The 72,089-nt window shown below is 40.7% G+C and overlaps 2 protein-coding genes across 2 annotated transcripts; both read left to right on the top strand.

Moving 5' to 3' along the window:
• The first annotated feature begins 23,548 nt into the window (after positions 1–23,548).
• On the top strand, positions 23,549–41,457 carry LOC114034007 (zinc finger protein 2 homolog). The gene is made up of 6 exons (XM_027849652.1): positions 23,549–23,609; positions 24,908–25,268; positions 27,793–27,875; positions 33,039–33,165; positions 33,671–33,766; positions 39,850–41,457. Exons 2-6 carry the CDS (start codon positions 25,235–25,237, stop codon positions 41,355–41,357), a joined length of 1,848 nt encoding a protein of 615 aa, XP_027705453.1. The 5' UTR covers positions 23,549–23,609; positions 24,908–25,234; the 3' UTR covers positions 41,358–41,457.
• Positions 41,458–51,548: 10,091 nt separating this feature from the next.
• LOC114033989 (NADH-cytochrome b5 reductase 2-like) lies at positions 51,549–64,979 on the top strand. The gene is made up of 9 exons (XM_027849623.1): positions 51,549–51,667; positions 52,803–52,949; positions 54,247–54,319; positions 57,832–57,938; positions 60,075–60,204; positions 60,737–60,820; positions 61,421–61,506; positions 63,327–63,426; positions 64,411–64,979. Exons 1-9 carry the CDS (start codon positions 51,647–51,649, stop codon positions 64,581–64,583), a joined length of 921 nt encoding a protein of 306 aa, XP_027705424.1. The 5' UTR covers positions 51,549–51,646; the 3' UTR covers positions 64,584–64,979.
• The last annotated feature ends 7,110 nt before the right edge of the window (positions 64,980–72,089 follow it).

Here is a 72,089-nt window from a genome sequence, read left to right as displayed (position 1 = left end):
GCCGTCTTGGGGAGGGTGATGGGGTGGAAGTGGGAGAAAAATTTTAAACTCAAAAGCATATGGAAGTGATTATTGATAAATCAAAATAAATTAATAAAAAAGAAAAGAAGAAATGATCAACAAAGGCAATGTAAATGCAATAACACTTTGACACAGCTTGTTCAGTAATAATCAAATCAATAATAAATTGCTCTTTATATCACCGGGACTTTGGGGGCACATACTTTTTACTTTTTAATGTATCTTTCTCTTATCCCTACCTATAACTATATCTAAATATTTCTATGTCTGTTTATCTGTATTTCTATAGCTTTGTATTTTAAAGAATACATATTTTTTAAAAAATTCCGTGTATTCAAATACCCACTCTCTCCCCTTTTTGGTGGAGCAAATTGTGATTTCCATAGTAATTATGGATAGCATGCCCAGCTGTCACACCCTAGTAAAACCTCTGCAGATATGATAAACTAGGTTCAGGGTAACAGACAGGCTTCAAATCCTTTGGCAAATTAGGGGGATGTCTACCCCAAGCATGTGAATATTTCCCATGGAATGGGCAGGTGAGAACCATTTGTTCCAATGGCCATGAAGGCAGCTGAAAGAGGTGCTGTGGAGTTTGGTCTGGCATCAAAGACTCCAAGCTCAACCACTACATCCTAGACCATCACCAGTGGTCTTGACTTTTGTCTTACCACTGGACTTCAATGACTCTGGAAGAGAGAAGGAAGCTGATGACTTCGTGCAACTCTGCCTCATTTAAATCCAATTTTTGCACAAGTGAACACATCTCCCAGTGATATCATTGGTCCTGTTCTGAAAGGAAGAACTAACAACAACAATGGAAAATGGATATACCATCACTACATGTAAACCCTACATCATCATTTGTTATATGAAGCCTCATAGGAAAAAGCAGAGCCCTGGGAATCAGGAGATCTGAGTTTTAGTTATATCTTTGCCACTAACTAATTTTGCCCTCAACTTGGTCAACTCTTTTACTTTTCTTGAGCCTCCATTTTCTTATCTGTAAAATAAAAGGTTTGAAGCCGGGTTGCTGCTGCTGTGGGCTGCAAGAGGCCAGAGACGGTTGACTGCCGCCACTGTATCTGCCGCTCCCCTTGTCCTGGAACCACTCCAAATCTGCAGTTGTGCTCGGCCCTTGGGCTTCCCTGGGATTCCCAACAGGTACTCTGCCAGAGCCCTCAGCAGCAGCAGCAGCACTTTTGGGAAGAATGGACAGATCAAAGTTCCGGAGCAGACACTCCCAAAAGCAACATGAAGATGCAATTCCTAGCCAGAAAAGTTCCTCTCCCTTTGATGGAGGTTCTTCAGAGCCCCCATATCCTCAGCCCCCAATGTTGCCACCCCCCACAAACTGCTGCATGAAGGGCTGCCACAACAGTGTGTGGATCGAGTTGGCCGAGGAGATCCTATGGCACTGTCTGGATGGTGGGGCCAAGGCATGGGTTGCAGTGGAAGACAATATCCAAGACGAGAGCGTTAAGACCTTTATCAAGATGGAGATCTGTGAGGGATTGTCTGATGTTGGCTGCATGCCACGTGGGGGTTGTGGCAAGATGGGGCAGGGACAAGATATTAGGAAGTAACTGGAGCTCACGCTCCCGAGGCAGGGGGCTGTGCCATGTGGAGTTGTGGTGAACTGGGGTAGGAACAGGATACAGGGAAGTAGCCAGAGCACGTACTCCTGAGGCAGGGGGCTGTGCCACGTGCCGTCCCACGTGGGGAGTGGGACGGCAGAGAACGAGCTCCCTTTGTCTAGTCCTCTCCCTAGGTGCAGCGCTAACCCCAGACATCCCCTTCCGGTATCTGATCCTACAATCATTCACTGGTAGGTGGGCTGAGGAGGAGGGGCTAGGAAGGTATATAGGTGCTGTAGGGGTCGGAGCTAGCTCTCTCTTGCTCCTGCTCTCTTGCTCTTGCTTTCCTGCTTGGCCTTGCTGTGATGGCCTCTGAATAAAGTTCGAGTGTTTGCACCTCCTGATTGGCTCGTTTCTGTTTATCTGGGTGGGCTCCGAAGACTGGTAAGTATGACCTTGGCAGCCTGCTCCTTATAGGAGGAGAGTGCACGGCGCAACTGGCACAGAGATCAGGTTCTGAATGAAAGAGAAGACTAGGTGAGGTACTTCTCTCCACCTGGCAGCTGTCTCTCAGGGAGCTACAACACCTCTAGTGATTTTTGTGCCTCCTTTTTCCAGGGGCTGTCAGATAAAAAGTGAATAATAATAGGATGAGTATGTATTGACTTTGCCAGAAAATAAATGCCCCCACTTCTCCACCCCCTAACATTTCACCTGGAAACGTGTGCCCTCTGCTGACTGTGTGTTTGTCTCTTTTTGAGGGATCATTCTTCCAACATCTCAAACTGCCTTGCAACTTTTTAGTCTGACTGTAGTTCTTCATTCTCAAATAAATTATCAAGTATATGGCCTCATATAAAAATATATAGCTACAATCTCTTCCAGGGAGCTTATAGACTAAAACTAATGCACTAATTAATACACACACCTCTGTAGGTTACTGAGGTAAGATAAAACAAACCATGTACAATAAAGTGCTGTTAAAAAGCATTACATCGGCTAAGAATTGGAAATAAAGGGATGCTTATCAATTGGGGAATGGCTAAATGAGCTGTGGCATATGATTATAATAGAATATTATTATGCTACAAGAAATGACAAGCAGGATGATTTCAGAAAAACCTGAAAAGACATGAATTGATGCATAGTGAAGTGAACAGAATTAAACGTTGTACACAGCAACAGCAATATTGTTTGATGAAGGACTGTGAATGACTTAACTATTCTCAGCAATACAATGATCTAAGATAATCCCAAAGGACTAATGATGCAGCATACTATCCACCTCCAGAGAAAGAACTGATATTGATTAAATACAGACTGAAGCATACTGATTTTCACTTTCTTTCATTTTTTCTTTTATTTACGTCTTCTTGTACAAAATGACTAATCTGAAAATTTTTTACATAATTGTACAGTATAATCTATATCTGATTGCTTACAGGGAAGAGAGGGAGGGAGGAATAGAATTTAGAACTCAAAACTTTACATAAAAAATGTTTTAAAAATTGGGGGAAAAAAATAAAAGATTTGAACTAGACTGTAGCCATAATACCTTCTAGCTCTAAAAATTTCATTAGTATCTGATGGAATTAGCTCTATGTGACTTCAGGGAAAAGTATTTACATAAATGTATAATGGTCAGAAAGGAAGTGTGAAATCTTAAAATTTGAGTTCTTTTTTCTTTTCTTCCCTTTGAGGCTTCCATCCCACTAAGTGAATATGTAGCTTGAGCAGTCTCACTTTGTTTTTTGTAGCATAGTTAATACTTTTTAAAAATAATCTAGCTTGAAATACTTTTGTCCTAATAAAAAATAAGATTTTTTGAGCTTATTTTTTTAAGCAGTAAAAATCTCACCTTATATGATGCTTAAGAATTTGGAGAGGTAGCTAGGTGGCTCAGTGGATAGAATGCCAAGCATAGAGTCAGGAAGACCTGAATTTAAATCCAGCCTCAGACACTTAGTAGCTGCAAGACCCTAGACAAATCACATGACCTCTATTTGCCTGTTTGTTGTCATCCAGTCATTTTTTCAGTCATGTCCAACTCTTCATGACCCCATTTGGGATTTTCTTAGCAAAGATAGTCCAGTGGTTTGCCATTTCATTCTTTGGCTCATTTTACAGTTGAGGAAACTGAGGCAAACTAAGTTAAATGACTTGCCCAGGGTTGCACAGATAGTAAGTGTTTGAGGCCAGATTTGAACTCAGGAAGATGAGTTTTCTTGACTCCAGGCCCAGTACTGTATCCACTGCACTGCTTTGGTCCATGGAGTCATGAAAAATTCTTGGCGGAGATATTGGAGTGGTTTGCCATTTCCTTCTCCAATGGATTAAGGCAAACAGAGGTTAAGTGACTTGCTCAGGCTCACACAGCTAGTGAATGTCTGAGGCCAGTCAGATTTAAAGCTTTTTAAAATTTAAGATTTAAATTTAATTTAAGATTTAAAGCTGCCTCTCCCACCATTTTCACTCTCTAATAAAAATTTAAAAATCAAGAACTATTCCATCTTTATCTAAGGAAAATCAAATTTGAAATACCAATGGAAGAGTAAGAAACAGTTTTTTTTTAAATGAAACAAGAAACAGACATAAAAATTATAGCCCTACCCTTTCAGACATAAAAGCAACAGGGAAAAAGGAAAGAAATCATTCACTAGCCACTTGGATTTCCTTTGGGAAAGACCAATCCCAACACCCTTCATTAGGATGTCCTTTCAATAAGTGGAACGGTGAGCAAAGGCTTTCAGCCACTCAATGCTTATCTCAGTACCCATTCAAAGGACCCTCCATCGTAACTGCTCCACCATTATAACTACTTTTCCAAATTCCAACTTCCTGGGCCAACATAACCTCTCCCAGTCCAGATCAAACTGTATTATAGATGCCACCTTTTCCTGGACTGAGAAGACTGTACTTTGAAACAATGAACTACAAATTCCAACATCCTGAGCTAAGGCTCAGACCCTGAACTCACCTGTGGGAGAGCTAGTCCAAATCTTGGTTACATGTGTTTTATTGTTATTTGTCCTTGATTTCCAAAGAGAACCAATGACATCATGGTGTGATGTCTTGACTTGTGAGTGAATTGGATTTAAGTGAGGCAAAATTGCACAAAGTCATCAAGTCATAAAAATCCAGTGGCAAGACGAAAGAAGTCAAGACCATTGGCAATGGTCCAGGATGGAGTGGATGACCTTGGCATCTTTGATGCCTGACTAAGCTCTAAGCACTCCACAGGGCCTCTTTTAGCCACCTTCCTAGCCATTGGAACCAATTGCTCCACCCATCCATTCCCCTGCAGGAAGTCTTCACATGCTTAGGATAGACACCCCCTTAACTCACTGAGGATTTGAGGTCTGTGGGGTTTTTCTCAATTTGGTTTGGCCTGTCCTAGATGGCTTAACCACAGTGTGTCTGCTGTGCATGCTACAGCTTCTTGGAGCCACAGATGAGAGTTGAGTGCCAGGTAGACACCAAAGGTGGATGAGTGGGAGGATGAGAACAGAGCTTAGCAAGCCCTCACACTAGAGATACTAGTCCTCCTTGAGTACCCTATACACCATTGGATTAATCTGAACAAGTTAGGCTTCTTCCCTCAGATAAAGGAGGCAGCATGAGTTCTGGGAAACAAAGAAATTTTACTAATGCATATGTGTATACTTATCTGACTTACTTATGATTTGGTATATTCAAAAGAGCCTAAGGTCTGCTTACCCTGTATTTGTGCATTTGTAAAGGACAGTAGCAGCCTTTGTTTATTCCTGACCACAAAACTGTTTAAGCCCCCATATTCAAGTCAATGTGCAGTCCTGGCAGAACTGATGGACTCCTGGTTGGACCTGTTTTGTTTTGTGGCACTTTCCAGTTCAGAGCAAAAGTGTAAGATTTGGGAGTCTGTTGATTGCTAGTTGCCCCATCACACTTGAAAGGAGTTACCCCTATTAAGTGACAATGTTTCTTGATCAAACCAATAAACCAAGCATAACAAGGTGCAATAGGAAGTCTCCATTGGATGGGGAACTTGATCATATCCTGAAAAGCTTGTATGAAAGTGGGAGAGAGTTCAGAACCAGAGAGATTTCAGGTATTTGGAAGCAAGAAGGAAGGAGTAAGGATAGTTAGAAAGAACCAGCAACCCAGAGGCAACTTTCCCAGAGGAAAGAACATAGAGAAAGAAGTACTGAATATTGGAAGATAAGGGAAATACTGAGGGCTGTTGGCTCAGTAGGCATTTCAGAGCAGAAGACTAGGGCTGAAGCCATGAGTAGTACCCTCCTCCTCCTCAAGGATGGAGAGAATTCTCAAAAAAAGGTCTGTTCTTTCCTCAACTTCACCTCTCAGTACCTGTCTAGCAACATACACTATAACATACTCAGCTGCTTCTATTTACTCAAATGTTTCCAGTAATCTAAATTTTGCCCAAACCCCAAAGAAGCCAGGGGTTAAGGTTAGGTAGATAAAAGAATATGCTGGCTCCAGTTCATATTGCCTCGCAAAAACCATTTGCTAAAGCTAGGAAATCAGCCAATGCTACATATAAATAAGGGCTTGATTTATTTTTTATTATTCTCTAGACTTAATAAAATGATGGAAAAATGTAAATAGTGCAGATTAATGTTAGAAGGTTGGTGTACCTTTTTGGAGAGCTGGTTGTTCAATACACCCTTGGATAGATATAAATATTTTGTTGTTTAGTTATTCAGTCAAGTCTAACTCTTTGTGACCTCAAGAACCATAGCATTCCAGGCCCTTCTATCTTCCACTATCTTCTGAATTCTGTCCAAGCTCATGTTCATTCCTTCCATGATGCTATCCATCCATCTCATTCTCTACTTTCCCCTTCTCCTTTTGCCTTCAGTCATTCCCAGCATCAGGGTCTTTTCCAATGAGTCCTGTCTTCTCATTATTTGTCTAAAGTTTTTAAGCTTGAACTTCAGTATTTGTCTTTCCAAAGAATAGTCTAAATTAATTTTCTTAAGTACTGACTGATTTGATCTCCTTGCAGTCCAAGAAACTCTCAAAAGTCTTCTCCAGCACTACAATTTGAAAGCATGGATTCTGTGGCACTCAGCTTTCCTTATAATCCAACTCTAACAGTCGTACATTACTACTGGAAAAACCATAGCTTTAACTATACAAACCTTTGTCAGCAAGGTGATGTCCCTGCTTTTTAGTATGCTGTCCATTTTTGCCATAGCTTTCCTTCCAAGAAGCGAGCATCTTTTAATTTCATGGCTGCAGTCTCCATCTGCAGTGATCTTTGAGCCCTAGAATATAAAATATGACACTGCTTCTATTTCTTCTCCCTCTATTTGCCAGGAAGTGATGGGACCAGTTGTCATGATCTTAGCTTTTTTAATGTTAAGCTTTAAGCCAGCTTTTACATTTTCCTCCTTGACCCTTATCAAGAGGCTTCTTAATTCTTTACTTTCTGTCATTAGAGTTGGTATCATCTGCATATCTGAGATTGTTGATATTTCTCCCAGAAACCTTAATTACAGCTTTCAATTTGTCCAGCCTGGCATTTCATATGATGTCCTCTGCGTATAAGTTAAATAAATAAAGTGACAATACTTGCTGTACACCTTTCCAAATCTTAAACCAGTCAGTTGTTCCATGTTCAGTTCTAACTATTGCTTCTTGACCCATTGACAGGTTCTTCAGGAGACAAATAAGACGATCTGGTACTTTCATCTCTTTGAGGACTTACCACATTTTGTTGTGATCCACACAATCAAAGGCTTTAATGTAGTCAATGAAGCAGAAGCAGATATTTTTCTGGAACTCCCTTGCTTTCTCCATTATCTGGTGAATTTTGGCAATTTGTTCTCATGTTCCTCTGCCTCTTCCAAAATCAACTTGCCCTTTTGGTAATTCTCAATTCACATATCGCTGAAGCCTGGCTTGCAGAATCTTAAGCATGACCTTGCCAGCATGTGAGATAAGTGCATTTTTTCTTTGGTAATTTGAACATTCTTTGGCATCGCCCTTCTTTAGGATTGGGATGTAAACTGTTGAGTTTTCCAAATTTGCTGGCATATTTAGTACAGCACTTTAATAGCATTATCTTTTAGGATTTTAAATAGCTCAGCTAGAATTCCATCACTTCCACTAGCCTTATTGTTAGCAATGCTTCCTAGGACCTACTTGACTTCATTCTCCAGGAGGCATGGATCTAGATCAGTAACCACACATAGAGGTTATTGGTGATGTTAAGAGCTTTCTTATAAGTTCTGTATATTCTTGCCACCTCTTCTTAGTCTCTTCTGCTTCCATTAAGTCCCTTTTTTATGTATTTTATCGTACTCATTTTTGCATAACATGTTCCTTTGATTTCTTTAATTTTCTTGAAAAGATCTCTTTCCCATTCTGTTGCTTTCTTCTGTTTCTTTGATAGCAATAAGTTATACCTGAGTAAGTTCCCTGCTAAAATGAGCTGTTATTCTTCTTTAAATCCTGAATCTGACTGGAAAAGTCATGAACATGGATATAAATTGTTGCAAATTAGTCAAACAACATGAAGTTAAATCCTCAGCTGATCCTTCAGTTCAATTCAATTCAGTTCAACATATATTTATTAAGTTCTTATTCTGTTCCAGTAACAGTGCTAAATGCTGTGGATACTCAGGTCTTAGGATGAATCTGTGATGTTATTTGTGTACATATTCCCTGCCTTTACTGATGAAATTCCTTCCATGTAGTCTCATCATGTTAGAGTTTCATCCATGCCTTTTGGTCAACCAATCAGTCAGTTAACAACATTTATTAAGTACCTACTATATGCCAAGCATTGTGCTAAGTGCAGGGGATACAAAGAAAGGAAAAAAGACAGTCCCTGCTCTCAAGGAGTTTATAGTCTAATGGAGGAGATATTATGCAAACAGCTATGTACAAAAATGATATATACAAGATAAATTGGTAACAGAGAGAAGGCACTAGCCTTGAGAGAGGGAGGGGACAGGGAATCATTCCATAAGTTCTCCATAGAGGATCCATTCAATTCAGTGTAGACCTTCCTTTTTTTTAATTTCCATGGGAACAACATAGGATTTGAGCTACACATCTATACCGTCTTTAATTTTTTTGCCACATGATCAGCCCACCTTCTTTTCCCATCATACATATCCTTTTATGCCGCTTCTGTGCAGATCCATTGTTGGTAATATGCTGTAGGCTTTCTACCAACCACACATCTTTCTTAAAGAAGCAGTTTTCTTTATTTTATTAGTATAATGAAAGGACCGGCTAATGAAAGCCTAGTCTTTAAACTCTACTCAATATCTGCTGTCTACTGCCATTGTAGAAAGACACTCATCTAACCTGAAACTTTTGAGCAGTTCTTCATGCCGGAACCTAGGTACTGACCTGACTGGGAGATGAGTCCGGGAGGTTAGCATTGGAGTAATTCCTGACCGTATGGCCTATGGAAAACTCTACTAGAGGTCATGCTTTTCTTCTATTTCCTTATGTAATTACCTCCTGGGAGTTGGCTTTATCCTTTGCTGCTACTCCCATAGGCTGGTATCCTACTAAGATCCTGTTGGCTTCAGATCCTATTGACCAGAAATCATGTAATCATCAGGTCCTTCTGAAGGGCTCCAGACCAGAATTCCTGCAGTCTTTTAAACATCTTCTCATGCTGTCCTCGATTGGAGGGAGGAGATTTTTTGATATTTCTCTTTGGTTTTATTGAATCATTTTTTTTTTTTTTTTTGCTTCATCTGGCATTTTTTTTTCATCTTTATGGAGTGTTTCTCCGGGCAACTGGAACTGACTAAAACCTTTAATGTCACCAATTTGCTAGAAATGACTGCCCAAATTTTGTATGAATATAATAGGAAAAGTAATTTCATATCTGTGATTTTATCTAAACCTCACAATATGCTGTGAAGTAGACAGGGGGATGCAATATTGTCCTCATTTTACAGATAAGGAAACTGAGGCTTAGAGAGATGGAGTGATGACCAAAATTAAACAACTTGAATCATAGAATTTCAGGTTTGGAGAACTGTGTTATGTAGGGGTCTGATTGGGTTAGAGGACAGCACAACTGTCATCTTTCTACTTCTGAACATTTCTACTTTTTTTAATGAAGCCTGATTACATTGACTTTTTTTGCCTCTCACATCAGACTGCTGACATGTTCTACCACTGCCCCCGCTTTGGAGGAATAGTAATAATAATAATAATAGTTAATATTTATAAAGTGCTTACTATATGCCAAGCACTGTGTTAAAATAAACTTTATAATTATTATCTCATTTGGCCCTCACAACAATCCCAGGTGGTAGGTGCTATTATTACCCCTATTTTACAGATGAGGAAACTGAGGCAAGAAGAGGTTAAGTGACTTGCCTCAGATCACACAGCTAGTAAGTGGCTGAGGCTGGATTTGAACCAAGTGTGGCATAATGCTTCAGGCCCTGTGTTCTATCAATTGCATTATCTAGTTGCCTCTAGAAGTGTAATGATATCATCAGAAGCTATCAGCAGCTCTGCAGTGTCAGAGGCTTGAGTTATCTCTTCATACATGTGTCCTGGCCACATGTATTCCCTATGTGTATATCCTACCCTTACATGTTTCCTCCCTGTGTGTCACTCCCAATGAGTACCTTTATCATACATTTTGCCCATATGTACATCTACCTTTGTCTGTTCTTTCCACTGATGATATTTATTGATGTATTTGTGGAAGGGTATACACCAGATTTCTTTGGGAGTATGTGTGTGTTTTATTAACTACTTTTATTACTATGATATTTTGTTAAATAGGTGAGTCCCCTATGGAGAACTTTTGGAAGAGCATTGACCAGAGTAGCACAGAATGGACAGGCATGGATTGGTTGTAATCTGCATCATTGGATGGGACTCCCATATTGATGAGATCACAGGTCCATTTGTGTATTTCAACACTGAGACTATTTCATCAAATGCCTTTGCTCTGAACTAATTGTGTCTTATGACTGACTAAAAAAAGTAAGCACATTGGAAGGGGCTCATGAACTACAAGCCAACCATCTCTTAAGGTAGACTGAAGTTTTTGTAGATTAATTATAAATATCTAACCTCCTGCTTTCACCCAGAACCTCTAACAAAAATTGCTCATCTTCAATGAACTAAACTATTATATGAATGTTGGTTTCCTATGAATGTCTGATTCTGCTCACCAATGGATCTGAGTTTACCACATTCTGGGTTCAGCTAATGAACTAAGATGGAGAAGCAGAAACTGGTAATAAACTCTCTGAATCTATCCCCTAAAGCTCTGAACTACTTTGACCAATGACTGTCCTGTGCCAGAGAGGGATTCAGGTTATTAAGGAAGAAATAAAGGAGGCATCTGGCAGTAGGATATACATGGAAAGCTATGCCACCTCCTTATACAACCTGCGGGTTCTGCAGGAGTTGATCACATTTGCTAAGGAGAACATGGAATCTCCTTCTAGGGCATGTTAAAAACAAGAAAAAAAGATTTATGTGTTGTCTTAAATAATTATTTTCATAAGTTAGATATGTATATATACATTAATGTATATGTCTGAGATAGAATCATCCACCTCCTTTCCTATTTGGTATATTCTTCATATTGTCCATGGGCAGAGGAGAACAGTAGAAGAGAAATGTATATCCTAATCCTATGTGGCTGATCTGTGTAATCTCAGGTGCAGAAACTCCAGGTACTGCCTATGCCTTGAATCCTTTCCAAAAAGAAGGAAAGCTACTTAAGTAGATGATACTAAAACCCTCTGCATCAAAGTTGTTTGTGAATTCTCTTCTCATCAAGGTAAATTGGGAGTTATTTTTACTGCCTTTGGTCCTGGAATGATTCAGAAAGGGGTAGGTGGGATAGATTCTGAGATTTATATAGTATATACATATTTATGCAGTAGATTTCTACTATAAATCAGACCATCCTGAGGTGACACCAACCTTTTGGTGACAAAGGACAGAATAAAAGAACAGTGGCTGCATTGTATGACCATTTTCACTCACCCTTTTGGAACTTCTGGGGTGGAGACAAGCCACACACCAGAAAGTAGGTGCTATCCAGGGACTGGATGGGAAGAAGATGCTTTGCCATGCTTATCTGCAATCCAGAGTTTTCTGAGGATTCAAGATTAGATTGATGAGCCAGAGAGACTTTTTTTAATTGCTGAGTTTTTTTAAAAAATATTTATTTTGCTTCTGAATATTGCGTAAAAGTCTCTCTCTTGTCCCTAGTCTCCATGACCCTCAGTTATGTGAGGGGACCTCTACATAAAAGATTGGGACAGAAAGCAAAGAAAAGGAAGATTTAGGGAACAATCTCTGTGCAATGGAGAATAATTTACTCGTTTTTGTAATAACTTTAATTCCATGTTCATTAAAACTATAGCAATCTGTTTGTTGTATGTCTAATTTAATAGGCACAGAGGGAAGAGACACTGAGATAGATGGTATTCCCAAGGGTTAGGGGCCATATTCAGATAATTTTAGCAATTAATATTTAGAATATTTTATCGTCTATACTACGAACTTGGGAATTGGTAGCTTGTGGGAGGAGGTAAATCCATTTGCTGGCCAAATGTCCAAAAAGACAAAAATAAGATGTCAGGGGTAAGGAGGGGACAGAGTTGGGGGAAGAGCTGGCGAAAAGGATAGCTAGACCTTTTCAGACTTTGATGGCACTCCTTTATCGTCCAGAAAATGTTTGCAGCCTATTAAGAGATTGCTAGCCCTGGTATCTGAGCGACACAGTGAATGGAGCGCTGATCCTGGAGTCAGGAAGATCCGAATACAAATCCAAACACATCCTGAACTATGTGACCCTGAACAATTCACTTAACCTCTATCTGCCTCATTTTCCTCAACTGTCAAATGAGGATAATAATAGCACCTACCTCACAGGGTTGTTGGGGAGATAAAATGTGATAATATTTGTAAAATGCTTAGCACAGCCTGACACATAGGATGTGCTTAATCAATGTTCCCTTTCCCACATGTGCACGTCAGAAGGGAACACCTCTGATAGAGTGCCACCTGGTGGTTATCTCAAATATAACATAGTGTTTGAACCATAATAAATACTTGTTTTGTTTTGCCCTCCAAGTTATCTCTAAACTCCTTGTTTGAATTTTAAGCTATGCAATACCAAGCACCAAGTCAAAACCCAGCACCCATACTCACTGCTTTCACACCCTGGGCTGGATCAATAATAATTATTGTCTTAAGTACAATCCTCCCCTTAACTTTATGTCACTTGAAATGTTTGAGAGTAGTGACACTGAAAACCAGGGTCTAAGAGCTCTCAGTCAGGCTAGAACCAGGTCATAAACATATGAGTTTTTTTTTCCTCCAAGATCTTGCATCCCCAAGAATTCATCTTTGGACTTCATGTCAATTGTCCAGATCCTATTGCATCGATCATATAGTAGGTCATTTTTACTGAGTCATTCAAAGCTTTTGAGAAATAAGGCCTCATCACTTCATCAGCATCCTCAGTACCTGGGATTCTGCCATGTATCATTCTGAGCTTCAGGAGAATTATGCTCAGCATACTCTTAAATTCCCAAGGGAGCTGAGCTTCCATAGTTTATACTTCAGGGGAGATTAGAAAACAGAGGAGAGCTGCCTGTAGCTCCAGTAGAATCCTAGACTTAAATCTCAGTTCAGATCAGACAAGTCCACAAGGAGAGCTGGTTGCATCATCCCCCAAAGAACTTTACCTAAGGGTGTTTGCTTTGGCAGTACATTGGGTGTGCCAAAAATCTTAGTGCCTTTCAAGTCAATAAAGCTTAAATAGCTTAAAACTTCAGTTTTAAGACTTTTCTGACTTCTTGTACTGAAGTTGGAATGCAATTCCCCTGAGGGCTAAAGCAGTCTGTAGCACCATGGACAGATCCAGTTAGACAAAGATGGGGCCAGAATAGTGATTATAATTAATTCTTCTTTTCTCTTCACTCATGCCTTACCCCTGCAGGGAACCTGCAGACATGGCAGAGGGACAAGTCTGTGCTGCCTTTTTGTTTTTTTTATTCCAATTTTTTTTTTCTTAATAGTATTTTTTTCCCACTTATGTGCTAAGATAGTTTTCAACATTCATTTTTGTAAGATTTTGTGTTCCAAATTTTTCTTCCTCTCTCTCTTCCCTCCCCACCTCCCCAAGACAGCAAATGATCTGATTTTATTCCGTTCTTTATGAAGGTAGGGGAGACCACACTGACTGCTGGGTCATGTTCTGTTGTGAGCTAGTAACTCAAAGGCAGCTAGATGGAATATTGGATAGAATTCTGGGCATGGAATTTAGATCTGAGTTTAAATCTAGCCTCAAACACTTAGTAGCTGTTTGACCTCAGGCAAGTCACTTAAATATCTATTTGCCTCAGTTTCCTCAATTGTAAAATGGGGATGATAATGGCATCTTCTTCCCAGGGTTGTGACAGTCAAATGAGATAATGTATGTAAAGAGCTTTGCAAATCTTAAAGTGGTATATAAATATTAGCTATTAATATTATTAATAGTAGTAGTAGTACTAATGGTAGCAGCTGCAGCAGCAGTAGCAGTAGTAGTAGTAGTAGTATCTAAAACTTGATGATAGACTTCCAGAGGGTACCTTCTGAGATCAATTCCTAAAGCACTGGGTGCTCCTGAATGGTATTTAGACTATCTCATTCAACTTGTATCACTTGACTCTTAGATAGTCTTAGTCTATGCCACTGTTTGATTGAGCAATTTTATTCATCCTTTAATTCATTTGTTCACCAGCAAATTTCTTTATGCATCATCCAGAAATTGATTGATACATCCAACCTCATTAATTCAATCAGTAAATCAATAATTAACCACTTATTCATGTAATTTAGGAAATATTCTAACATATAATTGTTGAATACCTCATATGCATATTATTTTTTGCTATAGAATAAAGAAGGTACAAAAACATGTAAGACGTGTTCCTGCTCTCAAGGAGCTCAGTCTAATGGGGAGGTGACACGTACATATATTAGATTCTAAGTGCATAAGAGATTTTGAAATTCTTGAAAGGTTTATGGGAAGAGGGAGGGAAAGTGACTCTGAGGTGGGAGGCATTTCAAGAAAGTTGGCTTCTTGGAGAAGGGGACAATTCAGATGGACCTTGAAGAATGAATTGGCTTTAACATACTGAGAAGGTAAGAGGGCATTCTAGAAAAAGAGAATGGTGCATGAAGACATGGAGATGGGAATGTCCTAAATGTGTCCATGAGTAAAGAAGTTTTGATGGAACATTGAGTGTGAAGAGGAAAAGTATGAGAGGAAGCTATAAATGTAGATTGGTGCTCACTTGTGATGGGATGCAATGCTTAGACAAAGGAAATTGGATTTTCTTTGCTAGTCAATGGAGAGCCATTGACTCTTTCAGTAGGGGAATAACATGATTGAATCATGCTATAAGAAGATTACTCTGTGAGAATGAATAGGATTAGAGTGAATAGGAATGGAATGAGAGACTAGAGGTAATGAAGCCATTGAAATAATCCACTTTAGAGGTAAGGAGGGCCCACACTTGAGGTTATGGTAGTGGAAATAGAAAGGCAAGGACAGATTGGATGGATACCAGGGGGGATATGAGCAATAGGATTTAATGATTAATCGATTATGGTAGTTGAGGGAAAGGAAAGAATGAAAATTGACTCAAGTTTTTAGCCTAGGTAACTGATATGGAAAAATGATAAGGCCATTGGAATAGGCAAGAGGAGAAGGACAACATGTTTCAGTCTCAAGATGATCATATATAATGGGTATAGAGTGCCTTACAGAACTTAAGGCACTATACTAATGTGAGTTATTCATATTGTGAGGATGATGAGTTCATTTTAGACATGAGGCATTTGAGGGGCCAACAGGACAACCAAGTGGAGATGTAAGCCTGGAATTGTGGAAAAAGGTCGGGCTAGGAAATACAGATTTGGGAGTTATTTCCTTAGTGGTGATATCTGAGACTTCCAAGGGAGAGACTGTACAGAGGGAAGGGATGAAGGTTTTGGGGAACACCTATGCTTAGGGGACAAGAAAATGCATAGGAGCTAGTAGAGGAAATAGAGAAGTGGTCAAAGAGGTAGAAGATGAATGAAGAAATAACATGTCATGGAGGTTAAACTAGCCATTCAAGAAGTACCATTAATTCAAGAAATATTTACTAAGCATTGATTGTATATGTGACTAAATTAATTGTGCTGAATAGAAAACAAGGCCCCCTGGATTCAAGGGATTTACAGTCTGGAAGAAGCAATAGGAGAACAACTTCTTATTTCTGTTCAAACCATCCGTCAGAGATAGAAAAGCTGGTGTGGGCTTAAACTAGTCAGAGAAGTGTTTTTTTTTTTGAAAGAAGCATTTTGGCCTAGTTTTAAACAGTAGTTTTGGACGCGAATCAGTTAAAAAGACATTTTAAAAGTAACAGAAACATATTTTTACATAGACTTAGAGCTGGCAGGGATTTCTGAAGTCACTTAGTCCAACCCTATAGTTTTACAAAGGAGAGATTGTGACTTGCCCAAGGTCATAGGCAGAAGAGCTGTGATTTGAAAATATCTCCTTTGCCTTCAAATCAAGCCATCTTTCCACTGTACCACTTTGCCTTTTGTCAATTATTTACTTACTAGGTAAGAGATAGTTTTATTAAAAAAAATAGATTAGAGGGGTAGCTAGGTGGTGCAGTGAATAGAGCACTGGCCCTGGACTTAGGAGGACCTGAGTTCAAATCTGGCCTCAGACACATAACACTTACTAGCTGTGTGACCCCGGGCAAGTCACTTAACCCCGTTGCCTAGCCAAAAAAAAAAAATTGATTAGACGCAGCAATAGCACTTCTAGGGCTGTATCCCAAAGAGATCATACAAATGGGAAAAGGACCCACATGTACAAAAATATTTATAACAGCTCTTTTTGTGGTGGCAAAGAATTGGAAATTGAGGGGATGCCCATCAATTGGGGAATGGCTGAACAAGTTGTGGTATATGAATGTAATGGAATACCATTGTGCTATAAGAAATGATGAGCAGACAGACTTCAGAAAAACCTGGAAAGATTTGTATGGACTGATGCTGAGTGAAGTGAGCAGAACCAGGAGAACATTGTACACAGCCACAGCCACACTGTGCGATGACTAACGTTGATAGACTTAGCCCTTCTCAGCAATGCAAGGATCTAAGACATCTCCAAAGGTCTCATGATGGAAAATGCTATCCACATCCAAAGAAAGAACTATGGAATTTGAATGCAGATCAAAGCTTACTATTTGCTATTTTTTTCTCTTCTGTTGAGTTTTGTATCCTCTTTCTGGTGGTTCCTCCTATTGGTTCTAATTCTTCCTTACAACATCACTAATGGGAAAATATGTTTAATAGGAATGTATATGTATAGCCTATATCAGATTGTGCACTGTCTTGGGGAGGGAGGGGGGAGAGGGAGAAAAATGTAAAACTCAAAAGCTTATGGAAGTGATTGTTGATAAATCAAAATAAATTAATAAAAAAATAGAAAAAATAGATTAGCCTATCCAAGAAAACTATTTACATTTTAGAATTCTACTTTCCATAGACTGCCCAGAGAGTTGCTGTTCAATCATTTTCAGATGTGTCCAACTCTTTGTGACCCCATTGGAGGTTTTCTTGGCAAAGATACTGGAGCAGTTTGCCATTTCCTTCTCCTGCTCATTTTACAGAGGAGGACCCTGCGGCAAACAAGGTTAAGTGATGTGCCCAGGGTCACATAACTAGCAAGTGGCTAAGGCCAGATTTGAACTTGGGAAGATGAATCTTCCTGACTCCAGGCCTGACTCTGTTTACTGCACCCACTGCTCAGATCTCCCTCCATTAACTATTGGTCCATCCTTGATTAATCCTATCATGAGGTGTGGCTGAGCTATGAAGCACAGGTACTCAGACTCAATCCTTCAAGCAGCCAAGGTGTTCTGTGGTTAGTAGAAGCCCCTTTGCTTTATTGGGAGGTTATGGAGAGCTAAAGGACACATAATTTTCTAGAACTCAAAACTGCCTGTAGGCTATCATCTTTCCAGATGCATTGCCCCCTTTCCAATGGAAAATGGCAGCTTACAAGAGGTAGATGATAGATAAATAGATGATAAATTATTTATTAAGCACTTAACTTGTACCAAACTATGATAAGTGCTATGGATACAAACAAGAAAACAAGACAGTCCTTTTTAATGGGGAGGGGCTGGGGGCAACTGGAAAGGGGGCCCCTCTGAAGGTGGAGCAGTGAGTCAAAGTGGTATGCAGAGTGGCTGGGGCTTCTCATCCTATGGCAGTTCTAGGAAGGGATTCTCTACTTATTGAACTGATCTCAGGGTAGAGTCATCTTTAGCTGGGCCAGGCAACTGTGTGGAATTGAAACACATCAGAATGGGGGACCTGAAAGAAGAATTCCTGGACTTCTATTTTTTCCTGTCTATTTCCCTTTTTTAAAATTTTAAGCATAGATTAGAAGCTGGAGGTCTTCTTATGGACTATCTTAAGGATATTCTTTTTATGCAAATTGAAGAGTTACTAAGTTACCAATAAGTTAGGAGGCTCTAAATTAGAAAGGGTACTAGCTTCTGAGAGAGAGAGAGAGAAATTTTCTCAATAAAAGAAAATCCTCACCGAAGGATTGCCCTGGAACCTGTGCCATATGGACAAGATATTTGGCCTTGCCAATAGTGCCATTGCCATCATTTGCCCAGATGGGGGAGCCCTGAGATAAATAGGAGTGGAGAGTGGGTATGTATTCAACAGTCCTCCAAAATATCTACTTTCCTGGAAAGTCTAATGAGTTTAATGGGTAAGTTGAAAACTTTGTGATTCTGTGTCTATTCATAGTTGTGTGACTTCTTTGTCTATTATGGATTTTTGGTATTGAGTGTCCCATACCGAGTTCCTATGTTATACCTTGAATATTTGTAGAGCTGAGGACCCTGTGTCCCACATTTGGAGAAACCTAGATGCCACCCACTTTAAAGCTTTGTTTAAGAGATTTTCCCAGAGAATTCTAGGTTAGGGAAAGGATCAAAGAAAGAAGATGACCCTGTGGGATCAGCCCACAGGATTGAACCTGATCTGTGTAAGCAAAGAGTCTTTGGGAGGCCCTGGGCCATGGGTTACATCTGCATATGTATTGTTTCCAGCAGTAGAATATAAGCTTCTTGAGGGCAGACACTATTTTATATTTGTCTTTGTACTTCCAGTGTCTACAGTGGCAAATAGTAACTGCTTTATAAATGCTTTTTTAATTAAATTGATAAATTTTATGATCCCTGCTCTTTGGGTTCCCCATAGCTCATGCTCTTTGGAGAAGTTGCTATATGCTTCTGTTGATCCCAGAATATTCTAATCAACAAGCATTAATTGAGCACTTACTATGTTTCACTAGGCTAATTACTAGGAATGCAAATATAAGCAGAAAGAGTTTACATTCTAAAGGGAACATAACACATAAAAGGAAGATGAAAAGGAGAGGAGAAGGGAGGAAAATACATGAAGAGAGTGGTGGTTAGGAATGGTGGATAAATTCCACAAGTCAAGAGTAGAGCCAAAAGAGTAGTGGTCTCCCAGGCTAAGGCTCTTGGGAAAAGAAATCATTGCCCTTATCATCCCACCTGTGTTTGACAATGCCCTCTGTTCCTTGCTGTCCAAAAAGTTCATTCTAGGAGTTGACAGGCAGCCGGTATTAGCTGGTACATTAGAGGCCCAAGCAATACACTTCCCAGCAACATGCTAAGCTTACCCACACAGAGTTCAATTCATTTGAACAAACATTATAAGGTCCTCCTCTGTTCAGCTCATTATGCAAGGGATATAAATATAAAAATGGCAGTCCCTGCCTTCTGAAAAGTAGGATGCTAAGGCTACCGTAATAAGTAACTGACTTAGACTCATAACTAAAGTGCTAAGATTTTTATCCTCATTTTTATTGAAGGCCTTCCCTTGCTACCTATTGGCATGAACATATATAGATACACCTAGGGTCCCTGTCCTTGTTTCCACCTCTTCAGAGTTACAGAAATGTCAATTCAAACTACCTTCATCCTTCTTATAAAACTTTGTAGCCAAGACTGAGCAGGCCCTCTCCCATCGCTTCAACTCTTTTGTTTTCCCTCCCAGGATCTCCTGGACTTTTCTACAGAAAGTGATGGGAGGTGCTCACTAAAGTAGGATACAAAGGCTAAGGCTGACTGCTTTTCACAAGCATGTAAGACAGGAAGAGCTGGAAATGGGGAGAACAAGGGAGCTGTGGAGCAGTTACACATTAAAAACACAGCCTGGGGACTGCTAAGGTCTCAGTGGATAGAGTACTGCCCTGGAGTCAGGAGGATCTGAGTTCCAATCCAGCCTCATACATGCACCAGCTGTGTGACCCTGGGCAAGTCACTTAACCCCGATTGCCCAAAAAAAAAAAAAAAAAAAAAGCATAGCCTGAAAAGCAATTCAGCCAAGGACCCTTCCTGAAATCCATTATTATCCACAGGAGCCAGATCCTTTTTCTCAGCCCGGAGGGACCTTACATACTTAGACCTCTTAAAGCAGACCATTCTACTTTTAAATACCTCTAATTGTAAAGAAGTTTTTCCTTATAATTAGTGATAATGGGCCTCTGTGGCTTCCACCCATTTCTCCTACTTATGCCCTCTGGGGCCCAGCAGAACAAGTCTAATTTCTCTTCCTTACTGCAATCAAGAGACTCCACTGAGGCCACGTCACTTGAACATTCTAATTAATACCTTGGGGCCAATTTAGTCTGCAGGTTTCCCCCTACACATTGACACCCCAAGACACCCAGAGAAACCAACCTCCTCCTCCTCTAACCCCTTATGATTCAGAACCTCTAGCTACCTAAGGGAAAACCACTTTCCTTTGTTACCTCTCAATGAACTTACCTCGCTAGTTACTTCAGTCCTGTCCCTCCCAAGTTGCTATTCTCTACTCACCCTTTCCACTATGCCCTCTGGAATCTCCACTCAGTTGTTAACCAGTTCCCTTCAAGCACTTTCTCTAGCACTTCTTTCATCCTCTGGTGCTAACTGAAGTCTAATTTTCTCCTGATGAGACTGTATTCCATGCCACCCTTTCTGAGGCCGTCTGCTACTTTTTTCATCATTTCCCATACGTAAAGTGAGGAAAAGTCAACAAACTTCCTACACTGCCTCTTCCATGCTCCATCCTCTTCTTATATGAAATTTACACTAACCGATTATGTCTCACAGGTCAGATCTTTTTTGTTATATCATCTTCTGTAGAGATTCTGTAGGTCATCCTCTCTCCTTCCTCAGAACTTGAACTTACAGTTTTTTGCATCCAAACTCCTGCCTTTATCCTTGGTAATTTCAATATTCACACGGATGATCTAACACTCACTTCCCAGTTCATCAACTCCTATGACCTTTGTTTCTATGAAACTTCAGTCACTCCTGGGGGGTATGATATAGAAATAAACCTCACCATTACCAAAAATATGTTGGATAACCAACCCATACCTTAAAAGGAATCCCCACTATGGCAAGTAGTCATCCAGCTACTGCTTGAAATTCTCCAAAGAAGAGAAAGCCACTACTTTTTGAGGCAGCCCATTACACTTTTGGAATCTTTAATTCTTAGGAATTTTTTTCCCTGACATTGTCCCAATTGTTCTCTTTCCAATGTCTGCCTGATTCTGACCTCTGAGCCCAGATAGAACAAGCTAGTATTTCCTCCACGTGATAGCTCTTCAGATTTAAACACCTTCCCCCTTCCAGACTGCACCATCTCTTGAAATAAAGAAAAACATTAAGTAAAGATCTGAAACAGTAACTATAGCTAATTGTTTATATATAACAATCTGTCCTAGAGGTCCTCCACTTCTTTGCCTTGAGGCAGAAGGTAGATAACATTATCTGTTCTTTGGGACCTTCACTGATTTTTCCATTATTCAATCCTTGTCTTCCTTTCAATCTTCTCATTTACATTTTTATAGTCATTGTGTATACTGTCCTGTTGTCAACAGATTAAATTTTTATGGATATATAAAGCACAGCTTCAAAAACAAATTAACTTCCTTGAAGATCACTATTCCACAAAGTTGAAACGCTTCCCTTGGTGGTGGTAAATGTTTGACAACTAGTTTCTGGGGGAAGTAGGGGAAATGTATTGCACACACTCTTAAGTTTATTAGCACTTTTTAAAAAAAAGTCTAAACAATCAACAAAACAATAGATCTAACTTGGATTTAAAGTTATCGCTGATTTCTGAGGTGTAAGTGTTTACAAGGAAAATTCAACAATCAGCTTTTGAAAGCTTGTTAGAGCTGGCTCCAGTGCACCCCTAAGTAAGGAACATTGCCTTCCACTAGGGCAGGGATGGGGAACCTGCGACCCTCTAGGTTCTCAGGACATAGGTGGCCTCGAGGTTGAAGGTTCTCCACCCTTGTAGGGCCTTTCTAACCCACTTAACTCTGGAAGCAAATTTTAGTAACTCATATTTATAGAAACTGGGGATCAAAGAGGTTAAAATATTTGCCCCAGGGTCACACAGCTAATGTCAGAGACAGGATTCATCCCAAGTCTCAGTGGCCTCCAAGTTCAGTGCTTTTTATTTTCTTCAAAATTTGTTATTTTTATTTATGCCTTTTGTGCTGTTTTTCACATCGATCATTTCCCTGTGGATCCTTCTTGTAACAAATGTAAAAATCGGGGCAGCTAGGTGGCATAGTGGATAGAGCTTTGGCCTTGGAGTCAGGAGGACCTGAGTTTAAATCCAGCCTCAGATACTTGGCACTTACTAGCTGTGTGACCCTGGGCAAGTCACTTAACCCCAATTGCCTCACAAATAAAGAAAAATAAAAATGGATTTTTAAATCGGGGGCAGCTAGGTGGCATAGTGGATAGAGCACTGGCCCTGGAGTCAGGAGGACCTGAGTTCAAATGCGGCCTCAGACACATAACAGGCACTAGCTGTGTGACGCTGGGCAAGTCACTTAACCCCGTTGCCTAGCAAAAAACAAAAACTGTAAAAATCTCTCAGGGACACAAAGAAAAACATTTAAGCAAAAACCAGACCTGATTGTTTTTTGCACTATTCTGAACTCATTTCCCTTACCCTTCCCTGCCCAGCTCCCTGTGCTTCAAGGAGTGTGTTTCATCCTCTATTGTAATAATAGCTAGCATTTATATCTACCTCTTTAAGGTTTGCAAAGCACTTAACAAATATTATCCCATGTTATCGTCACAACAGCCTTGGGAGGTAGGTGCTATTGTTATCCTCACCCCCATTTGGCAGATGAGGAAACTGAGACAAACAAAGGTTCACTGAGTTCCAGGGTCACTGCTAGTGTCTGAGGCCTTTTTGACCTCAGGTCTTCCTGACTCCAGACACTTTGTCACCAAGCTGTGTATGTTCTCCAGAATCATGATTGTTCATTGCAAATAATCTGAGTCTGAGTCTAGCTGCCTTTTACTGTTTTCATTACTGTAATTAGAGTAATTTTCATTACTGTAATTCATGTAGTAATTGTATAGATTTGTATACAATGTTTGCTTGGTTCTTCCAGTGCTCTTTCCATTACATCATATCCTACCTTGGGGTGTCACTTGGAATCTGACAGAACCCTAATTTCATTCTAAATCTACGTCAGGATTTTAAAATGAAACGATTCTTTTCTGTCCCAGGCAGTGATATTTGAATAGGAGTAAAGAACTGGACCACTCTCTAGTGGTTGCCAGGGAGACAGTATGGCGCATCTCAGGCAGAGCCTGTTTAGACATTGACGTCATTGTGGGTGGGACTAGTTAGTTCCTTAGTGCCTGGAAGGGATAGAGCAGAGCAATGCTAACCATCACGCTTTTTTTTTTTTTTTTAAATTTTGGACGGTGGAACCGCGGGAAAATAGAAACGGAGCGGCCAGCCGCATTCTGGGAATTGTAGTTTTAACTCTCAGGCGCAGGCGCACTCCACCCTCAGCCTGGGGTGCACGGAGGAAGCTCAGGGGCTGTTCGGTCCGCTTCCAGAACCAGTCTCCAGGTACTGACCGACCGAGGCGTGCAGCCCAGGACAGGCCCTCCTGTGCCCTGCCACACGAGCCGGGCCAGCGAAGGGACTGGGCCTGAATCGGGGGCCGAGGGGGGAGTGGGAGGAGGAGAAGAGCCGAAGTTCCTCCGGCCCGGGGCCAGGGGTGGGGGGCAGTGATCCTACGTGGACAGCCCATACAGGCCTGATTGGCAGCCCGCGCTGCAAAGCCCGGCGGGGGAGGCCCTGTGTGTGTGTGCGTGCGTGCGTGCGTGCGTGTGAACCAAAAGCCCTGGCTACCCGTGCGTGTGTGTGTGTGTGTCTGCCTGTGTGAGCCAGAAGCCCTGGGGCTCTGTATGTATACGTGTACGGGTACGTGTACGTGTGTGTGAGCCCAAAGCCCCGCGTACTCTTGTGTATGAGTGAGTGTGAGCCAGGAGCCCCGGGCACCAGTGTGTGTGTGTGTGTGTGTGTGTGTGTGTGTGTGTGAGAGAGAGAGAGAGAGAGAGAGAATGAACCAGCCCCAGCACCTGCCAGAAGCCCTAGGTATTTGTGTGTCTGTACCTGTGCATGTGTGAGTGGGAGCCAGAAGCCCTGGGGGACCCATGGCTCTTTGTGTGTCACTCCAGAGCCTGGGTATGTGTGCACCCCAATGTGCCTGCCGAAATCCGTAGGTCTGCCCTGAGCCCAGGTTCATGTGACTGAGTATGTCAATCAGAAGCCTTGTGGATCAAATCAAGTCAGCAAGCATTTATTTAAAGGCACTGGGCTAAGTGCTGGGCATAGAAACAAAGGCAAAAACAGTGTCTGAGTGTGTCAGTCAAGAACCCACTCCCTGGTTACTTGTGTCTGTATGTGTCTGCCAAGAGTCCTGGGTGCCTTTATCTATGTGTGTCTGCCAAAGGCCCTAGGTAATGGTGTTTTTCTGTATTAGCATAGGGCCCTGGGCACCTGTATACATCCATTTAGTTCCAGAGTTTCTTGTTGTCCCAATATGTGCCCATATCTCTTTCTGTCTTATATCCCACAGTTGGGGTGCCCATTAATAGATGTTTTAAGTGCTTTACTTATCTTACCTCACCGTAGCTTATTAGGACAATTGTTATTGTCTCTGGTGTACAGCTAAGGAAACTGAGCGATTTGAACCTTGTTACCTCATGACTTATCACTCATTTCTCTAAGCCATACTGCCTCATTAATTGTTTGTTAAATGATTTGAAACTCAACATGTGAGTCCAGTTCTTGATCGCAAACTGTGGACATAAGGCCGCTGCTTCTCTTCTCTGACTTGGACCAATTTTTGTCCCCAACAGCCCTGGGTATGGTCTGTAGGGGCCCATCCTGGAGCATTAAAGTAAGGATCTTCTACTTGAAACAGATCTGAGTTTCAGAGTGAAACTTTCGGTTAACTTGAGCTTGCTCCTGAGCCCCCATGACCTAGTAAAGGTAGAATATCCCAAGCAGTGGGAATCCATTGTGGAAGACACTCATCCGACATGAGACCTTTGACCAGGGCTTCATGGCAGAGCCTGGACACTGACGTGATGGTGCAGGTCTTGGAGCTGTTGGCCTTGGAGTAATTCCTGTCCCTTCCACCTGGAGAAACAGAACAGAATGAAAACAGCAAGAAGGAGGTAACCATGGAGGATTTGATCCAGATGCTTGAAGAGAAAGGTGAGTTCCGAAAAAGGGATTCAGGGGTTTGGGATAGAAGGGGTTGGGGGACTCTCTCCATGATGGGAAAGAGGCAGACACCCACTTCAGAGGAGAATGTGTGAAGGTGAAGGAATGGTGTTCAGGTGGGACACGCTATGTTCCCAAGCTTTGGCTTTTATTCTCCTAATGCTTCTCTTCATCACTGAATATACACTGCCATCTGCCTCAGCTCCCATGGTTCTGGTCCTGTGGCTGTGCACATACCTGGCTTATCAGAATGCACTTATCCTCCTCTCTATCCTCCCCCATATAACAAATGAAAACCCTGAGAGACAGAGTTTCTGGGTAATTAATAATCACTTTATTAATTAGACTAGCTAATAACCAGTAAATTGATGATCAGTGGTTTCTCTTGATGACCAAAGACCTCCCAATGGAGACGCTGAATGCCTTAAATACCTTTGTAAAAGGGAATGCCCCTGACAAGTGAAAATCAACCCTGATTGGTGGACATTTAATGAGTAGATGGCTAAGAGTCTTCAGCTCCTCCTGCTGAGAGTGTGGTTTGATCATGAGACTCAGTTGTTTTTAGCAATCTGGACGTGGGAATCCATTTCCATCAAGACCACTGTGGTTGGTTTTCTCTTTCGTGAGCTGGGTCACCCTAAACTCTAATAGTGGGGTACAAGTTCAGGGCTCGTTTTCCTCTGGGTAAGGACTGATCCAGACTGGATTCTTTTTACACTCTAAGCAGAAGTAAGGTCTCCTAGTTGGGTGAAGTCCCACCCAAGACTGAAGAGCATGTTACTTGAAGCCTAGGACAACCTCATCAATCAGTCATGTCCTTCAGAGACTGACTTTTTATAGGAACTTTTTACAGAGACTGACTTTACTTTTAAATGAGGAAATAAAGGAGAAAAGCCTGGATCTCAGATTAATGATTGGTTATTAATATAATAGTAAAACAATTTCTCTCACCCATTAGGTGTCTGTAGCCATACGTGGACATACCAAAGTAAGCAGGCTAGTTCTAAAACAGATCGGTTTTTCCTGCCCCTTGAGGAGTATAGATAAATCATTTTAATAATAATAGTTACCATTTATTTATTTATTTTTGGCAACTGCGGTTAAGTGACTTGCCCAGGGTCGCACAGCTAGTAAGCGTCAAGTGTTTGGTCTGAGGCCGGATTTGAACTCAAGTCCTCCTGACTTCAGGGCCAGTGCTCTATCCACTACACCACCTAACTGCCCCCAATAGCTACCATTTATTTAGCAGTTACTGTGTGCCAGGTGCTTTATAATTATTATTTCATGTTTTCCTCATAACACCCTTGGGAGATAGGTGCTATAATTATCCCCATTTTACAGTTGAGAAAACAGGCAAACGGAGGTTAAGAGACTTGTCAAAGGTCACACAGCTAGTCCGTGCCTGAGACAGATTTATACCTCTCCGCTGCCTCCCTTAGCTGCCTCTGTACTGGGTGAGATGAGAAGTAGCGTATGGGATGCAGAGTTTTTTGGTCTTAGGGTGTGGTTAGTTCTTGTAGATCTGTGACGCATCATTCTAATCAAGTCCTCTCCAATGCCTTGTAGTAGCATGCCCTCAGAAAGCATGATGGGAGGAATCTGCTGAAGTGCTGTTCCCGTGGTAGAATGATAGAGGGACAGACCAGTCACCTCACTGTTTTGTGATGTGGCATGAAGTGTTTAAAATCCCACTCATTAACTTGTATTTAAATCCCCTAGTTAACTTATAAGAATAGCTAGCACTTATGTTTTAAGATTTAAAAAGTGTTTTTGGACTTACAAAGCTCTTTACACATTTAAAGATTTTGATTCTTACAACAACCCTGGGAAGTAGGTATTCTTATGATCTCCATTTTACAGATGAGGAAACTGAGGCTGAGAGAGGTTAAGAGGTAGGATTAAGGCCACACAGCTATTAAGCTTGTGAAGGTGGATTTTGAACTCAAGTCTTGCTGACTCCAAGTCCAGTGGTCTTTCTAGTATACTGCTTAGCTGTCTGAACTGGTAGGATTTTGAAGTCTGCTGATTGTAGTTGTATGTTCTTTCTCTTAGACCACTTTTGTTCCTGTGATAGTAAAGCTAATGTCTTATATTTATTAAGATGTTTTTTGCAAACAGCCCAGCAAATAGATAACTCACATGTGCTGTGAGCAAGGGAACGAAAATAGCAATATTTTTTTCCTCATTAAATAAGAAATAACAGATGCATACTTGAAATCTCACCACATGTGGGGTCTGAGCTATGAATTCAGGTTTCATTTTCTGATTCTTAGACAAGGGATCTGTTCCTGAAACCTTCGAGGACTATTTAGAAAGATATAAGGTCCCAGGCAGCCATACCCATGGATCTGTTCTCTTGAAAGGAAGGATTGGGGCTTTTTCGGGGTTCCCTTTTACCTCCATCTGACAAGAGTATGGTGGTCATACTCAACCAAATAAGAAATTTGAACTTGATGAGTAAGGGAATTTCAAGGTCATGGATGGTTTACAAGTCATGGCCCTTTTTTCTTCCTAGCTCTACATTTGCAGGATTCTGCCCTTTCTCATCTGGGAGACACAGAGGAGAAGGACTCTGGGATCCTGATGACCAGGTCTCAGGTGAGTTGAAGTTTCTTCTGTCTCTCCTGAAAAACCATCTTGGGTCTCACTGAGTAGAAACATTTCCTTCCTTTATCTAGGAGCTTCCCTACCCAACAAAGCCCCATCCAGGATCCAGGATCCTAACTCTTTTCCCTCAGGAAACTTAAACCTATTCTGATGCATAAAGGACTTACTGAGAATATTGCCCAGCTTTCACCCTACACTCCTAATGTCCTCTCATTCATTCATCCAACTTGTTATTTAGGCTTCCTGTGTGCTTAGTACTCTGAATTAGGGCTTATAAACAAAACATATAGCGCCTGTAAGATCAAAGAGTTCTGTCCCAATAGAGAGCCACTTTCCTTGACATATCTGTGATTTCATTGGTATGTACACTCCCTCCATTAGTGCAGATTCCAACCTTTTTCATTCTAGGGACTCTTAAGCACATCTTTCCATAAATATCCATAGAAAGTCTACCCAATGTGCTGAAGGCCTTCCTCTGGTTATTTTACCATCTCAGAGATACCAGTATAGCACTTGGGCTCTGGTATAGTGGAAGACCACTGGATTTGGAGTCAGAAGACCTGGTTCGCATCCTGACTCTGTTGCCTACCACCTGTGGGACCTGGGTAAGTTACTTTACTTTCCTGAGCCTCAGTTTCCTCAGTTCCAATGAGGGGTTGAACTAAATGATCCCTAAGGCCCCTTCCAGCTCTAAATCTTGTCATCTCTTGTCTCTCATTTTCACTACCTGACTAGTTCACCTCCTCTTCTGATCATCCATGCCCTTGGTGAGGTCTTCCACATCTCATCTCAGACACCAGTTGTGGTTGGTAATAGGCTGCAGGCTACCTATGCCTATCATGTTCTGAGATTACTTGAAATCTTAATCCTCTGAAATCATGGTGGTCCATTATTTACAATTATACAAAAACATCACTGGAAGAATGTCACCTTAAAGAGAAGGACTTTTGTGTAAGTGAACAGTTTGGGATCATGGAAAGTGCTATGTTGTTTCCCAAATGACTACTTTATACTCAATTTTGAGCCCAATTCAGCTTCCATCTTTAGCAACTGTTCAAGATACATACACACACACACCTTCATACACATAAATGTATATGAATGTGTGTGAATAATTTTATGAGCTATTCATGCAGTTGCATGTTATAGTTTGGGTAATTTGTATTTTTCATCCACTTCATTTTTCCAGTGTGGATGGTAAGATTGATATTTTGTATCAGTGTGGATTTCACTGAGGGGGCTTTGTAGTGTTTCATGGTTCAACATAGGTAGTACAATGCCATCAACAAATAGACAGAACCTCTTCATCAATTTAGAATCCCTTTGTTTGGGTTCTGTACAGGACAACTTCTATGATACTGGTGAGCACCTCAAATGTTATACTTCTTGTTTAATATCAGTAATCAATAGGTCATTGAATGAAATTATCTCTGTCATTATACCTGTCAAAATTTTTTAATAATTTTAATATATGTACATTAGACACTTTGAGGGGAACCCTTCAAGGCTGCATTTTGTTCTACTGAATCAGACATTTAAAAAATCTAATAAGAGACACAATGGGATCTTGTATTCTTTATACCTCTCAGTTAGGTGTGTGACCATAAAGTTGTGATTTGCGATAAAAAAATCATCTGCAAGAGCAGGCTTGTTCTTCAGCCTGCCCTTCATATGCTATGGACCATTCTCAGATAGACCTTATAAAAATAAGAAAGCTGATATATGGTTCAGTAGTTGTTAATGACTTTTTAGTTCTTTTTTGATAGGAGTATTGTCTGTGATTAGAGGCAGTGGCTGCATGGTGGATAGAGGACCAGACTTGGAATCAGGATAACCTGGGTACCAAACCCAACTCTTGGCACATACCAGCTGGGTCATCCTGAGCACTTGATGACTCAGTGCCCCAGAACTCCCTTAGGTGACAAATTGAAGAATAGTTGTTGAATTGCATTAATAGAGGATTTTTCTCGCAAGCTCTTCCCTACACCAGTGAAATCACAGCTCCATACTGTCTGCCTTGGACCCCCCCCCAAAAAACCTATATATGATCTTTTTCATTCCTTTGGAACTTTCCCTTTGAGATATCTTAAAAATTGGTCTCCAAGTTTTTGGGTTTTTTTTTAATTATTTCACCTCCTTTGCATATTTGTTTTTCAGAATGTATTTAGTCAGGTTTAACTGTCCTTTTAAGATCCATTGCTATTTCTTCAAATAGTTCATCAGGTACTGAGTTGATAGAGTCAAACTTGATGATTGCTGTCATTGCTGATGAAAATGAGTCATTTTACTCCAATGGATCTGTACTCTCATTGAGTCAGAAGTTCAGAAGAGTCAGGCCTCTCCATCTTGGGTGACTTTTGACTATGGCCTCCCCCTGCCACAGGGGATCTCACCAATGTGCTAGAGGTCTCTCTTGCATTTTTTTTTTTTTTTGACATTGGGAAAGTAACAGTGGAACAGTCTGACTATCCACTGGTCATCCCTCACTCTTGCCACATGACCAGCACATCTTCTCTTCCTATAATATTCCTTGATGCAATCAATGTCTTTTACTCCTTTCCTTATTTAGAGTTTGCCTTTGGTTATATGATGCCACCTATTTACAACTACCATGTGCCTCCCTATTGCCCTCTGTATGATAGTCATTTTTGCTTCTTTGGAGACTATTGTGTTCCATGTCCAGCTGCCTTATAGAAATACTGGTAGCATGTTGGTAATAAAAAGATGGCCATTTACTTTCATGGGAAACTTGGGGTCTTTAAAGGAGCTGTGCACCTTACTGAAGTCAATCCAGTCCACTGTCCTCTTGTTCAAGTCAACTCTAGGTCCAGCTTGTCCTTTGGAACTATCACACACAATGCTGTTATATATATATTTTTTGGGGGATTTGGTTTTTCTCCATATTTTTGATCAGATTTTTTTTTTTATGAGAAGGCAGGATATAGGAATTGAAGAGCAGGTTAAGAAGATGGTATCAGAGAATGGAATTTAGATTTCTGGACCAGGGCCAGGATAGAGAGTATCTAAAAAATATTGTGTAGAATATATTTTCTTAGAAACTTGCAGGTCCAGTAAGACTTTAAATTGAAAATAGAGGAAGGAGAAAATCCCAATAGACATTTACTAAGCACAGTGTTACTGGAAATAAATAGTATGTACAACTTTGGCAGGCATTTTGGTGTAGTGGGGAGATCATTGAGTTTAGAGACAAAGCACAGGGGTTCAAATCCAGGCTCTACTGCCTATTATTTCAGGCAAGTCATTTGATTTTTCTGGGTCTCAGTTTCCTTATCTGTAAAATGATGGTGTTGGACTAGAAAGCCTTCTGGCTCTATAACTGTGTTCCTATGATATCTAAGGCCCCTTCCAGCTCTAGCTCCTATAAGTCTAAGAATAGCAGTGGAATTGTCCAATAATCTAATAGATAGAGTATGCAGGAACAGGGACAGTTATAAAAATCACATCTTCTGACTGCAATATACAAATTCTCAGAATACAAGTGATAAGCAAGGTGATCTCAGAGTTCTTAAATCAAAGAGGTAACTGTAACCTCACAGGCATTGCTGAAACTTGGAGGGACTAATTCATTAATAAAGCAATGGAATATAACAATGGAAGGCTATTCTTTACTCAAAAGGAAATTAGATGGATGTGATGAGTTAGCATTATATATCAGAGTGTACTCCTGTGTAGAAATCTAAAACTAGAGGAGACAAGCATGGTGGAGAACGTGTGGGTCAGTATTGAAGGATGGAGAAAGAAGCAATATTATGGTGGATGTATATTTCATATTATTTGTCCTAGAGCAGAAATAACATAAGCTCTAGAGCCAGATCACAAAATTTGCATGGAAGCAGAATATGGGAGTGATGGAAGACATTAACTATTTCCAAGTGGACATATACTAGAAGTTACCCTCAGTCAAAAGCTGAGCAACTGATAAATTCATGATTTGCCTTTTGTTAACATGTGTAGGAAGTGATGAGGGGAGCTGCCATTTTGGACATAATTCTGACCATAATGGAAGAACTCGTTGCCTAAGTAAAAATGCTGGGTTCTTGGAAGGAATAGACCATGCCATCTTAAAATTTATTTATTTATTTTGGCTAGGCAATAGGGTTAAGTGATTTGCCCAGGGTCACACAGGTAGTAAGTGTTATGTGTCTGAGGCCGGATTTGAACTCAAGTCCTCCTGAATGTAGGGCCGGTGCTCTATCCACTCCGCCACCTAGCTGCCCCCCATCTTAAAATTTATTAAAGAAATACTAGTATGAGATATACTCAAAATTTTAGGAGAATTTGGAAAAATGCCTTGAGTTGTTCTCTAATTATTTAATGTGTTAGTTTTCCTCCTGAGCAAAACTACTTATTTTTTTTTCTTCATATTTTCACAGTAGTCTTGTTGTAAGGAAGAATTAGAACCAATAGAAGGAACCACAAGAAAGAGGAAACAAAACAAAAAAGAAGAAAAAAAATAGCAAATAGTATGCTTCAGTCTGCATTCAAACTCCATAATTGTTTCTTTGGATGTGGATAGCATTTTCTATCATGAGACCTTTGGAGATATCTTAGATCCTTGCATTGCTGAGAAGGGCTAAGTTTATCAACATTAGTCATTGCACAACATGGCTGTTCTCCTGGTTCTGCTCACTTCACTCAGCATCAGTCCATACAAGTCTTTCAAGGTTTTTCTGAAGTCCACCTGCTCATCATTTCTTATAGCACAATAGTATTCCATTACATTCATATACCACAGCTTGTTCAGCCATTCCCCAATTGATGGGCATCCTCTCAATTTCCAATTCTTTGCCACCACAAAAAGAGGTGCTGTAACTATTTTTATCCATATGGGTCCTTTCCCCATTTCTATGATGTCTTTGGGATATAGCCCTAGCTATTACTGGGTCAAAGACTATGCACATTGCAAAACTACTTCTTAAAGGCATGTATCATGTGCCATATTATTTTATATTATTTATAGAATTTAATACACTATTAGATATGTTAGAAATCAGTAAATACTTGATGTGGGTTACTTGTAGCCCTGAACACTATCAGAAACACTTCCTTTAAATCCTTTTAACCTCCTCTTGCCCAAGGTCCCAAGGCCATGAAAAGGAATGGGGTTCAATAAAAATGTGTTTATCATTTCAGGAATCATTGACATTCAAGGATGTGGCTGTGGACTTCACCCAGGAGGAATGGGGATGGCTGGATCCTGCCCAGAGGGGCCTGTACAGGGACGTGATGTTAGAGAACTATGGAAACCTGGTCTCATTGGGTAAGGGTGACTTCTCCTATGATTCAGTTTACCCTCTGAAGTGTCATTGTTTTTGCAGGTCTTTAAAAAAAAAAACTTTGCATTTTACAAAGCTCTATCTTCACAGTTCTCTGAGGGACATAGTTCTAGCATTATTCCCATTTTTCAGATGAAGAAAGCAGGCTCTAAGAAGTCAATATCAAGAAGTCCATAGGATTCAGTGATAGTCCACGGATTCAGACCTAGGACATAGGACCCTAAGTCCAGTGTTCTTTCCATCTTCCCATGCTTCTTCTTGTATAGTCCTGATCCTTTTAGGGAAACAGAGATAGAGTGATCATGCTTCTTTCTAGGGGAAGTGTCTATCCTTTGTGCAGCTGGAAATAAGCAGAATCATTGTAGTTCCGTGATGTTATTCTTTTCAGTTCAAAGCATCTTAAAGCTCATGGGGCCAGGACTGAATTTGGTCATGGCTCTTTGTCCCCAGACCAAATCCCCCAAGTCCTGTGTCTCTCCTTATGAGCAGGGCATCAAGTTTCCAAACCGGATATGATCTCTCAGTTGGAGCAAGGAAAAGAACCCTGGAAGGTAGAGAGAAAAGCCTCAGGAGACATCTGCTCAGGTGAGTGAAAACTAGGTAGAATGGACTTCCCTGGGAATAAGAGTGAAAAGGAAGTAATGGCACCATGCCTGGTACACATTAATCGTCTAGTAAATGCTTGTCGATTAAGTGAGTAGAATACTGAAAGTTTTGATTGGGCAGCTCTTAAAAGACAGAGCTCCCCTGTACCGCAGGGGTGCAGAGAAGACTGAAGCTAACTTGAATAAAAATCCTCTGTTGACCTTGCTTGACCTCCCTCCACATATCATAAACTCCTCTGATAGAGTTGGAAGGGACTTGGGGAGTCATGCAGTCTAACTTCCCATCTAGTACAGAGGTCTCTTGTGTAATACGCCGGCGGGTGGCCAGCTGGCTTGTGCTTGGAAACTGCCAGTGACAGAGACCTAGCTGTTCTGCGAGCCAGCCTGTTCCATTTGCGTCTTCCCTTCTTCTCTGAGAGTTCTTCATTTAGATTGAGGTAAAATTTGTTTTCTGTAATTTCCACCGATCGGCTTTATATTCTGTCTCCTCAAGCAAGGCCTTGGAAATAGAGAAGGATAGATGCTTTCCCCTGTCTCTCAAATTTTGTCCTTTTGTCTCTCTTCACACTCCCAGTCTTGGTTAAGTGGATGCCCCTCATCCTCACCCAGGCTGTTTCCTCTACCCTGATTCCCATTCACTTCTCCTTTTCTGGCATTATAATTAACATAATTATAATTACTATAATAATCTTATAATCATTCCTTCCCTCTGTAGCATCTTCAGTCTCTTCCTTTCTTTATACATCCGAATACAAACAGGTCTCCCGTCTTCAAAAAACAACAGAACAGAAACAAAAATTTATTATATATTTTATGATTTTGTTTATTTTATGTTGCCCCTTTTTTTATCTCATCAGTTTCACTGTCACGCTCTTTAAACACACAGGCTACATCCTTTTCCTCCTGTCACACTGCCTGTTTCATCTGGTTTTTTTTTTTTTGCCTCATTTTCTCTCACTTCATTTCTGCCTGCTACATGTTACTCCTGCTTTCTCTAGCAGAACCTTTACCAAGCAAACCATCAAGTTTTTTTTTTCTATCTTTCTGCCTAAACTTCCGTGTATTTGCCTCTGTTGAATCCCTCTTCATGTAAATTTCTCCTCCCATTGCTTGTGTTACACTTCACTATCCTGGTCTCTTTTTCCCTCTATTTCACCAGATTCTCTTTCTAGTCTCCTAACTGCACATATCCCTAAAGGTCTATCTTCCTTCTTCTTTTCTTCCCCCTTTCTCTAGTAATTCATTGTGAAAACTAAAAATACCCCTTCTCTGCAGATGACTCCCACCTCCACATCTCCACCCAGATGTCTCGTATGTTTGCACCTCCCTTTGGATGTGCCACTGCCACTTAAAATTCAACATGTGAAAAACTGAGTCCCTGCTGCCAATCCAGCTCTGCCTTCTAACTGCTCTATTTCTGTCAGTGATGGCTTTATTATTCTATTTTTCCAATCCAGAAACCATAGGGTCACAATGAATCTTTTTCTTCCTTCATTTTCTTTGTCCATTTTATTGCCAGATCCTGTTGTTCTTCCTCTAAAATATCTCTAGGATATCTCTTTCCTTTCTTTCCATTTCTTCTGCCATAATTCTGGTCCAAATTTATATCACTACAACTGATAGTTGTTCTGTATAAGGGCTGGCTCCTTCCTACCTCCAGTCCATCTTGTTTATTCCTGTCTACTTAAAGGGATAGAATAGGGAAGACGTTGGTTTTCAACTGTACCAATAAAGACCTTTCATGTAAAAAGAGGGAGTGGAAACACCTAGCTCTTTGGTCTAGAGAGATTAGGAATTTCTGGTCTCTGAACCATGTGCCTAAACTTAGTGATCTATGTACGAAGCCCTTGGGCTTTTTATAGTTAAGAAAAGAAGGATATTCTAGTGGAGGTGATGAATGTGGGAAAGCCTTGACCCTGTTCAAAAACTGTATTCTGCTGAATTATACCTAAATAGAGCTTCTCTTCCAGTTAACTCCATGCTCCATCCACTCCATGCTTTTCCCTACAGATCTGCCCTTGTACATAGTCTGCACATTGCATCCCTTCTTCCTCTTCCAGACACTGCTGACCCTTTAAGGTCCCCTCAGATTCTACCTCCTCCATGAGAACTTCTTTGGGTTTTCAAGTCTCTTTTAATCTTTCCTTTCCCTGAACTTCAAGACCATTTAAAGGCTAAACCTCACATATGATCTTTTGTTTTTCTTTAATTATTTCACGTGTGTTCATTTTGTCTCCTTGCCTAGATTCTGAGATATTGGAGGGAAGGGCACCATGGCATAATGGATAGAGTACTGGATTTGTAATCTGAAGATCTGGGTTTCAATTCTGCCTCAGACACTAACTGTGTGATCACTGGCAAATCATTTAACCTGTTTCCTCTTCTGTAAGCCTCACTTTATCATCTCTAAAATGGGAGTATTAACACTAGCACTGCTGATCTCACAGAACTGTTGTGAGGAAAACACTCTGCAAACCTTACAGCTCTGTAAAAATGTATGGTATTATCATTATTATTTGCTTATATTTTCCTTGTATCTCCAGTATCAAGTACAGCGTTAGCATTCAGGAAATCATTGATTTGCTACTCTGGTATCAGGCAAAAAAAAGTTTTTTTCCCTCTCTTAATTCTTCTATTTAGCAGGAATTTGTTGAATTCTGAGTACCTTCCAAAGAAGTTACAAAATTCATAGAAATCACATTTCTCTTCAGTAGGTCAAAATCTATTTGGAAAGACAAGACAGAGACATGATATATTTAAATACTATACTTAAAAAAAAACAACAAAAACTAAGGAACAATTCAAGGCAGCATAATAAAATGGCATAGTGGATAGGGCACTGGAGTTGGAGTCTGGAAGACCTGGGCTCAAATCCCACCTCAGACACTAGTTTTGAGACCCTAGGCAAGTCTCTTAAACTCTGTGCCTCAGTTTTCCTCATCTCTAAAATGTAAGGGAGGTGTGGACTTGATGACTTTTAAGGTCCCTTTGAACTCTGTTCAGTCTGTGAATCTTTAAATAAATGTCAAAATGCATACTATGGGGGATACAACCAAGAATAAGACACCCTCCCTGCCATCATGGAGCTTAATGTCTAGTAGGGTAGATTAGATATTTACACAAATAACTGTAAATCAAATTGAGATTTAATGCAAGGAAAATATAATGTGTGACTTGAGATAAATCTCTTCACATCCATAAAAGGTAGAGATGGGAGGGAATAGCACAGTCTCTAAAGGCTCCTTCCATCTCTAAAATTCTGTGATTTTTCTGTGACTAACATGGGCCGAGGAGCTCAACGAAAGACTCATGTGAGAAACTAGGACATGAGACAAGAGAAAATTCCAAGCAAGAAAAACATTGTGAACAAAGGCACCGACTCAGAAATTAACATGGTATATATGACTTTGATAGGATTTAGCAGGAATAATGCCCTCTCTGTTCTCCCCCAAAAAAAGGAAAGAAAAAGAATTTGAACTACCTGATTCTATACTATTAAACAGTAATTATAAAAAAATTAATTGGTACTGATTTTTAAAAATGAATAAATGAATCACGGAATCTAACAGTTTGGAAAGGGATCTCAGAGGATATTTACTCCAACCTACATCTGTGGGGAAATCCCCTCTACCACATAACCATTAAGTGGTCAACCAGCTTATGCTTGACTTCCGCTGAGAGTGGAATCCACTAACCTCCTTTGGCAGCCATTTCTCCTTTGGGACAGATCTAATTGTTTGGAAGTTTCCTTTTATACCTAATCAAAATCACATCTCTGTATTTTATACTCATCATTCCATTTGTTTGAGGACAAAACATTACAGATCTAATCCCTCTTCAACAGGGTAGCCCTTAAATTTTTTTTTACCATGTAACCTTCCTCCTCACTATTCCCCCTGCCCTCCCAAGTCTTCTTCCCCAGATTAAACATTTCCATTTCCTTCAAATCCTCTTCAAATGGAATGGTCTCAAGATGCTTCACTGTTCTCTACTGGACACTCAAGTTTGTCAATGTCTTTTCTACTCTTTGGCACCCAGAACTGCATACAGTACTCTAGATATAGCCTGACCAAGGCAGAGTGTAGTAAGATCATATGTCACCTTTGTAGAGTTGGATACTGTGCCCCTGAATGCGGTCTGAGAATACATTAGTTTTTTTGTCTGCCATATCATAGTATTGACTATTGAACTTGCAGCCCCCTACAGTGACTTTTTAAAAGATATTTTTGAGATGAACAGCCATAGCTAGCCCCGTGTCCACTAAGGATTTAGTTTTGTCTGGGCCTGATGATGGGAACTCGTCAAAGGCAGCCAGATATTCTCTTACTATCTCTTACAATAGGAATTTATGCCTGAGTCTCTCGTAGTCATTTTTGTTTGGTTCTTTCCAGTCCAAAATCATTCTCTTTGGCAGGAAAAAAAAACCCACCAAAAACAAAATGAAAGCTAAGCAGCTCTGCCTTCTTTCTGTTGCTTACTATTTATCCTGTCTATCCAAGCAGCTGTGCTGTCCCTTCTTTGATCTCCTCTTTTCCCCAATATCTTTAAAAAAACAAAACTAGACTTTTATGAGCTTTTTTTTTTTTTTGGCCAATCTGAGCTCATACTGAGTTTAAGCACTCTTGATATTATTATTTCAGGACCCTGCCATACTTTTGAATTCACTTTCTTTTAACTGCCTTTGCTTCTGTCTTCTGTACATAGACTTTTTTTACATATGTACTGTGTACAATTCTTTTTAAAATCTAGTGATTTTGTAGAGTCAGTGAGTTCCTCATGCATCCACATCAGGCTCTTTAGTTAACTTCTCTTTTCTTCCTCGTTAAATTGGTTCTCTTTGTTGCTTGAGGATTTCATTCTTGAGATTCCATCTCTCCTCAGATGACTTCCCCCTGTAGAATTTTAGGTCATGGGATCCTACCTGTCCTTTCCCTCAACTAGGGGTAGGGAACCTATGGCACAAATCCTCTCAAGTCACAAGGGGATTTGTTATGTAAAGTTTGGATTCAGTCAAAGGGCTGCACTTGAGGACCTAGAGGGCCACATGTGGCCTTGAGGCTGCAGGTTCCTCACCTATGTCCTAAACCATTCCTGAAATCTGTTCTTCCAAAATCTAGAGTGCATTTTAGATTTTGCTCAGGTTTTTTTCTCTTCTGTCTTTAATCCTACAGGGAATTGGTCACTTATCCCCAGTCTTCACATCCTTTTCACCTCAGCAACCACTTTGTCCTTATCGATGAGAAGCAGATCCTTGGATAGAAGTTATGTCGTTGGCAATCCTTCAAATAATGAGATTATTAAGGCAAGCCGAGAAATTACTACTACTTACTCTACTTTGGACTCTACTCTAGCAGAAGTCTGGATAATTAAAGTCCACCACTACTGTATGATGCCCCAGCAGCTGGCATGTCATCTGTTTCTCCAACTCCTTATCTGTTTCTTCCTTCTGTCCAGGTGGTCTATAGTATAGACGGATGACTCTACTTAGATGTTTTCCTACATGTTAACCTCCTCTGCTTCCTGGATTTCCCCACATGAGTATACTTTAATATACAATGTTAGTTTCTGTCCTCAAAATATTTTTTAAAAACAAGTTCACAGACCCCAAGATAACACCCCCTGATCTGGACCAACTTCTTCATTTTTATAGATAAGGAGAAAGTGACTTAACCAGGATCACACAGCTAGTAAACAACATAGCTGGAAGTCAGACCAAGGTCTTATGATTCCAAATTCAATGCTCTTTCTTTAGCCATATGCCCTGGACTTACTAATTTGTGTAATTATTCTTCTTGCTCTTCCATTCTGCCTTGTTAACCCAACACGATTCTCTGTTCTCACCTTGCATGTTGGATCAGTCACCCCTGCACCCTCCTCTTTTCTCCTCATAGAAGCATTTTTGGCCCTTTCTATCTTGCCACTCCTTTTCCCACTCTTTACTCAAATGATATCAGCATATGAATAAGTTGTACTTATTATCAATTTATTTCTCCCTTCTCCATGACAACCCCTTCCTTCCTTTCATCATGGAAGAGGAGACATTGCAATTTTTATTTCTTTCAGACTTGGAGACTGTGAAGGAAAGCAAGGTGCCATCTCCACAAGAGACCATTTCTGAAGAAACATCATCACAGGAAGCAGCAATGGAGAGTCTCGTAAGGAGTGGTCTCTGGTACTCTAAGTTAGGAATAGCCAGACTATCTGACAGCCACTTGGGGAAACAGCAGGGAATCCAAGAAAAATATTTGAAGGAAACACCCATCAGCTGTAGAAACACCCTCATAGGCAAGAGAGATCCTGAATGTAATGAGTTTGGGATATTCTTTGGACAGAACTCAGTCCCTATTAAGCAGCAGACTGGTCTGATAGGAAACCAATACCATAAAAGAGGTAAATATGAAGAAATCATCAAACATAATTCAGAACTAATTAATAAGCAAAGAAAGTTTTTAGGGATGAAGGTTCACGAATACAATGAATGTGGGAAAGACTTCAGTAGAAATACACATCTTATTCAACATCAGAGAATCCATACTGGTGAGAAACCCTTTAAATGTCATAAATGTGAAAAGGTTTTCAATGAACATTCATACCTTATTAAACATGAGAAAATTCATACTGGAGAAAAACCTTATGAATGCAATGATTGTGGGAAAGCCTTCATTTGGAAAACACAACTTACTGAACATCAGAGAATCCATACTGGAGAGAAACCCTATGAATGTAATGAATGTGGGAAAGCCTTCAGATTGAATACAATCCTTACTCAACACCAGAGAATTCATACTGGAGAGAAACCCTATGAATGTAATGAATGTGGGAGAGCTTTCAGTCAGTCTGCAAACCTTATTCAGCATCAGAGAACTCATACTGGAGAAAAACCATATGTATGTAAGGAATGTGGGAAAGCCTTTAGCAGAAGTACAAATCTTACTGAACATCAGAGAATTCATATTGGAGAGAAACCCTATAAATGTAATATGTGTGGGAAAAGTTTCAGGAAAAGTGAAATCCTCACTAAACATCAGAGAATTCATACTGGAGAAAAACCTTTTGAATGTCATGAATGTGAGAGAACTTTCAGCCAGCATGCACACCTTATTGGACATCAGAGAATTCATACTGGAGAAAAGCCCTATGAATGTGACCGATGTGGGAAAGCCTTCAGATTGAGTACAAATCTTGCTCAACACCAGAGAATTCATACTGGAGAGAAACGTTATGAATGTTATGAATGTGAGAGAACTTTCAGCCAGCATGCACACCTCACTGAACATCAAAAAATCCATACTGGAGAGAAACCCTATAAATGTAATGAATGTGGAAGAGCCTTCAGCCAGAGTCCAGCCCTTGTTCGACATCAGAGAATTCATACTGGTGAGAAACCCTTTGGGTGTCATGCATGTGGGAAGGCATTCAGTGATAGATCATCCCTTACTAAACACCGGATGATACATACTGGAGAAAAACCCTTTAAATGTCATGAATGTGGGAAAACCTTCAGTCGGAATTCAGACCTTACTCGGCATCAGAGAATTCATACTGGAGATGATAAGATCCTTGGAGTTTGACAGCTTTCAGATAGAGACCCTTTTAATACCAAAAGAGCAAGGGCTAGCAAGAACCAAACTGGCGTCAAAAGATGTTACAGTTGAACGGGAGTCATTCTGTTCCTACCTTGATTTTATTGTCCTCATCTTTGGACTCATCCTAGGGCTTTTTTCTTATCCCTGTTCCTGGTTTGTCCTTCCCTGAGTCTATGTGTCTAACCTTCCTGAACCGGTAACACTTTCTCTAACATTCCATTTTGACTCCTGACTTTCTTACGGAGACTAAGGTTTGGCTATCTCTGCTTTTAGTTCACTATTCCTTTTTTCATGCAATGAAAAGTTCTCAACCGCTGGCAGCTCCACAGATAATTGTTGCTTTGCTGATGCTGGGTAAATAGATGTGGCACCCCACTCCTATATAGACCTGGCTTTTTAAGGCAAAACAAAAACAAAAACCCTCAGACTCTAGTAGGCCTACTGAAATATAAGGCAACTCCAGCAAGCTAAGGAGTCAGTGGTCAGTTGTGCCAAATTGTTTCAATTTCTGAGCCAAGATTTGTCTTGGAATGAGTTGATACAACTGTATCAAATTAATTCACGATTGGATTGGTAGCACCCCAGGCCTGGCCTGGGGGGACGTGACATTTATTCCCTTTTGAGAGCATCTTTTTTTACTTGAGCGATGAGAGATTCCTCTGCCTTTGGCCAGGACACCTGGTCCTCACTCAGAATGGCCTTCTTTTTTTTGGATCCCACCATTCCAGTAACACTCAGCTGGGAAGAGTTTGTGCAAATGGAAGGCACGGCTAACCTCGTTTAAACTCATCAGAATGAATGCAGGCATTGAAAGAGGTGCAAACAAACCTCACCTCCTGCCAGGGAATACTACTGCTCCCTAAGTGTTGACAGGTTATTCCCAATAAATATCACACACATATCACCTTGAAAATAGAAGATATGTTTATTGATTGGTATAGCACACAACTTTTTAAATTTGGGGTAGGTTTTTTTTGTTGTTGAAAATCAATATAGAAATCTTAACAAAATTATTGATGTGCGTGGAAAATTTGATTCAAATCCAGAATCTAGAAATCCTTTCATACAAACATTTATGCAAGATTATAAAAGGGGATTATGTCTTTGGCATGGCTGTTCACTGTGGTGGGTAGCATTAGACTTGCAGTTAGAAAGACTTGGGTTCAAGCCCTACCTTTGACCATAGGCAAATCACTTATGTCCTCTGAGCCTCAGTTTCCCCATCTGTAAAGCAAGGAGAAAAAGACTTGTATTGCCTAACTTGCAGAGTTATTGTAAGGCTTAAATAAGATGATAAACTCACAGATTTTCCCACATTTGACAGCTGTCTTTTCCACTCATCTAGAAAAAGTAAAGAAGAAACATGCAAGAGATGTCAATATATACCAGGTCCTCAAGTTTGTTTCTTTTGCATATGTCACAGGTCATGGTGTGCATCACATATCACATTTCATATCAGTCCTTCATTCTCTGAGAACTGCTTTCTGGATCCCCATAGAGTTTGGTGGTTGTACCTATACCGTTTATTCACCCTCTGTCAGATCTACTTAACTACTGCCCAAAGTACTCCCTTTTCTTTCATCTTTCTTCTTACAGAGCCTGTTCCTCAAGGCAGTGTGGTATAGTGAATAAAACGCTGGTCGTAGAGTCAAGAAGACCAAGGTTCAAATCCCACCTCAGATAATTAATAGCTGTGTGACCCTGGGCAAGTCATCTAACCTTTCTGGGCCTCAGTTACCTTTTTACCTCAATTGTAAAAGAAGAGGAATGGATTTGATGGCCCCTGAAATACTTTCCATCTCTGAATATATGATCCTCTAATCCCAGAAAGCTCAGCATCTACCAGTTCACTAACTGTCCCCGTTAGATATATAGCATTTAGGTCACAAACAAAAGGTCTTTATTTGTATTTCAGCCAGCCAGATTCTTTGGTAGGGAGATAACTGGTGAAAATACCTCTTCCTAAGTCTCTGTCCCCTGAAACCTGTCCCTTAAGGCAGTTGTAATTGAACCTTTAATTCTACAACTTTCAGGAGCTCTAGTCACAGGCTTTTCCATTTAGTCAAGGGCATCCAGAAACTTTATGGCTATAATCCTGGCCAAAAAGAAGTCCCAGTGTATCTCCAAGTCATTCCAGTGGTGACATAAATCATGGACTGGTACCCACTCTCTTCTGGTCTTGTTACTCATGAGATTTGTCTTTTGAAGCCTGGTTGGGGAATTGCCATGAACTCCTAAAACTGGGTAACATGCATGTCTACTTCCTAGGAGCAGTAGGTTTGGAGAGGGTTGGGGGGGTGGAGGTGTATTTTAGTTGGTACTATATATACCCAGTCACGTGGTATCCACTAAAGATCATTGCTGGCTCCTACCCATGTGCGCAGAATTGTATCTAGCCATCCCCACCATTCTGGAGCACCTAGCAAATATGGCGAATTCATCATTGTATTAAATGGCACGAAGGCTCAGTGCTACCATCCCTGACTTCTGGAAGAATCAGAAATCCCTGTCCTTTAGGAATCTTTGGAGATAAATGTATGGAGAGCATTCAATTGTCCACTTCTCCCAGAGAGGCTCTGATGCTTTGTGAAGAGCAATATGTTCTTTTGCCCTCACTGCCCAGAACTGGTACCATCTCCTGTTAGTCCTGGACCAATTATTCTGGACAGTGGTGTTTATTATAATCTGATGTGTATATAGGAAGCCAATGAATGAAAAAAAGTTTTCAAATTCCATATGACCAGCTAGAGTATACTTTCATGCCATTCAAACCATGTAACATCCTGGTGATATTCCAGGTGATATTCATGAATATCACCTTTCGACAACTGCTGGGCTATGGGGTTCTGGTTGACCTGGATGACATCCTGGTATGCATCTAGGAACATGACCAGCACAACCAGCTAGCCTGCAGTATACTGGCCTGTGTCCACAAATACCAGCTCTATGTGAATCTGAAAAATGCTAGTTCAGCCAGTGTATGGAATTCCTGGGGTACTTCATGAGCTAGCAGAGAGTAAGGATGGGCCCACACAAAAGTGGATACCATATAGAAGTTTTGTAGTTTCGTGGATTACTACAGCCATTTCATTCCTGAGTTGTTCTTGATAGATTCCTTCACCAAACTGTTAAAAATCCAAAAGTCTTCCGTGGCCAAAAACATCTTTAGGAAACTAAAACACATTTACATATATGTACCTCCATCTTGAGATACTCCAACCTTCATCAACCATTCATTGTGAAAAGATATCCCCCAATTTGTAATGGAAGCTGTTTTCTCCTAGACCAGGGATGGGGAACTTGCGGCCTCAGGACCACATGTGGTTCTCTGGTTCCTCAAGTGGGGCCGGCTCTAACTGGATCCAAACTTCATAGAACAAATCCCCTTAATAATAGGATTTGTTCTGTAAAACTTGGACTCAGTCAAAAGGCCGTACCCAAGGACCTAGAAGGCCACATGTGGCCCCCTGAGATGTATACACACACACACTGGTAGAAAAAGCTATTACTTTTAGTAGGGGCATTCAGTGCTTGGCACCATTAGCTAGAGAGGGTCCACCACCTAGTTATCATTCATACCAACTACAGGAACTTCAAAACACTGAAGCCAGCCTACACACTGAAGCAAAAATCACGTATACTAGATATTGTAATTTGGTTGGTTGTGTTTCAAGATACCTCACCTCCCTGGGTACAAGAACCAGTTAATCATTGAGCTCTGCAAGAAACTCTGAATGTGGAACATGCTGACCTCTTGAAGGTGAACTTACAGTCAGAAAGCCTGGCTGCGATCCAGCATTAGCACAATAGGGAGAGTAATGCAACAGTGTTGTAGAGGTAGGAAGAGGGCAGGCATTGTAAAGGTTTCTTGGCATTTTCATTTATTGTGAGTTATTTTCTTTGGTCAATTAACAGGCAGTTTTTCTATGTAATACTTCCCCCTGTTCTCATTGAAGGAGGAGAAAAAACCTCTTTCTAACAAATATGCATAGTCAAGCAAAACAAATTCCCTCATTGGCCATATCCAAACATAACTCGTTCTACGTCTTGAGTCCTTTACCTCTCTGTCAGGAGGTAGGTAGTGTACTCCATCATTGGTTCTATGTTTGGTTATTGTGTTTTAAGTCCTTCAAAGTTGTCTTTATAATGTTGCTGCCCTTGTATAAATTTTCTCCTGGTTCTGTTTACTTTACATCAGTTCATAAAAATCTTTTAATTATCTTTTTTTTTCCACCTAAAATTCACCTGGTCAGGAAAGTGAGTAGTATTACATGCCTTTCTTTTTTATTTATTTTCTTTTTTAACTTTTTAAAAAATTTTCTTAACAAACATTTCAGCTTTCAAGCATTTTTTTCTCCTTCCCAGCTCTCCCCCTCTCCAATTGGAAAAAAAAACAAAACAAAATGCTTTTTAACAAATATATATGGTTAAGCAAGACAAATTCTCATATTGGCCATATCTAAAAACACATGTCTCATTCTATATGTTAGTCCATTATCTCTATGTCAGGACATGAGTAGCGTTTCATCATTGGTACTCTGAAATCATGGTTAACCATTGCATTGATAAGAATTCTTAAGTCTTTCCAAACTGAAAATTGTTTGTATTTACAATATTGATGTTATAGTATAAGCTATTCTCTTGGTTCTGCTCACTTATGAGCATTAATTGCATTAGTTCATATAAGCCTTCTCAACCTTCTCAGGAACCATGTCTTCATTTCTGGTTCTTTGCCACTACAGAAAGAGCTGCTATAAATATTTTTGTACATATGTGTCCTTTTTTTAATCTCTTTCTTTGCTCTCTTTGTGGCATAGTCCTCATAGTAGTATTGCCGAGTCAAAATATATTTATGGGCACAGTTCCAAATTGCTTTCCAGAATGGCTATACCAATTTGCAGCTCCACCAAAAGAGCGTTAGTGTGCCTGTTTTCTCATAGCCTCACCAACATTTGTGTCTTTTTCCTTTTTTGTCGATTTGTTCTGCCTGGCTTAGCCTTTTTTTTTCCCCCCTCGAAACCATTCTCCACAGCTGCCAAAGTGATATTCCTGAAGCATGGGTCTGGCCATATCATTCCCCTGCTCATTGTTTTTAGCATAAAATATATACATTTCTCCCTTTGGCATTTAAAACCCTTCACACTGACTCCAACCTGTCTTTTTAGAATGATTTCACACTATTCTCCTTCATAATATCTGTTCCAGCCAAAACTGGCCTATGTGCTGTTTCACAGGCCTTTGCATAGGATGGCATCCCTCATACTTAGTTGCTATCTCTCCTCACTTCTGCCTTTTAGTCTCACTAATTTCCTTCAAGACTCAGCTCACAGGCCAGCTTAGGTTTTTCCTGATTCCCCCCAGTTGTTAGTGCCCTCCTTCCCCTGCAAATTATATTTACTTAAAAAAAAATTAATAAAGCCTCAAAAAAGGGCAGCTAGGTGGCATAAAGGATAGAGCACCAGCCCTGGAGTCAGGAGGACATGAGTTCAAATGTGACCTCAGACACTTACTAGCTGTGTGACTCTGGGCAAGTCACTTAACCTCAACTGCCTAAAAAAAAAATTAATAAAACCTCAAATTATATTTACTTATCTCTTTACATGTCTCCCCCTACACCCAGTAGTTTGTAAGTTCCTTAAAGGTAGAAATTATTTTTTTTTGTATCCTGGCATCTAACACAGAGCTTTAGACAAAGTATACAATTAAGTGCTCTTTAAGTTAAATTTGAATTAAAATCCTGGTACTACCAAGTGACTGAGGGTTCCTCTAAATGAAGAATAAGCTTTGTATTGTACCTGATACTGCAAATTCAAGGAGCCTGCAATTTAACTCCCAGCTGGGTAGCTTAAAGGCTTTCTTTCTAGTCTGTCTGCGTTTCCTATTCCTCTCAATCCCATGCTTTTCCCACCTCTAACAGCTTTTAGGTATTACAAGATATTGATATTACAAGGTATCATTGAGATACCATCGAGATGGATATGATCTATGTTCCTCCTCGGGAGTGGAAAAACCAGTGAAGGTCCTGGAAAAGAAAGAATGAAACTTTGTCTCAAAGCAGAGAACATAGTCCAGTTTTCCAGATTGGGCAGACACAGTAGGACTATGAGAACAGTGTATGGTTTACTAGACTGTGCACTGTCAAGTACAACCTTTGTATTAGATGTTTTTGCTTATTTTTTTTCTTTTTCACAGGGAAGGGTTCAGTTTGCAGACAGCATGAGAAATAGTTGTGATGTAAAGACAAAAAGGAATCAATAAAATGAGCTTTCCAAAAAAAAAAAAGAAAAGAAAATCCACTTCATTTTTCTAGAAACTGCTCTTTCTCCTTCTTAGGTTTTTAACCCCAAGACTTTTATTTACTTATTTATTTTACCAGTTCTCAAGACTATTGGAATGGAGTATACTCTTTGCACAGAAAATACTAATGAAAGATTTTACAACTCTCATTAGTCAAAATTGCTTTCATATTATCAGTATTCTGAATGTGAGTTGGAGATTTGATACACTGAAAGTCATTCTTTAAATCTACATGTGTTCAACACCACAGCTCAGCAGCTCCTAGCCAATGTTTTTCATCTTTTTTTTTTTTTTACCAAAGGAAACCAGAGAAGACATTAGCTCAAAACAAAAGCATTTAACTAGACAGAATAGCAAGGTAACTAACAAGGAGCCTTCCTTTCCCATAACCATTAATTAATACACACACACTCACACTCATACTGGCTCACAGATTCCTGAGCCACCGTTGGAAAAGGGAATCCTCAAAGTTCAGACAAATCAAGTTTCCAGGGCTGCATCGCTGATGGTATAATGCCTCTTCATCTCCAAAGCTATCATGGAGTCCCAGCAGATTTGAAAATGCCATTTGTTAGGCTGCTTTCTCCAGAGTTGTGGCATACTGATGTCTTCTGCTGGGCTGCTTTTGTTGCCGAGTTTCAGCTGCTACTTTTCTGCTAGGTTGCTACTGCCGATACTTCATTGCTCAATTATAGCTTGGTTGTGCCTTCTCCAGCACGAGTGTCAAGAGCTTAAAAAAAATTTTGGAGGGTAGGCTAGCCTCTAGCCTCAGGGCTGCTTCAACTTTGTTTGGGTGTGTGTTTGTGTGTGAGAGTCTGACCCACAGTCATACCAAGTGATGTTAGCAAGGAGTCCTCCACGTTAAATCCACCTTTTTGACTACTCTCACTAGGAATTTCCCCAAACCTGGTTAATGTTTGGGTTGGGATGAGTAAATTACTCTAGTACCAGAATCATCTAGATTATACTGAAGTTTCACTTAGCTGTATTGTAGGGGAATGGTGGAGCTGGCAACTTTTTATCCTTTGGTTATACCTAAATTGCTGCCTTCCCATTTATAGACAAAGATAGTGAAGCCCAGAGAAGTAAAATGATTTGCTCACAGTTACTCTAGGTAGTAAGGAGCAGAGCTGGGATTTGAATATAAGTCCTTTTGACTCAAAATCAAGTACATTTTCCATTGTACAGTAGGCTATATCATTTGAAGAAGGCACTGTCAGGTTCAACTCAAAAGATGTCAAAGTATATTTGGCAACACGAACAGAAATTTGTTAGTAGATAAAAGCCTCCTTGAATATGGCCCAACTTTTCCAGGTTGGGATAATAAACTGAATCATTGTTGAGGGGGGTGGCATGCATTAAAAAGACAATGTCATCTTCTAGTGGGAGGAGATGCTTATTGATCATGTTTGTATCAATAAATCTAGAGTTAAATTTCCAATGTGAAATAGCAGCAGTAATGGAGAAGGCAGTCAAATTAACTAAAAATAATCTGTAAAATCTGGAGTCATCCAAATAAATATTGAGCTCTCCTAACCTACCTATAGGGTTGGACCAAAGAGGGAATATATGCCTGTCTATGGTTTAAGGAATCTCAGAACTAATGTTAATCCCCTCCCTGGAAGGAGTGATTAGTAATTGTTCCTCTGAGAATTTCAACAAAGCTTTTGTAACCAGGTTTTCCATTGATCTGGAGTTTTTGGTGAATGCCTGAAGCCCTACATGGATTCTATTGGAAAGAGTTTGTCCATGAGTAAGTGTCGGAAAAGCCCAGACATAAACATTAGACCACTTCAGTGGGAGGTGGGGCTATTTGTATTATTAGATTACACTCATTCCTTGCTCTGAAGCACTGACATTGATCATAGAATGGGAAGTGCTATAAAGTGGCAGTCTTTCTGAATCTGTTTTACTTCTAAGAATACCCATTGTACCCTGCCAAGGTACCTGCATTATAGCAGAGAGAGTAAGGAAGCAAAGGATTAGTGGCCTAACCTCTCATGTCCTGCTCAATGGCCTGGCATGTTGCTCTCTCCATTACTAAACCAAAGCTCTAATGTGGAAAGGCCCCTGGCTGATTCAGCAACAGTGCATTAGTGTGCCCTTTTTCCCCAAAGCCCCTTTAACATTTGTCATTTTCCTTTTTTTTTTTGTCAACTTTGCCATTCTGATGGATGTGAGGGGAGTTTTCTACCAGCAAAAGCCAGGTTAGAATTAAAGGTAGTTTTCTGATCTAACCCAGCATTTGCTGGCAGAAAACTCTCCAGAAAATCCTATCCTTTCAAAGCTCTGTGATGTTAGCCACTATGGTTCTTAAAACCCTGGATAAATAACTTCACTGGTAAATTAAACTTATTAAGGATTCGGTTTGAAAGTAAATGGAGAGGGAGCAGCTAGGTGGCACAGTGGATAGAGCACCGGCCCAGAAGACAGGAGGACCCGAGTTCAAATGAGGCCTCAGACCAAACACTTGACACTTACTAGCTGTGTGACCCTGGGCAAGTTACTTAATTCCAATTGCCTAAAAAAAAAAAGAAAGTAAATGGAGATGAAACTACAGAATTCAGGAGTTGGAAGAGATCTCTGTGGCCGCCTAGTCTCATATCTGAAAGGACATGCCAAGATGATGTAATAGACAAGAATATCTCCTTGAAGACCTGCCACAGCAGGGAGCCCACCAACTCCTGAAGGCAGCAGGGACAGCTTTAATTAGTAGGCAGTTTTTCCTGATCAAGCCTGGATTTTCCTCTTTGCAGCTTGGTTTCCTCAGTTTTAAAATGGGGATATTTACCTCCTAGTGGAATAATAATGTTTGCAAAGTGCTTTGCAAACCATGAAGTATCTTGTAAATGCTAGTTAAGATCATTGCCCAAGGTCAGACATGTAGTAAATGGTAGAATCAAGATCTGACCCCAGCACCTGGGAACTTTTGTGGGTCTGGAGACGGCCGCCTCCAGACCAGTTTTGTGCGTTTCCCTAACAATACTGGAATTTTTCTTCTCGAGGATCACAAGTGCCTTGGCCAGCCGGGGGGCCCTAGATTTTGAAGGGGCTGCCTGACCTGCCCAGCCCTGCGCGGGTGTAGGCAGGAGGGAGAGGCGAGTGTAGACGGCCCCACAAACCCACTGCTCCCAACGCCCCGGGAGGCCTTTCCTGGCTGGGGTCTTTGGTACTGCCTGGGTGACTGACAGCTGGTACTCCCGCCCCCGGAGCTCGTCCCCTGCTCCTGCGGGTCTGGGCCTGGGCGTTGGGCTTGGGTCTGGGCCACGGGGGCTCCGCCACTGGTCGGCGGCGTCTCTGCTCTCTAAGGGAGGGGCTGCAGGGCGCGTTCTTCTCCATCACGGAGAGCACTTTTGGTGCAGCCACAACCCAGCCCACGTTAGGCCTGGAGGGGGCCTCGTGGGCTGGAATTTAAACGCTGGGTCTGGAGAACGGGGCGTGTCTGAAAGCGAGGGAGATGAGGAGAGGGGCGTGTCTGAGAGCAGGAGGCGAACCAGAGGGGGATGGGTGTGCGCCTGAGAATGAGGGGCGGGGCTACTGGGGGCGTGTCTGTCAGCCAGGGGGAAGGGAGGGGGCTAGAAGTCGGAGACAGAGAATCCAAGGGTCAGGAAGGGAGTTACGGGATTGAGAGGGAGAGGGAGGGTCGCGTGGCCTGAGCGTTTGAGGGGCGGGACTAGGAGGCCCTCCTCGACCGAGACGGTGGAAAGGGGCGGAGCCTGAGAGCTGAGAAGGGTGGGACGGGGTCACGCCATTAGAGAGCTGAGGGGGCGGGACAGAGGGGTGGGTCCGGGGCGGGGCCTAGGGCTGAGGGGGCGGGGCGGGAAGCCTCGGCTTCAGAGTGAGGCGGAGTCCGAGGCCGAGGGGCGGGGTTGGGGAGGGCGGCTGCCCGAGTGCTCGGTCCCGGCGTTGAGTCTACCGCTCAGTCTGTCCACCTGTCTTTTGGTCGACCCATCGGTGTGTCCCGTGCCGCTGCCGTCATGGAGGCCTCGTCCGGCCTGGTAAAACCTGTTGCTCCGCCTCGTGTCCCCCTCGCATCCCCTGTCCCCATTGCCCCGCGCATCCTTCCCCGTCTGAGCGGGCGTCCGGGCCAGCGCGCAGGGATGGGGCTGCGGCCTCAGCTCTGCCTTCCCTTCCCGCCCTGGGGCCGCCCGGACGCCAGGCTCAGCCCTCGGTGAGCCGCGGGGATGAGGGGAGCCTTCGCCCGGGGAAGGGCCATAGCGACGGCCCCCCCCCGCCCCCAGGCTTCAGCCTCTGCCCCCTGCCCTTTGCCCTCTGCCCCTCTGCTGCCTTAGCGTTTGGGCAAACCTACCTAGCTAGCAGAGAGTGCCCTGCCTTTGCTCGGGGGTGGCGGGCCTACCTGGGACAGGGAGCGAGGGAGAGCCCCACAGGTGAGGGGTCCAGGGGACAGGGTGCAGGACCCGAGGCCGGAAGCCCTAGGTTCAGATCATGCGTCGGCCATTAGCAGTGCCCAAGGGCTTCACTTAAAATCTTTGAGCTTCAGTTTCCTCACCTGTAACATGAGAAAAATTAGACTTGTAATACCCACTTAGGGTTGGCTTGAGGCTCCAATCTGACAATGCATGTAAAGTGCTTTGCGAACTTTAGAAAGCTATATAACCGTCAGTTTTCCCTCCGTCTCTGGCTTCTGTGCCAACATAGCCTCATTAATATTTTTGGAAGAGCTATTTAGTCAGCACTGGTACCCCAGTAAGACCATTGTAGGCCATATACAAGGTTTGGAAATATTAACTCTTGAATGTGATGGTGTACTGGAGAAATTCAACTTACCACAAAATGTTGTATTTTTTTTCTCATTTAAAATGTGCATTTACAGAAATGTTAAAGTGTCCTTCACTGTGCTTCATTAAATGCTAGTACCTTAGAAAGATGTCTATCTCAGCTCCTTCTAATCCTAACTCTGACTTGTACCTCTAAACTCCTTCACTAGTGTCACCAGAATTATAGTTTTATAAGAAACAAGTATTTCTATAAGTATGTGTTTGGTGTCATTTGACATTTATTCAAAATGTTATGCCTAGCTTGTTTCCATTTAGGCATACGCAGACTTGTTTTACATCTTAGGTTTGGAGATGCTTGGTATTTATCTGATCTGCCATTTTTCTATTTACTTAGGATGCTTCACTTTTGATTGCGGTTTTGGTAGTTGGTGCATCAGTATTACTACTGTCTTTAAAGAACATAGGATCCCCAAAGAAGAAAGACCTTATCACTTTACTGGATCCAAATACAAAATACCCACTGCCCCTGATTGATAAACAGGTAACCTTCTGTGTCCCTGAAGCTAACCAAATGTTCCCTCTGCTAGGACATCTGGAAATGGAGGACTGTTCTTTCTGGCTCGTTCATGGGAGCTCTGGAAAAAGAGAACATTTGTTAGCTATGTTATAGAGGGGGTTCTTTTTATGTATGAATCGAACTATATGGCCACAGAAGTCCCTTCCAACTCTTAAATTCTGTGATTTTGTTGTTTGGAAGGAGAGGCCGTCCACTGATGATGGGGAATCTGGCTGTGAGTGAAAATGCTTTCCATTGTTTTCCTGGGAACATGGAACCTCTTTGAACCTATCCTGTAATCATCAAACCCTCCACGCTTCTGCCCCTTCCCCATCCCAAGATAAAGGACTCTCTGTATTTGGAGGAGACAACGTGGCTCAAAGCTGGGAAAGGGGAATTTGTATTTAGAGGACAGGGTTTCTTAACCTGGTACCCTGAAATGTGGGGTTTTAAAAACTATTTTGATAACTATTTCAGTATAATTGATTTTCCTTGTCATCCTATGTATTTCATTTTATGCATAGGTTTATCCATAGGTTTCAGCAGATTGCCAAAGAGCTTCATGATACATAAAAGATTAAGAACTTCTGGTCTAGAAGCTATCTAGTACGCTTTGAATTTTTGCTGACTTACAATTAAGGAGGAGTTTTTGTCACCTATGAAAGAAGGCAGAATTTCCCTCCCTTCTTTAAGTTTCAAGACTGTATCAGAATTGGGACCAGGGCTGGAGACTGAATTTTCATTTCTTAAGAAGGTTCTTACTTTACTCCTTTTGGCTCTAAGCATATTAATTTATGTTCTAAGGTTTATGTCTACTTAATTTCTTATTTCCTAATAATTCTAAGGTAGCCCTCTCTGCCAGGGGATTGAGTTGCATGTAGAGTGAGGTAGCAAACATGATGTCTCTGCTTGGTCTCAACAATCTTTAGGATACAATGGCCCTTAGATATAATCACAATCTTAAATCACCTTTATAAGTGTGTTCTTTGTAAAGAGTTCATTTAAAACACTGGGTCAAACATTCTGAAGATGCAGGAACCTGAGAGCAACATTTTCTTCTTTGCTGGGCTAGGAAGGAAGTTGATCCTCTGACAAGTTTGCATAGCTCCCTGTCGGGTAACTTTCCCCACATATATAAAAGGAGGGAAATGTATATGTTCTGAGGCCAGTGGAACTTTCCTTTAGTGCTTATTTATAGTCCAGTACCATATACTATACTGGCATGTAGGGCACTATAAACCCTGAGAATGACAGAGTATTCTTGTATTTTCTGTTTCATTAGGAAATCAGCCATGATACCAAGAGGTTCCGGTTTGGACTTCCTACGTCAGATCACATTTTAGGACTCCCGATAGGTAATGATAATGATAACACTTGTACTGTCTTACTCCTGTAATTCAACATTTATTAAGAGTCTGTGCTGTGCAAAGCTTCATGCACTCTGTGTCGCACTTTATTTGTCAAAGCATAGGATTACAGCCAAAAGGCACCTTAAAAATCATCCAGTTCAGCTCTCTTGTTTTCTGAGAAGAAAACTGAGACTCAGAGATATTATTGCTTGCCAGGATTACATGGGAAGTTGATAGCAGTCAGAATTCTGATCCAGTGCTTTCAAGTATTTAATTTAATTGATTCTCATAGTACCCCTGAGATGGAAAGGCTACACAGATAGCACGTATTAGCTATGTGTTAGCAGAGGGGAAAGGGGAGTGCGGCACCTCAGATATTCTAAAACATACCCAAGTCATTTGGATTTAGTTTTCAGGGAGTGTAGTTGTTGTTTTTCCTGCATATTTCTTTCGTATCCCCTTGTTTTACAGATGAGAGAACAGAGGTCCAGAGTTTGAGAAATGATTTGCCCAGGGTCACGTCAATGAATCGGGCACAGTGATCACCAAACCTAGGTCTCCTGACTTCTAATCTACCATAAGACACTATCCCTTGACATAATTTCTAATTTTTGTTCATAGGCTGATATGGATGATATTATCAGAAGCAGGGCAGCTTAGTGCTAACAATAACTGATATTTACATAGCCTTTAAAGCTTCTGAAGTGCTTTATATACATTCTCATATGAGCCTCACTTTCAACCCTGAAGTAGCTACACAAGTATTGTTATCCTCATTTTTCATATGACAAAACTGAGGCTCAGAAAGTTTAAGTGATTTGCCCATGATCACACAGCCAGTGACTATGAGAGGGAGGATTTGGACCTCCTGCACCCTCTCTATAGTTCCAGGTTGTCTCAGTGCCTGGCAACCTGGGGTCTAGTCCTAGCTGCCACTTGATAGCCATGGAATAGGAGGCAAATTTCTTACTTTCTCTGGACTTGAGTTTCCTTGTATGTAAAATGGGAGTATAATGTTGTCCTGCTGGGCTCCCAGAGGCTTGAGGATCAAATGAGATAATAGATGTGAAAATGCTTTGTAAATGGCAAAACATTCTCTTAATAGATGGGATAGTGATTTTTTTTTTAAGCATATGTGGTTGGGATAGAGAAAGTGTATGAATGTGAGTGAAGGTGGGAAAAAGCCAGAAGGAACAAGACAAGCTGGAAGGAGCCGCCACAATCTAAACTTAGGGCTTCATTTATCCGCAGCTTTTTTGGAGGGAGGGCAAATAATTGAGATCCATCCATTAGTTCAGTGAATAGAATTGAATGAGTTTCATTGACTGATTTAATCCAAAGACATTCCCCAGATTTTTTTCCACTCTGTGGTTCCACTTCCTCTTTATCCACAACTCTTCTTGGAGCCACTACCTCCCAGGAACCAAAGGGTGTCAAATATTCTGTCCTCTTTTGGTGGTGAAACTAAGGGTCACTGAAAAGTGCAGAAGCAAGGCCAGCAGAGAACCCAAAGGCATGTCGAAAGCTTGTGTAATCAGCTAAATAATTAAGAATTGGGTTAAGGAAAAAAAAAACCAAACACTGCATTCTGTACTTAACATACACTAGGAAAACGTTGAACAATAAGAAAAGGACAGCCAGGACTCCAACCCCTCTCCAGAGTCCTCAGAGATACACATAAGGTCTTGGTTATGCAAGCTGCTGGTTATGCACACAGCTGGCAAATCTCACTTCTGATCTACATCACCCTCGTTTTGTAATGTGGGCAGGGGAAGACCTTACCTCACTTGGGTGGTGCATCATACCCTGACGTCCAGATTGCTAATCGTTCCCTCCCATCACCTCCCACTGATTAGGAGGGCTCAAAGCCAAGGCTTCTGAGAGCTTTTTGTTCAGCAGCTGCAGAGCTATAAGGATCTCTGTATCAGGTTGTTTGCTTGGGTCTGGGGAAAACTCAGCTTAGATTATATGACTAGTTATTATAGTTTGATGCTAGTAACTATTCGAAGTACAGAGACTTAATGGGGAGGGGGAGTCAGGAAACAGGTTAGAACATCTTAAATTGGGTTTCAAGAGTAGTTTGAGGCCGAAGATCGTGAGTTCAGACACTGGATTATATATTCTGTGACAGCCACAACCAGAACACGTGGATATCACCAGCATGCATAATGGGATTGCAAGTTCTGTGATGGCCATGGATGGTACAAACATGTATCACATATTCTCCGGCATAAGCTGGTTCTGTATTGGCCATGGCAACTAACTAAAACCTAATGTTTCAACAGTGCTTTGAGATTAAAATGACCTTGCACATATAGTAGGTGTTAATAGATATTTGTTGTATTAAAATGAACTTTCATATCTCTATCTTATTTGATTCTCAAAATAGCCCTGAATAGGGATGATTATCTCCATTTCATAGATGAGGAAACTGCTGTTTGTAGAGTTGAACTGATTTGGCAAGACCATGATTATCAAAGGGCAAAGCTGGGGTTGGACTTTGAGATCTTCTGACTTCCAGGACAGGGATTCTTTCATCAACCCACTAGGCTTTAGTACTTGTACATGTCTGCTTCAACAAAGACATAGACCTGAAAGGGATCTTGTAGAGATCATCTACTCTTATTTTAATTTACAGAGAAGGAAACTGAGGCTCTGAGAAGGGAAGTGTTTGCCTAAGGTTACACAACTAATGAGTAGTAGAGCAGGAACCTAAATCTTTTCAGGCCCATTGTACTGGTATAGCAAGTGTCAGGCAAATAGCAACATTAAGTTGTTGGAAGAAAAGAGAGTTTAATTTTAATAAATAGTTTTAAATTTTTAACAGGGAAAATGTTAGATATTATAAGATGAGACTTACTCCCCTTGACCCTAGAGGGCAGAACTAAGAGTGCTAGGAGGGGCCGCTAGGTGGCGCAGTGGTTAGAGCACTGGCCCTAAAGTCAGGAGGACCTGAGTTCAAATGCGGCCTCAGAACAAACACTTGACACTTACTAGCTGTGTGACCCTGGGCAAGTCACTTAACCCCAATTGCCTAAAAAAAAAAGAAAGAAAGAAAGAACTAAGAGGGCTAGGGTAGAATTTGCAAAAGGACAGATTTTGGCTTACTGTAAGGAAAAACTTCCTAATAATCGATGGAATGGGATACCTTAGGAGGGAATGGGTTTCCCCTCCCTGGAGCTCTTCAAGGAAAATCTAGTTAATTACTTGTTAGAAATGTTATAGGTAGAAGTCCTATCAAAATATAATTGGGGTTGGGGCAGCTAGGTGGCAAAGTGGATAGAGTACTGCCCTGGAGTCAGGAAGACCTGAGCCTCAGACACTTGACATTTACTAGATCCCTTCCAAAGTTGATGTTCTTTGATTCTGTGAAATGCTTTTTGGTAAAAAGCATCAATTCTGAAACAGATACTTCTTTGGAGTTCTTCCTGGCTACTTGTGTTCATGCTCATTTTAAAAAGAAGAAAAAAAAAGAGGATTCTCCACAAAACTAACTTTTTATTTTTCTCCTCTTTCAGGGCAACATGTTTATCTTTCTGCCAAAGTCAATGGAAATCTAGTGATCCGGGCCTATACTCCTGTTTCTAGTGATGAAGTAAAAGGCTATGTGGACCTTATTATTAAGGTAAATGCAGGCAGGTACATTTTAGCCTTGGTGTGAAAAGGCATGAGAAGTTTAAAATGCTATATTTTGGAGAACCTGACAGTGATATACAACTGTAACATTATTCACCTGATTCATACAAACTATGAGTGTCTACTGAAAGATACAGGAGTGCAGTCTGAGAGTGATGAATAATCATTCTTTGCCTAAGCATGCTGTCATTTGGAATCTTCTAGAACCTATCTAAATACACATACGTATATACATATGCACAACAATATAAACATATTCTGAGCATACACATTAACTAAAATAGGTTTTAAAATTGCTTTTCTTGGGGCAGCTAGGTGGCATAGTGGATAGAGCACTGGCCCTGGAGTCAGAAGGACCCGAGTTCAAATATGGCCTCAAATACTTACTAGTTATATGACCCTGGGCAAGTGACTTAATCCCAGTTGCCTCCAAAAAAAGAAAAGAAAAGAAAAAGAAAATTGCTTTCCTTTTACAATTTATAATAAATTCAAAATGTAATTTCCAAAGTTCTCCTTTTTTGTGTTTGCCTTCTATGCATTTTTGGAAAAATGCTTCAGTGAAGACTTAAGAAATCGGATCAGTGCAATGACAAGCCATAATTGTAGAGGGCCAATGATGAAGCAGGCTACCTGTTGATGAACTCAGGATTGCAAAATGAGACATAATTTTTGAAAGTGGGCAATATGAGAATTTGTTTTACTTGACTAAGCATATTAGTTACAATGATTTTTCTTTTCTTTTTTTTTTTTTCAGTTGAGGGTAGAATGGGAGAAAAAAAATTAAGTTTTATTAATTGAAAAACAATTTAATTTAAAAAAGAAAAACACTTCACCTCTTTTTTTCTTTTCCCAGTGTTCCGCTTTCTCTTTCTCCTCCCACCCCATACTGGGAGGAAAAAGAAAAAAGAGAAACAAAACTCTTACAACAAAGATGTACAGTCAAGCAAAACAAATCCCCGTGTTGACCACTTCCAAAAATGTATGTCATCTTTTGCATCTTGAATCCATTACTCTTGTCAGGAGATCTTGAGTCATAATTGGTCATTGCATTGATTAGAGTTCTTAAGGCTTTCAAAGCCTTTTGTGTTTACAGTATTATTATTGTATAAATTTTTTGTGATTCTGCTTAGTTCAGTCTGCATTAACTGATACACATCTTCTCAGGATTCTCTGAAACCATCTCTTTTGTTATTTCCTTAGGTCACAACAATGTTGCATTCATATACCATAATTTGTTCAGCCATTTCCCTATTGATGTGCATCTCCTTAGGTTCCAATTCTTTGCTATAACAGAAAGAACTGCTATAAGTATTGTACACATGGGCCCATTTCCTCTTTCTCTGATGTCTTTGGAGTATAGCTTTAGTAGTGATATCTCTGGATCAGTGGATGTGCACATTTCAGTGACTTTGGGCATAATTCCATTTTGCTTTACACATTGGTTAGACCAATTAATAGCTCCACTAGCAGAGCATTAGTGTGCCTGTTTCCCAGACAACAATTATCATTTCTCATTTTTGTCATCTTTGCCAATCTAATGGGTGTGAAGTGGAATCACTGAGTTGTTTTAATTTGCTTTTCTCTAATGTTTAGTTATTTGGAGCATTTTTTCATACAATTGTTAATAGCTTTAATTTTTTCTTTTGAAAACTGCCTTTTCATATTCTTTGACCATTTCTCTCCTGGGGGATGGATGTTGTTTCTATAAATTTGAGTCAATTCCTTAAATAGCTTGGGTATATGAGACCTTTATCATATGAAACTTGCTGCAAAACTTTTGCCCATCTTTGTTTTCTTAGCATTTAATTTTAATCACCAGTTTTGTTTGTGTAAAAACTTTTAAATTTTATGTAATAAAACTTGCTCTATTTTATCTTCTTAGATACTCTTTCCCTTATTTGGTCATGAACTCTTGCCCTATCCGTAGTTGAGCAATGCAAGTCTTATCTAACAGTGAAATGACCATAGATTGGCTTATAAAACTATACTAGCCTACAATAAAGTCTTTAACAGACTGAATTGTCTGGGTGCTATTTCTATGAGTAAATATCATGGTAGAGTTATTTTGCTATGGCCATTAAAGGTGTTTGGAGACTGTGAGAACCGTCAAAGCCTTGTTTTCCAGGTTTATTACAAAAACGTGCACCCTAAGTTTCCTGAGGGGGGAAAGATGTCTCAGTACGTGGATAACATGAAGATAGGGGACACCATCGATTTCCGAGGGCCAAACGGGCTCCTGATTTATAATGGACCAGGTACTCCTGCTCATGCCCAAAGAAAGGGTCTTTCATTTTCCAAGATGTTTGGGGTGGGAAAAAGATGGAGCATGTTCTGAGACATTTCCATCATTTTAAAAAACAAAAAAAGTGCTTTTCAGAAGATGGAAATAATGTAAGTTTGGATCTTGATGCCCAAGATTGTCACTTCAGGCAAAATATTCTATTTATTTTATTCATTCAACAAAGATATAATGTATGCCTTCTGTATGCATGACTGATTCTGTGCTTGGTGTTGTAATTACTGGAAAGTTTTGTATTTCCTTTTTTACATGGTTGTAATGTGTGTGTTGTTACCAGAAAAGGTCTTTCCTATTCCCTGCTCCTGCACTGTCATGCTCCTTAATGTGGGCAAGTGGGAGAGGCTGTGGGTTTCCTCCTTTCCTATTTAATTGGGAATAATCTATGTCTTTACTGGTTTACTCTTCTAAGGCAGTGGGAAAAGGACGTGTATTCTGTGAGATACTCTGAGGAAAGTTTGGGAAGTTGTGTTACTTAACATTTTTTGCAGGTACGCTGGCAATCAAACCGGATAAGAAGAGTGAACCTAAGATGAAGTTTGCCAAGAATTTGGGAATGATTGCTGGTGGGACAGGTAAAACTTTACCTGGGGTGGCATAGTGCTATGGAGAACATTTTTTAACTTAATGACTTGAGATCTGCATCTGGAAGGATGAGCATAAATCTGACTGCCGGTCTCCCTGACTCACGTGAATATCCAGGTGACTCACATGAATATCCAGGTTTTAGGGTTGTTCCCTAAATCACTGAACTTTACAGAGACTAGGGAGTTCAGGGTTTGAATTTAAATGATGAGTCTGTAGTGCTGTCTTCCATTTCAACAACACAGCCTTTCCTGAAGGTGTGGCAGCTGCTAACACATATTTATTCAGAGGGGCAGACTTAGTGGGCCTACCTATGTAACATTGTAATACTCCCTATTCTAGAATTATACCTGAGAAAAGGAGAAGGATCGGGATAGTTCTTTGCATCAAAACAAAACTGAAATGAGCAGTTTTTTTTTCACACCTGTAACTTTAGAAGGAGGGGTGTGAATGAAGGTTAATAGATTATGTACAGAACAGCCATGGGACCCAAATTTCCTCATGTTTGGGTATCTCAATAGCACCCATCCATATACTGATTTTATTGAATCAAGAAAATGAAAGAAAATATTTTCTTGGATATGTTCTAGGAATAACACCAATGCTGCAGCTGATTCGGCACATTACCAAGAGTCCTGAAGATGGTACCAAGTGCTCCCTAATCTTTGCAAATCAGGTTAGGTAATAGTTCATTCTGTGTTCACTCTCCCTTCCCTTGGAAGTCATGAACATTAAGCATTAAGTAGGACAGGATTCATCTTTCTTTAAGAGTGTGTGATTGGGGATTTCTCTTTGAAGGCGTTTTAGTTTAGGGGCTATCTTCAGTCATTCAACACACATCAAAGAAGGGCGACTGTGGGAAATGGGGTCAGATGGGACAAAGGCACTGTTAGCTTTTTGTGTAGAATATACAAGATACAGCTGCCTGCAGCTGGTGCCTCCACTTCCTCTCCAACTCCCTTAATTCCAAGTCCTCTGCATACTGACTTTTGACCTAATCATTTGATGGAAATTTTTTTTCCAAAATCAGTGATGATCTCTAAGTGGCCAGATCTAGTGGCCTCTTCCTTCTTGACCGCTATGCTGCTTTTGACACTGTTAACTACTCTCTTTTGGATTCTCTTCTGTTTGGGTTTTTGTGACACTTTCTCCTGCTTCTACCAGTTTGATTGCACCTTCTCATTCTCTTTTGCTACTTCTTTGTTCTGGTCACACTCAGTAACCATGGATATTCCCTCAAGTCTCTGTCATGGATCCTCCTGTCTTCTCTCTCTAGCCTACCTCCTTTAGTGATCACATTAGCTCTCATAGATGAAATTATTTATGCAGGTGAATCTCCAATCTATACATCTAGCCCTAACCTCTCTCTTGAGCTCCAGTTGTGCATTACCCACTGCCTCTTGTACATCTTGAACTAGATGTCATGTAGGCTTCTCACACTCAACATCTCCCAGAAAGAACTCATTATCCCAAATCCTCCCCTATTCTATACTGCTCTCTTGCTGTCAAGGGCAGGCATCACCAGTGCCTCTGGTCATTCTTGACTCTGTCCTTGCCCCATCTATCAAATCTATTCCCAAGTCTTGTCATTTCTGCCCTTACATCATCTCTCAAAATAGATCCCCTTCTGTGCACTCACATACCTGCCACCCTGGCTTAGGTTCAGATCACCTCAGGCTTAACTATGAGCCTCCTAATTGGTCTCCCTGCTTGAGGTTGCTGCCCTCTTCAGTCACATCTTCCATTTGGCTGCCAAAGCCATCTTCCCAAGTGGCAAATGTGACCATGGTGCCCCGTTAAATAAACTCTGGTGGTTCCCCATTCTGTCCAGGATCAACTCTGAAATCCTCTTTGGCTTCCAAAACCTTTAACAACTTGGCCCCTTTGCATCTTTCTAATCTTCTTACATTTTACTGTGTTCTTACCTTTCTCTGTATCCCCAGCATCTAGTAGGGCCTGGCACACTATTATTGCTCAATAAATGCTTGTTTGATTCATTGAATGCTAACGAACTTAAAACATGTCCATGTGTGTCTCTTTCTCCCCTCCCCCTACCACACTGTACCTTTCTCTAGGTCCCAGAGGATACGACAGTATCTCGGAGCTCATCTAGCTCTATCTCTTTTTCTCAGATTGTGTTCCAGCTTCAGTGGTTTACTCAGTTTCTCTCCTCCCAATTTGCCCACTCTTTCTCCACATTGGCTTTTGCCACATTACCTTCCATTCTTCATTCTTTCAAATCCCCAAAGGCTTTCACAATACCTGCTAAAACTATCTGATTTTTTCTCATTTGAAATATGGATCTACCTGAGTCATTTGATCTTTCTAGGTAGGTAATGATGATATACCTGTTTCTGTACTGGGCTGACTTTAGCCAGCGTTTGGTTTTGACATACTGTTGCTGTTAGACTTGTCAATTCTTGCCTGAACAGTAAAGAAGAGTCCAGGAAGAATACTTGAGATACTTCTTCAATGTGTATCTTTTTTTTCTTCTAGACTGAGGAGGATATCCTTCTGAGAGCAGAGCTAGAAGAAGTGGTGAAGAATCATCCCAACCAGTTCAGTCTGTGGTACACTCTGGACAGGCCCCCTAATGGTAATCCTTGTGTGCTTCCCTCAACTAGAAGTGACCGAGTGCTCCCAAATGTTGAGTCAAAGGATCTGGGTTCCATCTTGGCTCTGCTCCTACCTTCCCTATCTAGAAAGTGAAGGGTGTGGATTTAGTGATTACTAAGTTCCCTTCCACCTCTAAATGCTGTGATCCTTTCATTTCTCTCAGTCTCTTCTCACCATAGTCCCCATCTTTACTCTCTTAGGCCCCATCCATTTAAGTTTTCCCAGGTCAGAATTGGCTTTTGACCTACTTTAACGAGCTTTGGCTCAGTATCAGAGAGAACACTTCAGGTCGCCTAGCAGGATGTAACAGGTTCAGTCAACCCATTGCCTCCTTCCTCTCTGTGCCTAGTATCATAAAGATGCCTTGGCAGGGTAAAATGGGAGTACTTCATAGGGTAAAGTAGGGAAAGCAATTCAAAAGACTGGCAAGGCAAGTTCACCAGCACTTCTGTGATCAGTGCCAGTCTGCTGCAGCTCAGGGCAGGAAAGTGATCCAAAATGCAGACAACTCTTACTGGCCTAAGATTCCTTCCTGGGCGCTTTCCCAGACTTTGCTGATGGACTGATGCCCTCTAGACATTTGGGGGGGGGGTGTTGTTGTTTGTCCTTTGTTCTTAAAGAGGACCATGACATCAAGGAGGTGATGCCATGACATGCAAGTGAATTGGATTTAAGTGAGGGAGCAAAGCAGTATAGGCTCAGTCCAAGCGCTCACCAATTAGCTCCACTTCAAAGATAGATCTGGCTACAGAAGCTTTAGTGAAATCTCCATAGAGGAATAGTAAGTAAAGCATTACTGGCAGGGGGTCATTGGTGGCACTGAGAAGTCTCAAACTGTTGGCTGGATGATACATCCTCTCTGATCCAGCCCTCCAGGAACGGTTTGCACCACTTTGGTAGAGCCCTGGAGTTTTAAGATAATTTCTAGTTAAACTCATTACTGTTTCCTCTGATGCCATTTCAGATTGGAAATATAGCTCTGGATTCATTAATGCAGACATGATCAAGGATCATCTCCCACCACCAGGAGATGATACCGTCATTTTGATGTGTGGTCCTCCTCCAATGATCCAGTTTGCCTGTCAGCCCAACCTGGAAAAACTGGGCTATGCTCAAGACAAGACTTTTGCCTATTAAAAAATTCTTATTAGCAAGTGTTGCTCGGTATTTTTTGTATTGAACTTCAGAATGTCTTGTTCAAATGATTTTTTGATCATTTAGCCTATTCTAAAATAGCATGGTTTTAAAAATGTTAAAATAAGTAGTTTTCTAAATGATCTTCTCTCAGAATGAGTTGCAAAATTTAAAAACACATATAAAACTTCCTGCTTTGTTATCTTGTCTGAGATTTCTGTGTGCTCTTTAAGTGTCTTGGTCAGGGACCAGGGCCTGAGAAGCTGTGCCCAAGAGATTCAGTAGTACACTGGTCATGTTAGATCCAAATGACAAGTGATTGTAATAGATTTGCAGAACAGCATTTGGCTTAACACTTTAGTGAAATAAAATTTGTGTAAAATAAAATTTAAAATCTTGTGTGTATTGTAGATGCTTGCATACCTCTAACCCACAATATCAAGAGCTATGGATAGCTAAAAAGCCATTAGTCTTTTGTTAGTGTTTTCTGTTTTCTAGTATAGTCTTTAAAAGAACTATCAACAGGTAGGGAATTCTTAGATGGGGCTTTCATATAAAATAGATCAAAAATTAATTTCTAGAAGAATAAAATGGACTTCCATTATAGAAATGTTAAAATCCGAGTTCTCTGAAGGAATATTGGAGCGGGGATGAGAAGGACAGGCAGGAAGGAAAGCAACCAGGAGAGAGTGAACACACGACAGTAACAAATGATGAGGCATCTCCCTCCTAGCTACTGACACCAGTCTTGCAGGAGCCCATTGCGATTAGCAGCAGCTAAAAGGGCTAGCTGTCTTGTCTAGGTGAAGTACCACAATTTGTTTAGCCATTCACCAGTCAGTGGGCATCTACTTTGTTTCCAATTCTTCGCTACCACAAAAAGTGCTGCTGTGAATATTTTGGCATCTCAAAAGCTTATGGAAGTGATTGTTGATAAATCAAAATAAATGAATAAAAAACATTATTCTGAGAAAGGGTCCACAGGCTTCATTCGACCACCAAAGAGATCCATGACACAAAGATGATTAAGAACTCATGATCTAGACACATGGGCTCCTGGGAATACTGTCTTAAGCTGTTTTTCCTTTCCCATTTGAGCACAACTAGCCTCTGCTAATCTGCTGTAATGTTAACAGAGGGCCTTCATTTACTCAGATACCAGTGTGGCTTCCCTCAAATCAGTCAGAAGACATATAGAGACCTTCTCAAGCTGAGAGTGTACTTATATACTTATAACAGGATAAGTATACTTATCCTGTTATAGCAACAGGACATTTCAACAAAACCTTGTTTCATAGCCTTATTTCTAAAGGGTGAAGGGAATATTGAAATGAGTAGTCTTCTCATTCTTCAGAGTCTAGGCATTGACTCTTTGATGCCCACAAAGTTTATGGGGTTGCATGGCCCATACTATCCACCTTTCTCTCTGTCAAAAGGATTTTGTCCAGGGCCAGATCCTGAGAGGAGACCATACATACCATCCCTATCAGAGGACAAAAAGGGTGAAGAAAATCACACACATCTTCCACCTCTCTACAGAGCTTTTGTTTATTTAATAGGTTTAAAAAAAAGTGATCTGTTGAACCAGAAAATTGGGAAATACTTTTTCCCAGAAATATTTTTCTCCAGGCCAATGTGCCAAAGTGACTTGATGGGCAGTAAGTTGTGACTCATTCAAAGGATATCTAGTGCTGTTTCCTCTGAGTGATACCTCTTCTCTCATGGGAGATCAAGCAGAGGGAGTGGGTCTGGTGTGGAGTGGGGTGGGGTGGAAAAGATGAATAACAGTGTCAGAGCTGGAAAAGCAACCTACTTCAACTTTCTTATTTTACAGATGAGGAAAGTGAAGTCCAGAGAAATGACTTGCCCAAGGTCATTTAAGAAATTAGGGGCAATCCAACCATTTTGGAGAGCAATTTGGAACTATGCCCAAAGGGCTATAAAATTGCGCATACCCTTTGGCCCAGCAATACCACTGCTAGGTCTGTATCCCAAAGACATCATAAAAATGGGAAAAGGATCCACATGTACAAAAATAGTTACAGCAGCTCTTTTTGTGGTGGCCAAGAATTAGAAATTGAGGGGATGCTCATCAATTGGGGAATGGCTGAAAAAGTAGTGGTATATGAATGTAATGGAATGTTATTGTGCTATACAAAATGATGAGTAGGCAGACATCAAAAAAACTTGGAAAGACTTACATGAACTGATGCAGAGTGAAATGAGCAGAACCAGGAGAACATTATACACAGTAACAGCCACATTTTGGGATGACTGACTTTGATAGACTTGGCTCTTCACAGCAACACAAGAATCTAAGACAACTCCAAAAGATTCATAATGGAAATTGCTGTCCATACCCAGAGAAAGCAATATGGAGTCTGAATGCAGATGGAAGCATACTATTTGCCCTCCTTTTCCTTTGTTGCTTTGTTTTATTGCTTCATTCTCGTGGTTCCTCACATTAGTTCTCATTGTTCTTTACATCATGACTGATGGGAAGATATGTTTAATATGAATGTATAGGTAGAGCCTATATCGGATTGTACATTATGGGGGGGGAAGATGGGAGGGGAAGAAAGTTTAAATCTCAGAATCTTATGGAAGTGAATGTTTAAAACAAAAAATAAAAAAAAAGAAATTTGGGGCAGAAGAGGCATTGGAACCTAGCTTTTCTGATTCTTGGTTGATGTTTTAAATTAGTTTTCATCTTCTAGTTTGGTTTTTCAAAGGGAAAGTATTAAAGTTTGGTGTCAATTCCTCTCATGAAGGCACATGGAAATGCTGGTGCTTGGGCAATAGTAAACATGCAGAATGACCACAGAACACCCTTTGGATGGTGGAACATGCAAGGGTGTTCTCACTACTAATGGTGATCTCAATGTACATCAGGTCTGCAATCATCCAAAGCTATTACTGCTTGAGTTTTTTTTTTTTTTGCTTGCTTGCTTCTCAATTTATTATTTATTCTTAAGCATTAAAAAAAATTGGGTTGCCTCCCCTCCATCCATTGAGAAGACAAGAAATGTGATGTCAATCATACTTGTGAAATTATGCAAAACACATTTCCATATTAGCTGTGCTGCAAAAAAAAAAAAAAAAAACCCCAACAAAAACAACAACAAAAAAGCAAGAAAAATAAAGTGAAAAAACTATCCTTGACTCTGCACTCAGAGTTCATCAGTCCTCTCTCTGGATGTAGATAGCATTTGGAATTGTCTTGGATTGTTACATTGATCAGAGCAGTTAAATCATGCACAGTTGCTCATCCTTACAATATTGTTGTTACTGTCTACTGCTGGTTCTGGTTCTGCTCATTTCACTTTTCATCAGTTCTTATAAAGTCTCCCTAAGTTTTTCTGAAAACAATGCTCTCACCATTTCTTATAGTGCAATAGTATCCCTTCACAACCATATACTACAACTTGTTCAGCTATTTCCCAATTGATGGGCATCCCCTCCATTTCTAGTTCTTTACCACCACAAAAAGAGTTGCTATAAATATTTTTATACATATAGGTCCTTTTCCTCTTTTGAGATTCAGACACAGTAATGGTATTGCTGGGTTAAAGGGTAAGCACAGTTTTACAGCCCTTTAATCAGAGTTTCAAATTGTTCCCCAGAATGGTTGGATCAATTCACAACTCCAACAACAGTGCATTAGGGTCCCAATTCACTGGTTTGTTTTGTGCTCTATTCTTTCTGGGACAGTTTGAAGAGTCAACAAAGGAAGACCAGTCTTGAAAATCTACCACCAAGACTCAGCCAATAACCAGACAAGCAGTTGAAATGATCACTTCAGGCATCAGACATCTTGTCAAATGGAACACTATTCTTTATGCTTCCGTGTAATGAAAGTACTTTATCTTCTCCCACAAACCTCTCCACTGGGGAAACTGTGATGCTGGCTGCTTCGTGGTTTTCATTTCCATTGTTGGCTCTGGAGAAATGTCAGGACTCTTTTTCACTTTGGAAAACTCATCTTGTACTGACTAGAGCACTGTGCCAAGAGAATTTTCTCTTCTTTCTGTTAAACTCACATGCCAGGCATCATGGTCTCAATACCAATTAGCCTTGAAGCAATTTTATCCTCTGAGGCCTATTAGACAAAAGTCCTCTGGATCCTGCTAAGTAAATTGGATGGAGCTGAGCCACTGGACCACTGTCTGGGGCCTGCTAGGGAAGCCTGTCACTGTATTACCACTGGAAGCTTACCGAGTAATTCTACTTAAATTATCAATGATTGTATTATTAGTTCATCGCTTACCAAGGTTGTTGGCTAATTTCCCTCATCTCCTTTTAGACTGACATTTCTCCTTTTTCTGAGGTTTCTTTCTTCCTGGAAATAATATGTTTCACCCTGGTTTTAAATTCAGCATCCTCCCCCTCCCCCCCATTCTGTGTGGTATACTATAAAGATAAATTGACATGATTGTTCAAGCCCACAGATAGTAACACTACCTCCTAGCAAGTATGTGAGGACCTTGCCTTTAATTCATCCAGGTGATGCCAGGTCTGCTTGAAAAGAACTGCCCCAGCTATGGACCTGTGCACCTAAGTCTAGATTTGATGCACTGAGGAGCATGGCAAGGTGAGGGTTGCATCATGTGCCTTTGGTGTTGAATCAGGAAGTTGTAGTTATGGTGTGAACTGCTGTATGAAAAGCCACAATGTCTTACAGGACAGCTGCCCATGAATGACTCAGGATAGGAGAAATGAAGTATGTGTGCATGTGTGGCTTGTCAAATCAGCCTGGTCTGTTGACAGTCACAACCTATGTATACTTATTCTCAACTGCTTTTACATCTGTTACTTGTTTAAGACAAGAAGAGCAAGCATTTTCTAAAAAAGAAAAGAAAAGAAAAAGAAAAAGGGGCTGTTTTAGATCAGGAAGAGATAAGTCAAATAGTGGGTTGTCATTTCCCACGAAATCTAGCCCCTTGATCTCTGAGGATGCAGGTTTTTTAACACTGATGTTGGGAATGGCCAGCTCTTTGCTTTTCTCAAATGCCATTCAGCTGTGGGACAGGAGCCACACCATAAATCTTACATTTATATCATCAGGTCATCAGGAGCTTCTGGAGTCATCTAGTCCACCTCAAACTGGAGCAGGGACCCTCTCTGGAAGTAACAAACGGTCATCCAGGCTCCCCGAGAAAATTGCCACTGAGATTCCTGACAGACCATTCCATTTTTGAACTGTTGGGAAGCTTTTTCTTTTTTGAGCCAAAATCACCGTGACTTTAACTTCAACTGAATTCAACAAATATCTTATCAAGTGTCTACTACCAAGCAGGACACTGACCTCCAACCATTTGGTGCTAGTTCTGCCCTCTAGGACTAAACAAAACACATTTAATCCCTTTTCCACATGATAGCATTTCACACTTGAAGAGACCTATTATATTCCACCTTCCTCCCCCAAGTTTTCTTTTTATAGGCTAAACTTCCTCAGTTCTTTCAACTAATCCTTGTGTGGTATAGTTTCAAGTCTCACCATCCTGGTCCCCCTCCTCTGGGCAACCTAGCTTGTCAATGTAGTCTACCTAAAGAGTAGTTGCCAGATTAGAATACAATACTATAGATGTGGTCTATACAGTGGGGCAGAATACTGGGCAACTATCCATCTCCCTTGTCCTGGATAATATTCTTCTACTCATTTACCTTAGGATTGCATTAATTTTTTGGCTGCCCCATCACAGAGTTGACACATATTGAATTTGTGGTCCATTAAAATCCCTATGTCTTTCTTATTTATGTGTTTTCCTATATCCTTCTTAAATCTTCTACTTGTACAGTCAATTGTTAAAAACTGAAAGAGAAGACTGCACAATGACCAATCACAGTTCTAGAACCAATGATGATGCCACCCACCTCCTGGCAGAGAGGTGATGGACTAACGAGGGGAAGGAGTAATATAGACATACTTTTTTTTTTTTTGACATTACCAATGCAGAGATTTATTTTACTTAACTATGCATATTTGTTGCAAGGGTTTTCTTCTTTTTTTAATGGGTGAGGGGAAGTAAAGAGAGAAAATAGATTTTTGTTAATTGGGAGTGGAGGGGTGGAGGGAGAGGAATAGAAAACCCAAATAACACGATAAACTTTCATCTACTTAGTTCACCCCATTGTCCTAACGTACAGAGATCGTTTTGGACCCAGGTACTGTCATTTGACCCGTTAGCTATTCCATTCAGATTTAAGCGTCCACAAATTTAATAAGCATGCTATCCTTGCCTTCTTCCAAACTCCTCCAAAGTGTTGAACAGAATATGGCCAAGGACAGAGACCTGGGGTGTTACAGTACAGAAGCTCTCAAGGTTGACATTGAGAACTGTTAAGCACCAATCTCTGGATCTCGTCAATCAGTTTCAAGAACCCATCATTCAATCCAACATTGCCCACAAAGGAAAGCATGAAAGACTTTGAATGAATATAAATGGCAGAAATCGGGCTTGGTGGCTTTATAGTGTCCTGCTGGTAAATCAGACTCTAGCTCTTCTGTCCCCTGCATGGAGCAGAAGAATTCTAATAAAAAGGCTAGAGGCTCCAGTCCTGTTGTAAAAATACAGATAGATTAAAGTTTTGGTCAATAGCAAACACTGCAGCAAATACAATAGAAATATTTGACTCTTGTTCAGGCAGGCATCTAAATTGTATCTGATTTATCACAAAACATTTTGTATCACTTTTCCAAAAGTGACCATTTGTTAGTAAACAATGGCATCATTGGATCACTTTAGGCTCCATAAGCTTGGCCATGAGTGACACATACCAGGACAAGAAACCTTTCAGGCCATATTCTGATTTGGCTTGCCCCAGACACTTGGCAGCATTGGGAGGCATTTGGCTGTACTTAGTGCTCCTGGTCTTGGCGAATAAACATTTCTGGTCTTCTGTTCATGGGCATTAGAAGCTCAATTTCATTTTAGTAGCCCATCTTGGTTCAGCACAGTCTGAAAGTATATAACAGTAGGTGGCAACTTAAAAAAAAAAAAAGATTTAAATGACATATCTTACATCAGTGTCCTTGAAATCAGAAAAGTCTAATCATAGATCTATTTCCAGAAAATTTCTATCTGATTGTATGTCAAAAAAACACAGAGAAATGATAAGAACAATAATGATAACAATAATCTTTAGCATTTATATAGTGCTTTAAGATTTGCAATGTGCTTTACAAATATCACCTCATTTTATCTTCACAAAGGGAGAAGGGAAAGGAATAATTATTTATATAGCATTTACTATGTGCCAGGCACTGTGCTAAGCACTTTACAAATATTTCTCATTTGATCCTTACAACAATACTGGGAGGTAAATATTATTATTATCCCCATTTTACAGATAAGAAAACAGGTAGAGGTTAAATAATTTGTCCGGAGTCACATAGCTAGTAATTATCTGAGGCCAATTTCGAACTCAGATCTTCCTGACTCCAGGCCCAGTGCTCTATCTACTTTACCACCAGCTGCCTCTGTTAGTTCTCTGCAGGTTCATGTATCT

This window comes from Vombatus ursinus, unplaced genomic scaffold (genome assembly GCF_900497805.2).
Source record: "Vombatus ursinus unplaced genomic scaffold, bare-nosed wombat genome assembly UNPS02007822.1, whole genome shotgun sequence".
In the NCBI taxonomy this organism is placed as follows: Eukaryota; Metazoa; Chordata; class Mammalia; order Diprotodontia; family Vombatidae; genus Vombatus; species Vombatus ursinus.
This window is presented reverse-complemented; position numbering and strand designations above follow the sequence as displayed.

What these genes read in the sequence shown, in the direction of transcription:
- LOC114033989 (XM_027849623.1), top strand. Translation starts at nt 51,647, where the DNA reads ATGGAGGCCTCGTCCGGCCTG. An exon ending in TGGAGGCCTCGTCCGGCCTG is followed by an intron (nt 51,668 to 52,802) that starts GTAAAACCTGTT and finishes CTATTTACTTAG; the next exon opens with GATGCTTCACTTTTGATTGC. An exon ending in TGCCCCTGATTGATAAACAG is followed by an intron (nt 52,950 to 54,246) that starts GTAACCTTCTGT and finishes CTGTTTCATTAG; the next exon opens with GAAATCAGCCATGATACCAA.
- LOC114034007 (XM_027849652.1), top strand. Translation starts at nt 25,235, where the DNA reads ATGGAGGATTTGATCCAGATGCTTGAAGAGAAAG. An exon ending in TCCTGATGACCAGGTCTCAG is followed by an intron (nt 27,876 to 33,038) that starts GTGAGTTGAAGT and finishes TTATCATTTCAG; the next exon opens with GAATCATTGACATTCAAGGA. An exon ending in TGGAAACCTGGTCTCATTGG is followed by an intron (nt 33,166 to 33,670) that starts GTAAGGGTGACT and finishes CCTTATGAGCAG; the next exon opens with GGCATCAAGTTTCCAAACCG.